Below are 72089 nucleotides of genomic sequence, written 5' to 3'. Positions count from 1 at the left end.
AAAAAATAAAACAAGTTACTGTTTAGTATGTGATATAATTCTTTTTATGATATTATCATGAAAAAATATCATGAGCTATGGCAGTTATTTTTCTTTTCGTCTTATTATTTAGACGAAAACGAATTCAAAAAGAGATTTACAAGAATTTTGATACATTGTATTACTGTTTAGACTTAACATTCATTTCAATACATGTATAAACACTTTAAAATAAATATAGTTTTGGACACCAAACCTTTATAAAATCCCGTTTTCCAACCAAAGGCATATGCAGTTTCTGTGACAGTAAACGGAGCCTTTGGTTTATGAAAATTCTTCTCCACGGTGGACGATCTGATAGCCGTCTGAGGTTGATGCATCAATGCAACGTCTTTGGCTGCGACAACCACGTCGCCATTCTCATTTTTACCCTCATTCAGATGCATCAGCATCCATTTAGTAATGTCTGAGGACGTACTCATGATACCAGTTGATCCCGCTAGGTTACCCCATTGTCTACAAAACACATGTTGATAGTATCATATTTTGGAGAAAATTACAAATCACAACTCTGGAGTAAAATGAAAACCAACTCTCACATCCTAATAAGTTCTGAAAAGATCATCATATTTGATACGAATATGGGATTTATTTCAAATGTCCAGAATAATAAATAAAAACACTCAAAATAAATAATGGCAATCTTTCTAATATGGCACAGGCAGCACGCACGGTTATGAATATATTTAATTTCATAGAAAGTGTAGAGCCCTTGACAGCAATGAAAACAAATACAAGAAATATCAGTTTTGTTTGATCAAGTCTATGAAATGAGAGACAATAAAATGTGCAAACCAACGCAAATATTTAGTAAGATGTAAATATAACACACTCGCAGGTGGAATGAATATTTGTTATTTTTACTTACTTATGTATTTGTGAAGCCTGCATGTGTAACAGAGAAATCAACAATTAAATGTCAAATTAAAAAAGCGGACAACATATCCCAATAGTGATTATATTATACAATTTGAAAGTAAGAATACTTGAACTTAATGAGACAAATTTGACATTGAAAGAAATAAACATAAGAGCACGAATGCTGTGCTGAGCAATCTCCAAATAATGGAAATACAGCATTTCTGATTGAAAGTAGGTGGGGAGTGCTTTTACGGCCGCCACACGTTACAAACAACGCTGATGCGAAAATGACGTGGTAAAAATATTAACCTCGAAGGTCGCCAAACACAGCAAGATTTCAAATTCAAACCTTCGTTTTATTTGAGCATGGTCATGGCTTTATACTTTAGCACATGACATGTTTTAGCAGTACTCAACATTTACACCTGAAAAGGTTGACTAATTATGCTTTTGTAGCAGGAATGCCTATCATTACATTTTACTGATATAATCTTATTTTCAGAATATTATATAAACAATGAATATTTTTTCCTTAGCCTTATTTATACATTTAGTATCTTTTCAAAATCATTCAGCTGGCACTATTTTTTCTATATATAGTAACAGTAAGCATAACTTAATGCATTATTTCATGATATTCATATCTTATGTAAGGTTTTTATCCAATAGAGGGTTGTTCATTGAATTTAACTTAATACACTTCAATACATTTTAAAGCAGAATATTGATTCTCGATATTGTTTACTTAATATTTTGTAACATTCCTCTTTTTGTTACTTATTTTCAAGTCATGCCTCTTTCATGAATTGTGTGATTGCAGAGAGAAGTGGCTATATAAGCCAGTATTTTCGGTCATTTCATTGCCTTGTCTACAGATACCAAAGGTAGCGTATGCCTATTATCGCCTGACTTGGTCATTTCTCTCTATTTTCCCTATGATGTTTTTTGTAACTTATATTTCATTTCGTGACATTTTAAGAAATCAATTTAATACTTTGGCATAGAAACATATTATCTTAAATCTATTTTGCAATAAAACTGTTGAACTCTGAAATGCCTATGTTCTTCATATTTGAATTTTCAATTTAATCTTCAATGAACCTGGGTAAATAACTAGGACGTTAATTGTGATCACTTTTGTGTCCGTTTGTCCGCCCTGTTACACTTTAAATAAACGTGCCATGTCGTGCAATTGAATTGGTTTACTTGTTAAGTTCTTCAGGGACAGGAATCAGTCCACCATGAGTTTCGTCATCCGCGTAACCCTGTGCAACGTCTTTCTTTGTCCTATCTACCGTTCGCAGAAAATCCGAATCGTTCATTCCTAAAGAACATTCAAATTTTGTTGTTTTTTTTTTTATTTAGTTCACAACTGATAAATATCAATTATGAGTTCCAAGTGATTTTCTAATATATCTAATTTGAGATTGTGAAGTAATCAATGAATTGAAAGTATTCTCTTTTTTAGACAATTCATCAAATTTAGATAATAGTTTATAGGAACAACTTTGATGTGAATATGTCTGTAACTATTTACTGATTATCTCCCCTGATGACGTAGAGTAACTAATTTTATATATGAGCCGCGTCACGACAAAACCAACATAATGGGTTTGCGACCAGCATGGGTCCAGACCAGCCTGCGCAGTCTGATCAGGATCCATGCTGTTCGCTTACCAACTCTTTTACAAGTAGAGAAACTGATAGCGAACAGCATGGATCCTGATCAGACTTCGCGGATGCGCAGGCTGGTCTGAATTCATGCTGGTCGCAAACCCATTATGTTGGTTTTGTCGTGACGCGACTCATATTAAACCTACCTAATGTTTTTGTGTCCTGGGCGTACTTTTAGTCAACACCCACTTGTAAAATATTCCCTTAAAAGCATGCTTGTATATCTAAACAAGCCATTCAGACTAAAATTAAGCAAGAACTACATTTACCTAAAGGTGTGAAGATATACTGCTGTATCAATTCCTCCCAAGTTTTCCCGCCAAGAACCTCACTTAGATATGATACAATTCCATAATGAAGATTACTATATAGATAGTGTAGACGAAACTTGTAAACAGGAGCAAAATAGCGGATACGTCTGCAAATAGTTATATAAGTGAAAAAAAAAAACATATAAGCGCAAAATATTAACATAAAATGACAAGTCATTTAATAAATCGTAAGCGAATAGCATATTTATTAATAAAGGTCCATTATGCATCAGAAAATAATGCTATAAATTTTATTGCTCAAAAACTTTTATTTTTTGTATCTTCTTATAGTTCCCAAAAATATACTCATTTTCCATATACTCGTACATGAACTATCTTTCGCTACTTTTACTGTGTCAGCAATTGGTGTAATTATAGTGAATTAGTATTTTGTATGGAAGTCAAAATATTTCTTTGTTTACATTTTTCTACCTTTAAGATACATTATTGCATGCTAAGTGCTATTTTCTTCAGTATTTAAACATGTAAGTTAATTATTGAAACTTTTTAAAACACATGTTTGATATATCTAAAGTATAAAAAAATATGGAATTCTAAGGCATAATGTATGCATAAAAATTATGCAATGAAAGCATAGACAAGAAAAGATTCTAATGAAGATAATTACTTAACCTACATACATAGCATTTTTTTCCAAAGATTCAGCTCTGATATCTCTAACTACTCGTGTAACATTATGATTATGGGAATGTGATGACATGAAAATGGTTATTCTTTATGACAAAATATTTGTCGGTAACAAAATATTTGTCAGTATTAAAGTTATCTAGATTGCATTTAAGAACACCTTTCTTATAAACACGAACATAGTATTACAATAAAACATAGAATTATCTTAATATCTTGCAAATGATAATAAGTGAAAAGGGTCAGGTACTGCATTCTTTGCACCAGAATTTGTCAAAGTCAACGTTTAAGAAAGGTAGTATTAATTGATTATACAAGAAACATGTTTGATTGTTTATAAAAAAGCGAATGATTGATCGACAACCACTGAAGAAAGAAAACAACCAAATCAAGAGTTTAATGGAGCCGTCCAGGTTTTGATGGTCCCAACTATAGGATAGCATAATGCTGAATTTTTCATTGAGCATTCATATGGTTACCAGCTGGTTCGATCGTTAAATCGGATTTATTGTAATATGATTGAAAAGTAAAATATTCAAAAATGAACGTTGTAATAAATTTAAAAGTAAGTGTGAAAAAAATAATTTGTAATTGCCCGACATGCTCCTCACCTTGCGGCTTCTTTCTTTGTCAGCGTTGGATCCAGTCTCATCATTTGGTTGCTCGGGACCCCAAGACAATGTGTCATTAAGTCACGAATGGTGGCATAGTATGTGAACTCAGACGTGTTGTATGCGAATCCCTCGGTCATCACATCACCAGGTTTTGTGTATATAGACATTCTTTATTAATATAATAATGATCAATGACACTCGCATTCTATTTGCATATGTTTTCAACACTATTACACAATGACAATCTTTTGTTGTGAAAGATGCAAATTTAATTGAGGCAATGACTTTTCCCTTCTGTGGTGAACATTAAAGAGCAGAGGGTCTCTCACATTCCATTTTACAACATTGTCACATTAAGGAAAATCGGCCGTATGAAAACATTCTAGAAACTGTATTCTTGGGAGATGAAGCATTGTGTTCAACCTCGAGTCGAGTGGAAACCTGAGTAAACATTGACATTGTAATTTGTCTGATATTTAACAGTTTTCCCTATGGTTCCTAGTTGTGATATTTACATGTATAACTATCTCGTTGAACAAAATAAATAAAGGAGAACACAGGTTAATATGTAAATGGATACCAATGCACTTTTACAGCAATTTGGCAGGTTTTACGTTTGTAAAAGTTTTATCTGTGGATCTTATTTTTGCTTCGGAAGACATTGATTTAACATCCAACCAGTAACAAGTATTTGTTAGTTGTCGATTATTTATAATCTACTAATGTTTTAAAGAGAACAAATTGTTTTCAACCTTAAGTGAAAGTATTTCATATATTCTATTTACTATTACTTTTTGTAAAGTTCTTACTTCTTGTCATGTAACAGTTTTATCATCAAGGTCGCTGCAAAAGCTTTGGACATGGATGCTATTCCGAACAGAGTTGTGTTCGTAACTTTGCGTCCAGTACTGCGGTCTGCAAATCCATAACCCTTAGCAAACTGGACCTTTCCATCCTTAACAACCGACGCCGTTAGACCGGGATTCTTATTTTGACGACATGCGAGAGCCTAAAATTTCATTATGTACCTCAGCTCAAATAATATTGTTCGTTTACCCTCGCTGTTGACAGGAAATTGACTTCATATGCGAGTAGAGAAATTGTGTTAAAATATCATGATCGTATAATTATTGTTATTCATTCTTGCCACTGGAATGATCATACGGGCGAGTAGAAAAAAGGTGTCAAATTATGTAGTTCAATTTATATCACATGTAAACGGGCTTGAAAATATGTTTTGAAAAAGACAAACAATGATTTAAATCATCAAACATTTCCATAGTACTCTTCTTTGCACAATAACACAAATATGTGAGACATTATTTTACATTATAAAATATATATGTAACTATAATAAGCTTCAAGAGTTTGTACCCATGTGGTGTTCCAATAGATATTATAATAGGTTCCAATCTTATCCATTTAGCCTCGTTTCTATTTCCACAGTTCAAAATCCATATCAACTGCATATCGTATATATGCTCATTTTCATTCTCAGATTTCAAAGTATCTATATCAAATGCATCTTGTACTAGCATTGTTTATCGTTTTCACTTTCAGGGTCAAGGAATTCTTATCAATTCCTTTTGTAAGTATTTGAACTATATTTCAGTCAAAAAGTCAGAAAATGGTGGTGTGAAATAAAGAGGCATTGTTTCGGATTCTGATTCTACTGGACTAGTGCTGCAAAACATGTATCCGACTCGGCTAGCACCTCGTGTAATAGTTTTCATAGCTTTGTACTCGTACAATAGAATTCAGTACATTCATAATATCAGTCGGGAAAACTTACAGATTTATAAGCAAATCCGCAATAGATAATTACATAAATATGACTTACTGCATTGAGAAAGCTGTCTACCTCACTTTGATCAAATGCTAGCGTTGTAAAATATAAACCATATCCAATTAGTATATTGAACAAAAGTATACCTCTCATGATGGTAAAACACAGAGAGTGAGTGGTCCGCCTTATCTTTATTGTCAGCTCACGGTCAGTTTTGTCCATGTATAAAGATAAGCATATAAAGGTGGGTTACATTGAAAGAAGTTCAATATCTAGCTATATAGGAAGCACTCTGATTTAAGTTCAGATCTACTACTACTATAGTTATTTCTTCCATGTAGATCTGATTGCCACCGTATTTGTTTCGCCTTCATTGTCATTCGGATTGTCCGGGAAAGTCGCAATATGGCATTTACAGAGTGAATATAAAAACATAATATTTTTTTTTAAGTTTGACTGTCGAAAATTTTGAGATTTAAATCTGTAGAAGCAGTCTTTATGACAGAATCAATTAAAAAGAAGGTCTCTTAAAAAGCGTTATTTTATATTATAATTTTAAAATATAATCTTGTTTAACATGTTCACCTTAAACAGAGTTTGTCATTAGAGCTGATTTTACATCTTTATAATTATACGGATAATCTTTTCTGAGAAAAGAAGATTACAATTTGAGAAAAATTGCATTACACTTGCGTTCAGAAGCTGTAACTAATGTCTGAGAATAGTGAATAAAATGTCTAAAATAACATTGCAATAAGTCTTACTTACTCAAAACAAAGCACGAAAAGCATTTTACACATTTTTATTTAAGTTACAATTTAACAAATACAATGAATGTCAAAGTCAAAAGTATCACAGGGCAGTGGGCACTTCACTAGTAAAGCACTTAATAAATCCAATAAATACGCTTTTAAATGAAACACAATTACCTTTTTGAACAAAAATTACGGGCAGAATTAATAATTCTACTAAGTAAGGCTTTTTGGAGATTACCATCAATGCGCCAACACTTTGGCCAAAATACAGCTGATATTTGAGCCGCGTCACGACAAAACCAACATAGTGGGTTTGCGACCAGCATGGATCCAGACCAGCCTGCGCAGTCTGATCTGTCTCTATCTATTTGGGTTTGCAGCGAACAGATGGTCCTGATCAGCTGCGCGATCCAGCGGTTGGATCATGTGGTCGCAAACCATATGTTGTTTTGTGTAAGCGGCTCTATTCAAGTGTAGCGATCTATCTTCTTTTCATTCGAAATGTCTATTAAATAACAATATTGTATTAAATAACAGTTTTGCTTATTAAGTGACTTATAAAGTTATTGTTTTGATATACTTATATGTCACATGTACACACTAAATGTTTTTCTTGCATTTCTAACCTCCAAAGAAGATAATGTTGATGTTCAGTTATCAGTTGATGTTCAGTTATCAGTCATTTCATCTTGCTATGGGGTATGACTGATAATAGAAATAGGTGTACTATTTCTGTGGAGATTTCGTTGAGATATTACTCTGTTTCTTCAGTCATATTGGATGTATATAGTCTTTTTTCCAAATTTCATTGAGAATATATAATCATTTAGAGTACAACATTTCTTTTGATGGCGGTCGTGGCTTCATAAGTTTGGTAAGTCGCGCTCTTTGATCAGCTGACATGCTTGGTAACTTGATAGACGATGATGAAGACGTTGATATTCGGGAACTAGGTCGCCTCTGTAACAAAACATATTAATTTATATGAGTAATAGGTAATTTAAGAAGTAAAATTGGAAAATAAAAATGTTATCACCGAGACAAGAATGGAAAGGTAACCGTTTTAGAAAAGGTGAGATGATGCATATTAAAGCGCACTGTTAATTTAAAAGCCAATGGTTCAGTCGTGGGTATCCGTGTATAAAGCTATTCATCTGCTACCTGCAGTTCTCAAGAAAATAAGTTTTGAAAAAGAATAACTACAAAATGCCTGTATGAAAGAAACATTTTTTTCCTTACGACAAAATGGCGCATGTACACAATCATTGCTAAATGGTTAAAACCCTACTTAAATTAAACTGTAGAACAATATTTTCTTTCGGAACATATTATTCTGTTTACGGACAATATTCATGTGTGTTCATGGTGTTGAATAACTGAAACATTCTACGTTACAATTCTATCGATATTCGACCATAAGATTAAGAATACAAAATAAATTTACTGTATTAAACATTTTTATATAAATGTTTCATTAGATATAGCTTTATATCCTTTCATACATATGCACCTACTAGTATGCCTCGGATAATGACTATGGAAGATCACAGTTCATTCTTTTATATTTTAACCACATTCTGTACATTTTTTTTTCTTGTAAAGTTTGAATATCAAATTGATTTTAATGCATTTTTGCTATAAAGTTGATTTACTTCATAATTTGCTTTTATTAGGAGGTGCCCACAAAGATCAGAAATAAAGATTAAATTAAAAGGTTTGGTTTTGGAAGCAATACTGTTTCGATAAGCCGAAATGAAACGAAATGAAATATCGCACGCGCACTCATTGGCTTACCGTTTCTTCGAAACCTTGACCAATGTCGTAAGAAAATGATCGCTCTTTGCCTTGAACGGCAAGGGCGGATATATGGGTATGTGTGGGTGTGGATTGTCTAAGCACCTGACTAGAATTCACGCCAATCATTCCTGCTTTCGGGTCTATTATCAATGGCTGATGTTCCGTGAATACTCGGTTGAAATTATTGTCCCTGTTTTGAAGCTCTAAGCGATATCGACGAACTTCCGCACGTAGTTTCTCCAATTCGTCATTATAATCCTACAAAACAAAAAAATATTAGAAATAAATAATTTATTTACTTAGCAAAACATATCTTATTGCATTGTGTTCCATAATCAAACGAATTCCTTGACTAAAAAATCTTCAGATACATTGAGCAATACGTCTTCAATATTGTATTTATCATGAACAACTTTGTTGAATAAATAAATACATGTTCAGCACAAATTTTCTTATTTTGCATTAAAAATTCTCTAGAAAATTTAACTTTCAATTTTTGTTTCTATTTTCTCATTAAAGAGTTCCAAACAAATGACAGACACTCACGAATGGCGAATGGCGGGCCATGTCATGTACCGATATTTAAAAGTTCCAGAAGCATTTTTCCTTACTTTGTGCCAGTGTGAATTTTTGCTAATGATAATTGTTACGAACGTGTTGACCACCACTATTGCAGCAGCAGCAGAAAACAAGCAAATTTAATTTTGTTAAAGGACATTCTATGATTATTGTACAATACTTTATGTTTTTGTTATAAAATTGAAATTATTCAAATATAACATAACACTATAATAAGTTTAGTACTGAACATAATATAGAAGGACAACCAAAATTCTTTGTACTCTACTGTCAAATTTTAAATTGGAACTTTGAAGTTTTGTCATACATCTGTATGTTATTTAACTAACAAATATTAAAAAACAAAATATCTACGCTAGTAAACTCTCTTTAACTTCATGTCACAATGTCAAAATATTTGTTCATAAGTAAATTAACATACACTTGTTAAAAAGAATGCTATTATGCTTTTTTGTAAGAATTGATATCAGTGTGGATGAACTGGGCCTGCCCGTACGCTCTTATTCCTTTACATGTTTATCTTAGGTGTTTTTAAAATCGTATATATATTCAATCATATTTCTCGTTGTATTTTTCTTTTCTTCTAGCTTTTCTCCATAAGTTACCTTTGTTGTCCATTCAAAGTGCTTACATCTAACCGCAACGTTTTTGTATCTTTATTTCGAAAATTTACCTTTACTGGATAGGAATTGATACACGTATTGTTTTTACTTGTTTTCCAATTCAGTCTGAATTACTTCGTTGTGATATATTTGTAAATGTTATTTTATGTACAATATTTTTTAATAAATAAAAGTTTAAACTAAAGGAATGTATAAGAAAAAGAATCGAACAATAAACAATAGACTGCTTTAAAGAGTTGGTGACATTGTCAGAAGGGATTATTGAAACGCTGAAACGAGCAATTCTTTTTGAACACAACGAGATAACAAAAACAACTTATATCAACTAAAGACGCATGCAATTATGATAACAAGTGCTGTGTTAATGTGGTCTATACGCTTTATTTTCGGTGTCCGTGGTTTCTTGAATTGGATCAAGAATTCTAATTATGTGAAATATCAAAACGTTATATCCTTGATTTTCTATTGACATTCTGCATAGCGTATTAAGAAAAGCAATATTAATAAGCGATTTGACAACTACGATCTTAATAAGTATTTGCAAGGTTATACCATTAGAAAACATAATAACTTTTAATAGAATATATTCATGAAGCGTCGAGATTGATTATACAGTGTATATTTTAAGTATATGATAACAATCGAATGCTCTGTTAGACAAATTTTATAGCATTGAAAAGAGTAACAAGTGTTGATACGATTGGTTTAATGCAATTTCAAAATGGTCTGACACTTCATAAACATTGATATAATAACCCCTAATAATTATGTGTAGATTATATTATAGTTTAAATGTTTTCAGCCAAAACATTTGAGTTCAGTATTATAACAGTAAAATATCTTTATGAATAAATAAAAAAAAACGTTTAAAACGAATCGGAAATTGTATTACTTTCAACTGAAGGGCAAAAAATCCTTCCAACGCCCATTTTGAACCTGCACTTAAAACAGTACAAACTGGGGCAAGTTGGTCGGACATGCAAAGGTTGACTATTGCTGTTATATAATATACATTTCCAACAAAGATCAATAAAAAGAGTTGAGTTGACCAATATAACTTCGAATTATATATTATTTCCTCGATTTATAACGAATCAATAAATATTGTAATTAATTAATGTATACATGTATCTTTTGTAGATGTAGATGCCAATTTCCTGATCAAGTTAAGTCGAGCTGATTGAAATAAACATCATACTAATAGTGTGTACAATGATGGCAATATATTTAACCATCAATTTACAAATGTCTTCGGTATTACAAATGTCTTCAGTAATTTGTAATTTATCTTACTATACGTATAATTGTAATCCTTTTTTTAGCTTTAAATATATAACTTAGCATTCAATAAACTAATCATATATCTTTAAGTATAACTAGTAATATACAAACGTAAATATGTTCCTTAACGATATGTATTGCTATTGGTACAAATATATAATTAAGAAATGAATGTACAAACCGAAAACGATTGTTGTACAGGAGCTGTTCTTGGGATTTTAACGACCTGGTTTTGTTGAACAACGTCTGATACTTTCTTCTGAAAATCCTTTCGTAGTGATCTTAACTCTGATTCTAATAGTTTCACACGAGATATTAAACTTTCTTTCACTTTGTGTGTCTCATCTAACAACAATTGCATTTCTAGACATTCCTTTTCTAATTTGTCATTATTTCTTTCTAAGTTTTTGATCGTTTCGTTTGCCTGCAATTGCTTAGTTTGCAAAGACCTTTCTAAATCAGACACTTGTTTTCTAAGATTTGACAATTCTGCCTCCCTCCTTTGTATTTCATCCGTTTTAGAATTCAATTGCTCTTCTACTTTTTGTCTTAATTTTTCAATGTCTTTTTGTGCATTTATAAGAAGATCCCTGAGGTTTTGAGTTTCCTGTTTTTCATCATTTAAAGCTTTTTCTGCTGCCACAAGTTTTCTTCTCCACTCATCTTCTTTGTCACTAGTTTCCTGGGCAACAACTTCTTTGATTATTTCTGTTTGCTTATTTCTTTCCCGTTCTAATTTCCTTTCTAACTCAACAACTTTATTTTCAAGTTTTCCAATTCTCGTTCTTCCATCTTCAATTACGTGCGTTATCTCGTCTTCGTATGATTCCTTTAAAGCGTCGATTTCAACTTCTTTTTCATGGTTCCGAGTGAATAACATGTGTACAACTTGAGTTAACTCGGCCACTTTCTTAGACATACGAAACTCAAGTGTTCGTTTAACTTTATCCGCCATTGTTATGCATATGGCGGTTGAACTATCCGAATACCACTAATGTATATTCCCTTAGTGATAAATGTCTTTGCCTTTCATTCCTAATACTTTTATCTGTAATGCATTCTTCAGCTTTGAGTATTCCATTCCATGGCGAGAAAATTACCCCTTGAACGAAAGAAATGAAAGATCAGTTGTAGAAAAAATGACTGCTTTTTTCTAAAGACTATACAATGTAGATCTAATTTGATTTTCAATAAATTATAATGACATGTTCTGCCATTATATATGATGATGATATATCCTTTATAAGTAATCGTTCAATCATGATATCAGTTTTCAAATTAAGGCGACAAATATCTTTATTTCAAGGTTGTAATATACTATCGATCACAAATACCATATTTATATATACTGCAAATATTCATCAATAAGATTATATAGTAAAAAGTAGTATGTATTCCGGATGAAAGAAACGTTTACAATACCATCCCGAAACTGAAAGAGGAAAGAAAGGTTCTTTAAATAACATACCTTCTATTAGCCTGTATTAACAAATATACACATTTTGTTTCTAGTTTCCGTACGAAATGATATGAAGATTTATTTGAACAGACGTAGCCTATTTTTATGTAAGAATGTAGAATAATAGCCGAAATGTTAGTCCACATTAAACCATTTAATCCTTTCCATTCAGATCAAAAGTAAATTCGGCTATAAAAATGAGAGGAAATCGCCTTGTTATGTACGTAAGGATTTGAATTTTAACTATTTTAAACGTTAACAATATATTACACCGGGGTTTAAATATCAGTTAAGTGTTTGTGTTATCGACGTATCGGATCAATGGCACACCGAGGTTGACATTCATAACAAATCAGGACTTGTAAAGTATTTTCAATAAAATCGCTAACGAAATAACCTTTTAACACAGAGCAATTAAGTGTCGGATTGTCTTATTTCTTTTGTTCGGTACATTATAATGACGGGCAAAAATAAACAACTTATAAATAGAAAGAAATGAGTATTTTTATTCATGCATGTCGATTTGAAAACAGTACTGAGACATTGAATTCATTATTTGAATAAGATATGTAAACAAATAAAGGGAAAATATAGCAATAAAGGAAGAGTAATTTACGCGCTGCTATTGATCATACAATGCAACTAGAAATTTCTTTTAATGAATACAGGCTGTTTAAAAGTACTTTTCATTGAACCATGTCATAAGTGTCAATGACAACATGAATCCACGTAAGACTTGATCGATCACAAGAACTCTATGATAGTGTCTAAATTACCATTGTTCGTCCACTGTTTGAACAGTTGAACTTTAATAATATTTATATAATGATTTCCTAATATTTCTATAAGCATTAAACGTTGCCAATAGTAATTTCAAATCGGTTTCGTTTATTGGATTTTGCAAGTATCAACTATTTTTTGTTTAAAAAGGGGATCTAACAGGGTGGCGAACCTAGATGATTGTTTGACCATGTACACGGTTGAAATTAAAATAGCCACGGTTCTGGTAGGCCTTTCGTCAACATCTTTACATATTAAACAAATTTTCTTCAAAATGAAATGTTTAAGCCCTTACACAGAAAGCACGCGGTTGTCGTGGACTTTGCGTGAAGAGACTGTGATGTTCCGTAATCTTCGTATCGATCTATACACGGACACATATGTATATTCTTAACCTGTGCACTTTGTATAAATAATGTCACCGACTAAATCAGTTCGGAAATTATTGCGGAAAATTAGAGAATTTTCAAGCGAAATGTATAACAGTTTGTTATCAAAATTAATTTCTATATAAAGGTTTATACACTTTGTTTGAAGAATATTCATTCTGTAAAAGAAAATTGTTAACCATTTTCCGCCGTCCAAAAAGACACGTGGGATTGCCATCCTGTATATGTCCAGAGATGATATTTTACATTGTTTATTTCTTGTATTGAAACATTATTATGGTTGGGGTGGGGGTGGGGGACACGTGGCGTGCCTACAAGTATAGAATTGTTCTCTTAAAATAGTTAGAATTATATCGGTACAGTCAGGTTTAATAATAAAGTGTTATTACTATAAGTTAACAACGTATACTACACAGAGTATTTGTATTATATGAATTAGGATATGCACTACAACGCCATTATTAAAAGACTAACATTACCTTGGCAGTTATCTGGAATCCAACAAACTTGTTTTCATGCACATTTTATATCACTATAGTTTATAGTTAAAATAGCTGAGATGTAAATTTACTATGAATAAACACCTGTTTTCTGTTATCATCATGTTATCTTATATTAAACTTTGTCCTACAAAAATACTTTAACTTCTATGTACACTAAATTCCATTTCAAATCTGTCATTCAAATCTATCAGACGAATGCCTGAAAGATAAAAAGTAAAGTTTGCACGGTCATTAAGTTTTGTCACAGAATTTGTGAAGTATATTGATTTCGGATTGATCGGATTTTGTAGACGAAGAAAATATCAATTTCCTGTCAAATTGTGTTTGATATATTTGAAAATGTAGTGCGAAATTGCATCGATTGAGAGCGCTTATGTTACGAGAGCAGACGACTTGACTCTTATTATTGAGATTAATTTTCTTGACAGCAAACAAGCGTTTTTTTTTGCATAAAAAATGAATGAACACAGCGGTACAACGGTGAACACTTGAAATTGTCAGGAAAGTGTCACTTTTGACATATATTCCAATGCTCATAAGAGTGAACCCAGTAAATCACGAGGAGCCCACAAATGTCAGGAAAAGAAGGGGGGAAATACTTTTAAAATGTTGAGTGCTAAAAAATGAAATTTGTTTGCAGAATTTACTAAATAAAAAAGATAAATCATTCAAAAACTTGTTTAACTGACCAATTTTAGAAATGTCATTTTATAATAAAAAGTTTATTTAGTCGGGAAAAAATTAAATGATCATTCCCTGCCGGTAACTCAGAGCTGCGACAAGCAAAACTTCATTTGTTTTTAAAATTCGTATTTCCCTGTAATGGCGAAAATATTGCTGACATTCTCTGTGACATATTTTATTCTATTATAGATTAATGATTGTTCAAATGATCGAAATTGTTATTTCCCCTTCGTGATTATGTTTAATCATCGAAACCTAGCAAAATGCATATACAAATGTAGAAAATTGTTTTAAATTTTGTTTAATGACTAAAATTGAAAGTACAATAAAAATTGATATTATTATTATTATTATTATTATTATTATTATTATTATTATTATTATTATTATTATTATATCAAATAAGGTATCCGTATGCTAGATCCTTAGTTATCTGCTCTTGAAAATAACCTATAAAGAGTAAAGAAAACACACTTTCAAGGAAAGATAACCCAATAACTATGTTTTACAACCCTCTTTTTTCTTAACCTTTTTGTCTTCACTATTTTCAGAGATTTTTTTTCTCAATCATGCACCGCACTGTTTTAGAAACTCTGTGCAGTTGGTTCAATTTTCATTCTTTGCCAAGCTGTACCTTATGAAATATTATTTGAGCCGCGCCATGACAAAACCAACGTAATGGGTTTGCGACCAGCATGGATCCAGACCAGCCTGCGCATCCGCGCAGTCTGATCAGGATCCATGCTGTTCGCTATCAGTTTCTCTACTTGTTATAGGGTTTGTAAGCGAACAGCATGGATCCTGACCAGACTGCGCGGATGCGCAGGCTGGTCTGGATCCATTCTGGTCGCAAACGCATTACGTTGGTTTTGTCGTGACGCGGCTCATTTTATGAAATTTTATCAGCAATTAGAAAATATTGCCTCCATAATCTTATGATCGATTCTCGAAAGAGTTATAACACAAGATGTCCCTGTTATTTAACACATATGAATGCTGTACGTAAACAGAATAAAACGTATTACCAGTTAAGCAATGACTTCGTGCATGCGCCATTCACTTTTATAGCAATTTACTACCATAACTTTTTTTATACCAGTTTGGGAGTATTCTTTTTCAAGCATTATTCAAATAATCGTATTTCTGATTTGACCAATTTTTATTCGAGCTATTAATTTTCTCGTTCCTGTTGTCTTGTGATATATTCATGATACAAGTTAACCACATATATGTAGGCTATTTATATTCGTTATATTTATTTCTTGTATATGCCCTCATTTTATACTTTTAATTCATGTATGTATGAAAATTTTATTGTATCAATCAACAAAAACAACAACTTACACATTGCACCATTAATTGCCTCCGGATTCATGCTAATTTTAGTGAAATTTTGAGAATGTATTTAAAAGTAAAATTTTGTGAAGGGAACCAAGAGAGTAATTTACACATTGCAAAAGTATACTTACACAATCCACTTAAATTACCAAAAGAGGTCAAAGTATGCAAAAATAGTCCTAACTGCGTTAGTCACGTTGTAGAAAATTGGTGATATATCTTACAAAATGAGACATTTATCGCATATAACGTGTAAATTATTATTTGAATCCAGAATCTTGTTACTTGTCTTAAAATCGAAGTACATTTTTCTAAATGTTGATTTTTTTAAAGATTTTGGCTCACCTTGAGACATGCAGTTTTAAATGGATGTGCACATCGCTTTTAAACTGTCTGGTCTTATATACTTTTTCCTTGGCTATGAATGACTAATAATGTTTTATCAGTCAGTCTTAAATCTTATATCACACAGAATAAGAAAAGTAAGTTAATTCATGAACTTGATTCGTTATCAGCAAAAGACCCATTGTCTCGACAAAGCGTTTTCTTCTTAATACATCAACGTGTATACAAGGAAGATTTTCTACAATATTCAATTTTACAAGAAATTAATTAGATCAGCAAATATTTACCCAGCAGTTACGCATTTCATTAAATTTTGAACAGATTTCTGATATCTATCATTTTAATAGCGCTTACAATCATGGATTGTCGGGGGTATCGATCAATTTAATAAATGAAATAGTGTAACGATCTAGAAAGACGATATACCAAACGTGGAGCATTCCTTGAAGAACACTATCATTAAAATAAAACTCATTCAAAGATACAAAGAAGTTGTTGAGTACAAAGTGTATAAATTAGCAAAGGACAAAGATCTGCAAACACATCTGATTCAGTTAAATGATATTTGTATTTGTGTCTATAATTATTATGAACTAATCTGCAAAATCATGGTGGTTTTAAGGAGCCACTCGTGCATCAAATATCTATATATATAAGAGATATAAGAGTATGTTTCAAATAGAACTGGCGACACCTTATTTCGTATTTTGATTACTGTTTTAAATATTGAATCTTTCTTTTTGAAGATTTTTAACACATGTAAAATGGGCGGATATGATTTGATACATTTATTTATAGGTTTAAAATAGAAGCTTTTCTTAAAAGGTTTGTTAAAAAATGTTTGAAAATTTTGCTTATTTTCACAACAGTAGCTTTGACCTATGCATCTTTTTCTAAACCAAGTATAAGCATTAAAAAGAATACAAAAACTATAGTGCACAATAGTATGGCATGTGGAGGCAAACAGTTCATTTGTGTTTTCAAGTGTACATTTTTCTACTTTGTTTTATTTTGTTTATTTTTTTTGTTTTTATTTCCCGTTGTTGTTGTTTTTTCAACAACAACAAAAGCTATTGTGCTTCATAAACCAAAGCATGTTAATCGTCACAGAAACATATCTTCAAAGTTAGTCTCACCAGAGTTTTTAAATCAGAATTTGAGAGATTATGCTTTCATTTACAGTTGATTATAAAATACAACTTACATATTTTGGTATTCCTAAATCTAATAATTAAAACTGAAGCTTCGTTATTTTTCACTCCAAAACATACTATTAAACTCCAAACTCTACTTAGATATATAAATCAAATTTGATATTAACATTAATCCTCGATAAAGGGATTAAATTAATCCATATAGGGTGAAACGGCTTATTTCTTTTATAAAAACCAATACCCAAAATTCAGATAACGATGGTATGGGCCTATCATAGATCAAATTTAATGATAAAACATGCTGTGCCCATGTAGCATTTTTCTATTTTATTCTAAGGCTTTTCTCCTTGTTTACCAGAGACTCTTTATAAATTGACGTCTTCCCCTCAGGAAATGTTATAACAATCATGCAGTCTACCATATCAGTCGAAGAGCCCCTCCCCCACCCCCTACCCGTGAAAAAAAAGAAAAGAAAAAAAACAAACAAAAAACTGTCTGTATGCAGAAGTATAATAATCTCCGGAATATAATTTGTCTTTTGAAATGTTGAACTTCAAGTTTTAAATTATCCAGCTTTAATTGGTTTAAACATATTTATTTAAGCTCGATTGCGAAACAAGTTCTTGCAAGTAATATTAATCACTTTCGAGTCCGCTTCCTGGAACCAACCAGTACTGTTGTCATATGAAGAAACATGGTTGTGACCCGTTTAGGGCTCGAGAACCCATGATCTCTGGTTGAGTGGCAGACACCTTAACAACTAGGCCACCGCTCCCCTTTAATCCAGCTTTAATTATGCGAATGTTGGAGATACAAAGATGAACAAGCAAGTATAGTGAAACATGCATTTTGAGAAAAAGAGGATGTTTTAGGTATCAATGTTATAACGGGATGTAACTGTATTCGTCAATGGTCATGATTACAGGCGTGGTCAATTCCGTATGGCGGCTCCCGAACTTCACTTTAGTGTTGTTATATTGTCTTTGTCATTCGGGGAGTCGGGACCATCCCAGCGCGTTAATAAGTATTAAAGATTTGGTGCTAGAGGAAGTGATGAATGTGACGCTTTAACATATTATCTTTCACGAACATAATTGAGCCGTCTCACGACAAAACCAACATAGTGTGTTTGCGACCAGCATGGATCCAGACCAGCCTGCGCATCCGCGCAGTCTGATCAGGATCCATGCTGTTCGCTTACAAACCCTATAGAGAAACTGATAGCGAACAGCATGGATCCTGATCAGACTGCGCGGATGCTCAGGCTGGTCTGGACGCATTACGTTGGTTTTGTCGCGACGCGGCTCAATTATTTATTAAATTAAAATCGAGCCAGCAATTTTCATATACTGTTGTTTTCATTGCATCAGAGGTATCAACCGTTTTTGAGATTAAAAAAACCGTTAATCTTCAAATAAAAAAGGCCAAGATTGAACAATACATCGTAGATTATTATGCCATTTAAAATTTATAATATTTTATTGCCCATTAAATTTATGGCCTTTTTTATTTAATTATACTAAGCATCGGAATAAATGTGTTTTGTGGCTATTTCTAAATTATAAAGGGACATGGTTCGATAGAAATACAATAATATTTAGTATGTTGAAATTTTCCTTACTGAAATATACCTTCTGGCACATTCTCAGCTGGTTTCTAACCAATCAAATAACTCGAGCTTTGAGTTTGACACAGAACTCAAAAGTGCATTCTCAGATGTTGATGGACAATATTTGATGAATATTGTTACTTTACTTTTAAACAAAAATTCTTGGTTTGTTATTTATTTTATTTATTTATATTGGGTTTTACGTCACATCGACACAATATAGGTTATATCGCGACGTTCCAGCTTTACTGGTGGAGGCTCAGGTGGCTTTCCGTGCATTAGTTCAGGTACGAATGAGTATACTGCTCTATAGCTTCTTCACATGAAAGAATCCAAAGTCCCTGTCGGGATTCGAACCCACAGCGATGAGGGGCAAGTGGTTTGAAGTCAACGACCTTAACCACTCGGCCACAGACGCCCTGGTTTGTTATGTACAATGTATAATTGACCACTTGTAACACATAGCTTACTATGCAGCATCTTTCATTTAAAAATGTATCTTCTAATGTCACAAAGTGAATAACTAAAAACAAAAAAAAATGGTTGATTTGGATTTCTCTTGGTGGTCCTCGCCCATATCTATAAAACCATTCATGCCAAATTCAGGAAAAATGGACAAACCATTTCTTGAGACGGACTGATTGATTATGCTATTTATGGGAGACAAAAATATTTAAAGATATTCATAAGTTATCACTACCTAAATTAGCTCACAAGACGAAATCAGTTAAGTTATATGCGATGGGTGTCCTTATCAAACGCAAATAATGCTTGTTTGTTTTAAATATTTGAAGAAAATCCATTAGATAATAATGAAAAAAAGTTTATTCCCTTTTAAATTCAATTACATTTGATAGAATCATCGATGGACTGTAATGAATCGTAGAATACTAACATATTTGTATTTGTATATTATTTGTATTTTTTACGGATATAATGTCACCTATTAATCTAAACAAATTAATATTTATACGTTCGGGCGAAATGTAATTCTATGTATTTATTGTCGGAATCATACACCGTAATTTAGTATTTCTTTATAAGGAAGTAATCGCAAGTTATGTTTTTGGCGGCAATTGTGCACGAGTTTCTTGTAATTAGTAAAGCGGGCATCCGAGGTTTATTTGTCAGGCCGTTTAGATGTGAAATTTCCGAAAATATTGAAATATTTTCGATTATATTATACAGAAAGTAAATGTTTCTTACAATTGTTTTCTTTTTCAGGATTATGTACAGCTCGGAGCAAAGTAAATATGTGTTTTTATACGCAAAATAAATAATATCCACGGACTTTCAAAATCGATGTCATGAGACATATTCATTTAATTCCGTTTTGATTTACTGTGAATTATTATTCTGTTTGCATATAATTATGTACATGAAATGAGTTTATTTCAGGGATAAATTACATTTGTATATGTCTCTTTGCCAATTTATAATTTTCAAAATTCGTTTCCTTTTTCCATTATGGCATAAAATTTTAGACCGCTAAATTTGGGATTCGAAGGAGCCGCTGGTCTTGAGCCTGGATTCATCCTTCAACAATACCTCCCCCTCCCACTTTGGAGTAGAGTTGGGTATCCCGCTCGCAGCAACCTGACTTTTCGAATATTTTCTTTACAAAAAAAAAAGGAAGTTTATATTTCTTTACTTTTACACGTAGTATTTGGCATATCTTAACAGATTAATTTGCTTAGAAAATTTATTACTATAAATGGGCCTACAATTGAAGCTTTTTTGGACTTTTGTCTTAACAAAAATTGATATCCAGAATTTTGTCTTTGTTGGTTGGTTAGTGGAGACGGCTTACAAATACTCCCTCTAGCCTCTTTAAACTCTGTGTTGTGTTGTTTATTATTTCAAAGGTGTATTATTAAAGAATATAAATGATTTTTGAGTGTAACGAATTAGAGGCAAAGTACATGCTTGCTATTACGAGTCCCGCAAATTTTTATACTACGTCGCGGACTATCGTAAGGCAGGACAACAACAACAAATTCAAGCAGACGAGAGGAAGGCCTGTAGGTCTAGTGGCATAAGAGGAGAATTAGACAATCCCTGGATTTTTTTTTCATTCTATATTTTATCAGTGTAATATACTACAAGACTACTTATACTATATATCAGGGAAAGACCCCGGGAACTGATCTAGGTCAGTAGGCTATAGCTAAAGATACTTCAGCGAACAGGTTTTATACTGTCGCAACGTCAAAATAAAAGCGACATATTATGTCATATAAAGTTATGGAAGCCAGAACTAGGGTCAGTGATTTATCACTTTATTCGCGTCCGCCAGGGGCGTAGCCAGCTTTTTTCAAATTGTAGGCTCATAAAAGGGGGTTTTGGGGGCTAAGCCCCCAGAAGACAAGTTCAGATTAAAAACACAGGCAAAAGTATCGGACCTGGGAAGAAAAAATATGACCAGATTGATAAAAAAACCCTGTGTTCCTCTTAAAAGTGTCAAAAAAACACAAACAAATGTATATAATGACCCCCTTTAAAAATATACTATAAGTTAAGAGAAGGCCGGAAACTCCAGATTCGAGCCTACGAGCAAGGGATTCATTTCCCGGGCCGTTGTGAAAAAATTGGCCAGACAATTTTAAAAAAAAACTTTTATCACTATTTCACGTTTATATAAAGCTTCAAAATGAGACCAACCCCAAGTCTCTAGCCCTTCCCGTTCATGAAATATCTATCAGGAAACGAGCGACTTCGTGCTAAAAATCCTTGGTAGACATAATTGCGGCACAACAATTCGGTACGTAAACATAGACTAATACATGTATATCAGCTGACTACGTGTCAAAATTACTTGAATTTACTAAATAATATTACTAAATACATTAAGTTGGACCACTCACAACCGTCAGTAGCATCAAATACACATGAGATTCAAGTTTCAAACATTTACACGGTCTTTCAATCGCTTTCTACACCATTATGCATCTTGTGTGAAACGTTCTGGTTTTCGTTGCTATTGGCCAATCAGAAGACTCGTTACAAAATATCGAACAGCTGATTGACAATGGCGTAGAAAGTAATCTAAAGACCGTGGAAATGTTTGAAATTCAAATTTTGCGTGTATCAGATGCTACTGACGGTTGTGAGTGGTCCAACTTAATGTATTTAGTAATATTATTCAGTAAATTCAAGTAATTTTGACCCGTAGTCAGCTGACATACATGTATTAGTCTATGTTTATGTACCGAATTGTTGTGCCGCAATTATGTCTACCAAGGATTTTTAGCACGAAGTCGCTCGTTTCCTGATAGATATTTCACGAACGGGAAGGGCTAGAGACTTGGGGTTGGTCTCATTTTGAAGCTTTATAAAAACGTGAAATAGTGATAAAAGTTTTTTTTAATTGTCTGGCCAATTGTTTTCACAACGGCCCGGGAAATGAATCCCTTGCTCGTAGGCTCGAATCTGGAGTTTCCGGCCTTCTCTTAACTTATAGTATTTTTTAAAGGGGGTCATTATATACATTTTTTTTTGTTTTTTTTGACACTTTTAAGATGAACACAGGTTTTTTTATCAATCTGGTCATATTTTTTCTTCCCAGGTCCGATACTTTTGCCTGTGATTAAAAAGTGGAAATTGAGCGTTCTAAAGTATTTTCAAGGAAATAAACAAAACAATAATTTTAAAGTTAGTTTTGGCTTCCAAAACTTTATAAGCCGCTATTTAACAATTTTGTTTTTCATCTGAATCCTGATGAGGCATTAAAGTTTTGGATTTGAGACCCGTTACGAAACCTAACCAGAATAACATAAGTTGAATTAACCTTATTTTTCACTTGCAAATACACTTGACCCAATCAATTCTTGTGCATTTTACGATTAAACAATTATTTTAACATTGTTCTATAGATACCAATAAAAGTATCAAAATATTAATGGAAGTCAGGCTAGCTGTACCGTACGGGCCCGTACAGCTAGCCAAACGTTCTAGCCGTACGTGAGTCACATACAACTAGCAAGGATACACTGTATTGGCTAGTCGTACGGCATTTTCAAAATTAGACAGACGTCGAAAATGCATATGTTATTTTATGACTTTAAGCGAGGATTGTAACCAAGAAATAGCAATTAATTGTCTGCGTATGTTTACTTTTTAGAGATTAATTGCCTTGTTGGCTACAGTAAAAAAAGTACGAATATTGATCTTTGTCATCTCAAGACGTTGAGAAAATCGCAGTAAAATAACATCAATTGAAATAATTTACAAAATTTTGATTTTGATGAAAATCCGTTTTTGTTTAATTAAGTTTAATTTTCGACACCTTTAAAATGAAAAATTATTGTTGTTGGGATCTGATAATTGGGTCAATTTACCGACGATATAGAAGTTTGTTCATCATTAAGGAAAGTTTGCATGTTCCTTGAAACGCATTTTAAAATTCTATTATCAGTCCCTGCATGAGTACGGGCTTTAATTAAGGCTTATTAATTGATTGTGCTGTTATGTTCGATATTTATCTACTGTATTTGAAAATCATACAAATATTTTTGCTTTTCACCGTTTTTGTTTTTTGTTGTTTTTTTCAATGTTCTTTTTATTTCTTCCACTCCGATCATTATTTATTCGATCCATATGCTAAATTAACAAAAATTCACCTTTCATACAAATAAACCTTAAAACTTATCCTGTGTTGATTGTTTGTTCCACTTGTATTGTTTTTCTTGTTTCATACAAATAAAACAACAAATCATAACAGTCTTCGAAATTAACGCCAGTCCGAGGCCCGAGGCCACTAAATTTAGCATCGGTCCGGTGATTATTGCAAGGTTGGTGGTCCGACGGACCAGTAGATTTTTTGTCATGAAAAAATATTATAAGAAAAATTCATCAAAATAATGAAGCAGGGTTCTCTAAAAGATTGATCTTTTTGCCTTTTTTGCAAATGAAACCCATCAATTCTGTCCTAAATGTTCAAAATACAGCGAGAGATGTCTAAATTGTATTGAGTAATGGAGGCCGCCATTTTTTTTCTTGGTTATTTTCCGTACCGCGCCGTACAGTTTACGGAAATTAAACCATTGTTTTTTATGGTCATTATTTAGCTATGATTTTGTGATTATTGAGTTAAGTAAATATTTTGTGTGAAAGTGATTTGTTTGAAGCAAATTGCGTTGTTCATGTTCAATTCTAGTCAATTTTGCCTATAGTAAACAGTTGGTCCTTAAAGATTTTTCAAAGCTGTCAACATATGGCCCAGAATACAAGACGTATTATGCTTCTTTCAAAATTATCAAGGGAAGCATGATAAAGTGTTTTCCTGTGCCCATCTATTTATTACCTATCTATGTATTTGGTCCGGCTAAAAATCACCAGGTCCAGTAATATTTGATATTTTACTGGCCCGAATGTCCTGTGCTTTTTAAAGTTTTTCGTGAAGACTGATCATAATCATGAGGCACAAAATAACATATAAATGTTCGACTTCCATATAATTTTGAAAAGTGCCGTACGGCTAGACAATACAGCGCGTCCAGGCTAGTTGTACGTGACTCACGTACGGCTAGAACATTTGGCTAGCCGTACTGGCCCAGGGCCGGCAAAATCTCAGAAAATTGTACTTGTCCACGGACAAGTAACCTAAGAAATTTACTTGTCCGTACTCAATGTTCACTTGTCCGTATTTATATTTAATATTTACTGCAAATGTCAATAAAGAAGAGCAATATGATTATGAACTTTCTTTCAATTTTATTAAACATTCTGTGCCATATGTTTAGTAATATAATATATTATGATTGTAATATAATATATTTATAAAATATTAACGGCAGTAGATTAAATTAGAACGACAGTGATGGACAAATTGTGTATATTTTACTGGAAGGAGCATTGGTCTTTTGCCAGCACTTTTTCAGTTTTCCTTGCACCCAAATTGCTCTAAAGTATTGTCTTCATTTTTTTGCACTCAGGTACCATTTCTTATTTATTCACTCCTTATTCTATTCATCTATATAATATTCATTTGAATCCTGTTAAAAAATCATATGTTCTCTTGAGTTAGATTTGTCAAATTGATGACATCTGTTTTTTTTTAACGATATAATTATGATTGCCACAGAATGTAATATCATATACGTATATACGCTTGGTTGCGGCAGATGAATTGTGAAAATTTTGACATCATTATCATCGGCGACGATGAAACTGACATGTATACATTAACACCAGTATTAGACATTCAAAAACAAAGGCATTTTCACAAGAAATCTTTACATAAAATAAATTATAAAATGACTTTGTCCACATAAATTCAAGCAGTCAAATTGCCGATTTGAGCGTAAATATTCCCGAATGACCTGGAAAAGCTATACAATGTATTTAATTTTCATACAACACAGCGGTATTTCAAAGAAAATTGTTGCGAGATTGATGCTGTATCTGCTAACTTAACAATAAATGCGCTTGAAAAGACCACAGCTTCCAAGTCAATTTTATGGCAGAATCCCCGTTGCTACCGAAAATATTTTATTGCAGAAGCTAAGTCGGCAGTCATAAACCAAAACAAACATGTACCCCACATAGTGACCTTGATACGTTTAATAATTAGTTAATTGCCGCGCGCATGCAGTAACTGAACAGTGATTTTTCTCACTTAATTGGGAAGAGGCCTGAGCCTCTTGATTTTGGGAAAAATTATCGCTAAAATTGCTGATTTGGGAAGTAAAAAAGCTGGTTTAAGTTCAGATTTTTGGGAAAACTGCATGATTTTAAAGAAAATTTCAATTGGGAAGAGGCCTTTTTTCGGAGTCTGTTATATAAGTAGAAAAATCACTGCTGAATGACTTAAGGTAAACCCCAAGCCTGGTTGGTCGCTATTTATGTAAACACTTAAAATAGTAACACCCTAATATGCACGGAATGCCTTCATGAATGACGCCACACTTCACATGCTAGTTTTCGAATAAAATTTGTGATTTTCCTTCTGATTTAGATCTATTAGAAAAGAACTAGATATAACATCTTTGTTGACAATCATGATTTCAATATTTTTATTCAAGATAATGTTTTTATTTGTTTTCATTAATTTTTTAATACCTAAATATGATTTTATTGAATACAAAAGTCAGTAAATCACCTTTTTCAATATCTTTAGAAAAAGTAATTTATAAAAATATTGGAAGCACATGGGTTCGTAAAGGTCACTCTTGTAATCACGTGGTCAAACATTTTGGCAATATGGCAGCCAAGTGCCGAAATTTTTACCTGTAGGAAACTATTAGGTAGTTTATGTTCGTAATAAGATTTTTATTTGTCCATCCTTGGCTTATCAACAGATTATATATAGTTTTATCAAGGTATGCTTCAATTTACTTCATGGCAATTGTTCGATGAATGAATATGAGGGTGTCGGATTCCTGGCACGATTATTGGTGGACTTTCCCTACGGGGTTGTCTTCAGCGTTCACGTCATGTCATAGTATATAAACGGGTACGCTGAAGACCTTAAGCTATTTTAAAGTATGAATTTGATTAGATGCCAACTTTATTGAGGACGGTAAATCATGCATCAGCATAAAAGACACTTGATTCGACCATACGGCTTAAACACACTACCAATTCCACCCACGCCTGGTTTTATTGTATTTTTGGGACTTTCAAAATGTCAATTTCTTGACCAACTTTAGGCCTGGACCTACATAGCCTATAAGTAGCTACGCCACTGTCCGCGCTGAAGCGTGACTTTCGACACTGACACCCTTTATGGAATGAAATAGATTTTGTGAAAGGGCAGCAGCAACTTCTCAGGCCTTTTAGTCGGTCATAATAGCCGATCATTCTGATTGGTATGAGGGTATTTGATTATCAAAAATGAAATGTCGTGAACAATATGAATAGCAAACTGGAGAATTTCGCAATGCAAACATATTCAAATGAAATTATCTTATCCGTCAATTAATCGCGCTCTTCGGGGTTTTTTTTATTAATCATTTTGCACTACGACATTTTGACCTCAAGAAAAACTTCGTATTAGAGCTTCCCACTGGAACATCAAATGCTGTGTTTTTATTGAGAATGAGCGCAAAGTCAAATGAGAACCTAGCTATGGCTTTGACCTTTGAAGGCTACAGTCTTAAGATTTCAATGGTGTTGATCATGACTTTAATTTTGAGATAAGTTCATCAAAGGTCAAGCCACTGAGATATTCATAATTGATTTGACCATAAAATGTTTGTCCAAATAGATTTAATGTGAATGTTGGTCAAGACTATTATAAAATGACCCCTATTATATGTCTGTGGCGAAGAGGCCATTTATATGCCTCTGTTGTAAAACATGAAAAATCACTGAGCACTTGACTCTCAAAATAAGTATGTTAATTTGCAACTGTTAATTGAAGTTGAGGCGCCAGTATACGCCAGACACATTCTTTTGTTTCCTTTCAGGTCTGAAGACAACAGGTTTAAAAAAGGGCTATGTCGCATTGTAAAATACATGAGCTGTTCTATTTGATTACCTTAGGTTTGTAACTATGCAAATCATTTTCATCTTGAAATGTTGATTTATTCTGTTATATAAGTTGAATACAATTGCAGTATTTTAGATTGTTTATATTGAATAAACATTACTTAGTAAGTTGGTGTTTTCAGAATATTATGAGTGGTACCAGTAATAAAAATATGGTATTACCATTGCTAACATGAATCATCGTTGGTACAATTAGTTGAAAATCTACTCTAAAAAGATTTTATCGTACCATTTTTGTAATTGGCAAGAGAAAAACCATATGAACCAATTGTTAACCAATGGTGCCACCAGCCAACTGATCTTGATCCTAAATTTGATCCTTATTAAGTTAATAATAGTTTGGTCCAAAGAATATTGTAATTTGTGTTGTTGTTCATGTATTTTATCCCATTTTGCAAGTTCGCAATTAACTAAATTGGTTTAACAAAGGTGTCTTTCAAGTGAGACCCAATTGATTCAAGTTGAAATCACAAACTACTGTGTATGGGTCAGTAGCTTAATGTCATAAACAGATTTTTATTATAATAATCATTCTTGTTTTAGTTGCAGCATGCTATGGATACCAGAGACCATTGTTTAAAGTATCTGGTATGTCAGACACACCAACAAACCCATGCAGAGTTGATTTCAATGCAGATGCAGTGGATATTTCTGTACAGGTGAACTGTCATTTGTTTTTATCCTATGCATATAATAGTTTTTTGTTCTTTTCACTATTTAGTTTAATATTATGACCTCTAATCCAAAGAAAAACAGGGGAGGTTTATAATATTTACAGTGTCTGTCTGGTGTTTGGCTGTACATCCACACCTTGTGTTTGTTTTTATAGATAGATTTAAATTATTTACATAAATGTGAAGCACATTGAGATGTTGTGTTGTGCTCAAGCACAGAGGTCAAAGCCACACTTGGACTAGAAAAGTAAATTTTTCATGAAAGTGCATTGATGTTTATGTACGTTCAACAATTCTATCGTTTAAGGATGGATTTAAAATAACTATGCAGAATTATATTACACATGCAAGGCCAGATAAGCTCAATTTGAATGTCACACTTGTACATATAATGTATAGTAATTTTGAAAAAAATCTTTATGGTAACTTTTTCTAAGTTTACAAAAATTTGCATTTATCATTCTGATTGATCATCCTTTTGTTATTTCATACCCTTACCAGGCAAAAGTTGATTTACATTTTGGATGGGACATGATACATGTATTACATTCAATATAATATATCATGATATTTCAGATTGAAGATGCAGAATGTGGCAGTGTTGATAGTGGTAAAATATCAGAAGTTACTGGGACATTCTATAAAATGGAGAAGGATAGTGATTATAAGATAAATCTTGACAACAACCACAAAATAATCAATTCTGATACATCTCCAATGACATGGTCCAAGCTATTAGAATCTGATGTGTCTATATATGCTGTTGCTGTTTCACTGCAACTGACGCAAGATGAGTTTAAAATCGTGGTAAGTACAGAAACAAAAGAACTAAAATTATTCAAACATTAATACATGTGTTGTAAGTAATTTACTAAGGATCTGGGATTGATGAAGCCATTCTTTTGGACTTGACAAGACTTAAATCAAGATCAATTTTGCATTTACTGTGTATAATAAGCTTCTATGTTAGACTTTTTCATTTAACCATATTAATTTGTATCTTATCCTATTTTTAGCTCATATATGAACTTACCATTGACTGGTGACTGGTGATTGGGTACTGTAATAAATCTGCTAGTGTGCAACTCGTTCATTTCTCATGGGATTACAAAGTTTCATAGAGCTGTAGTCGTACAGCTTTAACCTCCCATTTCTTGAAGAAAAAGGGGAATACTGTTGAAGTTGTCATGATCAACTCTTTTGCATCCATTTTGGTTAAGTTTTCGTTTGTGGTCATGAAATACATTACTAAATTAGCTATATAATTGAAACTTAATAATTATGTCAGTGATTTTTTTGGGCTGTGAAAAAAGTTTAAAAAAATCGCTGTATGTGGATGCTCCATGATGGGTTCTACCTGACATTTTTAGCTCAGCTTTTTTGGAAGGAAAAGAAAACAAAGAGTTATTAAATGGTCATGTGTTATAGTCATGTTGGTGTTGCTGTTGTCTGGCATGTTGCCATTGCTGTCCGCAAACTTTAACATTTATAAATAGGGCATTTTCTATGTGAGTCCGCCAGTCTGGCCCACAGTTGAATTTATTTTGCGCCGGCAGTCTTTTCATAGGCCTAGGGTCAATGGCGCCCTCTAGATTGAACATTGCATGTGTTATATGTCTGGAATGGCAGATACTTTGTTGCCAAAAATGAAAGAAAATGACAAAATTTGAATGCAAAAGTTTATAGAAATGAATATTTAACGAAAGAAATATATTATGTTGTTTTTCTCACAAAAATTGTTAACTGCAATAATTTATCACCATACAGTGTCAAATCACATCCGACCTCAAAATTTTTTTGCTATGCACTGATTTGTCACCTCTAATCATGTGTGCCCATCTCATTTGACAACTGAGGAGTGTATGACGTAATTAAATTATACCTTACGTAAATATACATTTTGCATACAGTATTAGTAATAGAAAGAGCATCGAAACACAAGGCTATCTGATTTGTACGAGGGGGCGTAGCCCCTAAGTGTAAATCAGATTGCCGAGTGGTTTGATGTTCTTTCTCTTTTATATTAAAGTCAAACATAAAAACACGTTCCCTAATGCCACAATATGAAACCCCACAAAAAAGTAACCAATAAACGAGCATCTGAATATGATATTTCCATTGCTATCCCTTTCTCTGTCGTCACAATATGTAAACCCCGGACAAAATGAACCAATCAATGGGCTTGCTCTGGAGTGCGGGTAACTAATACCTGCACTCCAGTTAACGCACTGTGCATGTATATGTATACGATTTAACTCTGTCACATTTTCAACAGAAAGGTCCCCAAACTATGATACAATATATTGTAATACATTGGTAATATTTGTATGTAGGGTTATCTTATTGTTGGATGTGGAAGTTCGAGTGAAAATTACGCTGAAGATCCATGTCGTAATGTACACACCAACTTCAGGGATCTAGCTGGTGTAGAGACAAACATTTGGGAACTTAAGTAAGTTATTTCTTTCATACTAAATTTTTTTAATTTCTGTGATATCTTTGTCTGGCTGTATAAGGATTTTACTGGTTTAAAACTTGGCGGTCAAATTCTATCACCAGCGGAAATTTATATGGAGGTCAGTGGTAAATACCCATAGTGAGGTTTACTCAGTAATACACCACTTTAGCGGAATCATTGTTTTCAGCGTGGTAGATACAGATATCCTCCCCGGTTAATTATTGGGCACTTCTCGAGATTGTTTGACCTTTGTTTGATTTTTGTAATGTTGTGAAAAAATATTGCAATGATAATGTTTCCATATTGTTACTATTTCATTACGTTTAATGTCATGATGAATCAAATAGTGTTAGAATATTTTATAAAAAACAAAAAATTTACTAATTTTGAACAAAAGTCAATCAACATGCTAATTTAATTAACTTTGATAAAAAAAAACAGCTCGATTTGTTACAAACGTTATCATCATTATGGAAGCGATTTTGAGCGATTATCGTTTTAGGTTTGTGTTTTTCACATGTCTGCAGGGAACAAAGAAATGATTATTAGTCGAGATAAACAAAGGATAATTAGTGTGAAAATAACTGTTGGGGCTAAAATTGCACTTCGAGATACTGAAAATATCTAAGTAAAAATATTGAGATAAACAAATATATCCAGTATAGATAAAGAAGGAAGAAAATCTGGACTTTCAAAATTTCATAGAGATAACGAGAATAGCGATGTCGAGATAACGATAGTTGACTGTATTAAGTATCAAACCACAAAACAATTATTTATGGATGTTGTTCATAAATGTGAGATACATGATTCAATGTGACATATCTATATATAGATATAGATAATTATCAGTATGATTTTATTTTATATGACCGAAAGAATTTCGGGCATATTATGTTATAACCCCTGGCGTCCGTCCTTAACTTCCGTCCGTCCATTAGCAATTTGGTTTCTGGAGCATAACTTAAGTTCCATTTGGCCCACAATATTCAAACTTCATAGGATGATTGTCCATATTGGGTAGAAGACCCCTATTGATTTTTGGGTCACAAGGTCAAAGGTCAAGGTCACTATTACCTTAAAACTGAAAACAGTTTCTGGAGCATAACTTAAGTTCCATTTGGCCCACAGTGTTCAAACTTCATAGGATGATTGTCCATATTGGGTAGAAGACCCCTTTTGATTTTGGGGTCACAAGGTCAAAGGTCAAGGTCACTATTACCTTTAAACTGAAAACAGTTTCCGGGGCATAACTTAAGTTCCATTTGGCCTACAATATTCAAACTTCATAGGATGATTGTCCATATTGGGTAAAAGACCCCTATTGATTTTTGGGTCACAAGGTCAAAGGTCAAGATCACTATTACCTTAAAACTGAAAACAGTTTCTGGAGCATAACTGGAGTTTCATTTGGCCCACAGTGTTCAAACTTCATAGGATAATTGTCCATATTGGGTAGAAGACCTCTATTGATTTTGGGGTCATAAGGTCAAAGGTCAAGGTCACTATTACCTTTAAACTGAAAACAGTTTCCGGGCATAACTTAAGTTCCATTTGGCCTACAATATTCAAAATTCATAGGATGATTGTCCATATTGGGTAGAAGACCCCTATTGATTTTGGGGTCACAAGGTCAAAGGTCTTTTACCTTAAAACTGAAAACAGTTTCCGGAACATAACTTAAGTTCCATTTGGCCCACAATATTCAAACTTCATAGGAGGATTGTTATTTGAAGGAGGTAATACTCTATTTAATTCCCATGTCTTACAAATGCTTCATCTTTCACTTTAAAAAAAAATCACTTTTGGGCATGTAATGCTCCGCCTAGGCTCTTGTTATAGAATATTAAGATTGATTTACAAAAGTTGATTAATATATTTCAGAAAATGTGATGGCTTCATGGCTTCATATAAAGGTAAATGTATTTTTCTTCCGTGAATAATAATATTATCAAAGAAAGACATTGTCAAAGGTGACTAGGGCTTTTTTTTATCCCATTTTAAATTTTATGCTAAATATCAATTTGGCCAACTTCGAAGTCCATTTTGCTACTAGTGCTTTTGTGTCCAATGGACACATTTCTAAATAAATCAGGGCTTTATTTATCAAAGGTACACATTTGGTTTCCCGATCTTCCATGTCGGCCTCTAACAAAAACATTATACACAATATATACAACTACAGCATCATTAATGTGATACATTATGTATATTGTCAGAACAAGAAATGCATGTTTATATTTACAATCCCTTCATAGCATATTTCTTGCCAGTACATCAAAAATTTACATATTAGATAAAATGAAACAGGAAATACTAAATTATAGGTGGTAAATCGATAAATGAGATTAAAATTTTTATTTCTTCATTTAAATTATTAATTTAAAGATGTGGAAGACCATGTCTAGATAAGTTAAGGTAAAAAAAAAACTGGACAGAATAAACAACAGAACTTTTTTTTACTTCTAACAAGTTTGGTAGACATTTGTACTTCTGAGTCATAACTAAAATCTGATGGCTGAATGTACTTGATGATAAAATAGTCAATTAAACCATCAAATGTAGAATATGTTGGCACATGTACATATTTATAATTTGAGGACCATTATAATATTGGCAACTCTGCATACAATGTGCAGTCAAAATATTTGCGTTATATTTATTACAGCAACATCAAGGAAAGAGTATACCATAAATGGAGGCACAAATAAAGATGATGTATATTCAGAGGACAATCGGCTTAATGTGAATCTTCCAGTTGTGTTTCAAATAAAGGTAAGGTCTTATTGTTATACAGGTATATAGTTTAGTGATTAACACCCTTAGGGGCGTCCGTGGCCGAGTGGTTAAGGTCGTTGACTTCAAACCACTTGCCCCTAACCGCTGTGGGTTCGAATCCCAACAGGGACTTTGGATTCTTTCATGTGAGGAAGCTATCCAGCTAGCTTACGGAACGTCGGTGGTTCTACTCAGGTGCCCGTTCGTGCCTGAAATAATGCACGGAAGGGCACCTGAGGCCTTCCTCCACCAGTAAAGCTTGAATGTTGCGATATGACCTATACTGTGTCAATGTTACAAAAAAACAAAAAACAAACAAACCTGGCACACATGTTTAAGATACATATTTTTATGAAAAAGCCACCCATCAATTGGGGCAGTTTCCTGGAATAAACTAAAGGGTGTGATTCAGGAACATGTTTTATACAATAAATACAAAATGATTTTTATTCATACTCCTGGGTCTATTCTGTGAAGATAATCTCAATTGGAATATAGCATTAAATTTTTCTTTCTTGCAGAGCGAATCAAATGCCTTTATACGCCTTCATGAGAAAGAAATAGATAGAAATTCCAAAGCAGTGGAAATAGTTCTTGAAGATCAAAGTCAGACATCACGTATAGTGGAAAAGAATAATGCCAGAAAAAAGAATGAAGATACTTCAACAGTATGCAATTTGCTCACTACGTTTTAATGTGTAACGAAACCAAAAATGATTAGCCTTTGTCACCAGTATGGAGCCATTCCATACTGCTGTCTGTCCAGGCTATATACTGTTAGTTAACTGACTTTAATCTTCATCTTGATGTACTATTTTTTCAGAATAGTGCCGTTAGCTGGACAAATTAAGAAATTCAGCATGTTAAAGGTACATTATGCCTCAGAGTCGTATAAATCTTTCCTTAAAGATACAGGGTTTCTACTAGGAGTTTTTATTTAAGAGTCCCAGGGACTTGTGCTTCTAAAATATGAGGGTCCCAGAGAAAAATATGAGGGTCCTTATCATTTATTACTTTAAAGTAAGGTATTACTTGTATATATTGTCTCGGTTTAATTCTTTACATTTATATACATTGTTCAACTACATATGCATTTCCATTGATCTTGTTAAATAAATCTATAGACTCTTGAACTATTCTGGAAGTTCAAACATCCATTTTCCGAGGCAAATGGATTACATTTTTTGTTTGAGACGCAATGGTTGCATTTCATACCCGTGGTCTTCTCGTTTTGGATGAGCCACGGGTAAGTACTTACCCACTTTTCATTAAAACTATGTGATTTCTTTGGGGGAGCAGCCGACATGTTTTATGATTTATTTGCATAGCAACGCATAGACTGGGACTCTTTTTTAAGGTCGACTAAATTCTAGTTTGCGACGTTTTATTCCGTATTAAATTGTAATTAATTGAAAGAAAGATAACTGCTGTATTTAATATTAGAACCCGTCTACCAAATTATGTCATTTCCTTTAAAGAAGGGGAAGGAATTTCCAAAAGACATTTACGGAGGAAAATTTAATTTGCGTCCCCTTGGACGCAGACTTAGAGTAATTGAGGGTCCTAGGTTTAAAGTAACCTGGTTACTATTTTTGTGTCAAGGACGCAGGAAATGTGCTTAAATAGAAACCCTGAAGATATCAGAAACGGCTAACATGAGTTATGTTATGTTTAAATAATGGTTTTACAGCATGTTAAATGCATATCATTTGAAGAAACAACGTTGAATGTGATATTATTTGTCTTAAAAGCAGTAAAATGTAAACAAAGAAGTAATTTGAATTCCATACAAAATACTTAACAGGGCTCGACATTAACGGTTGTCCGACTGCCCGGGACAACTAAAAGTTTGGTCCGGGCAAGTTATTTTGAAAAGCACTTGTCCGACAGGGCAAGTGAAAATAAAAAGCATCATTGACAAAATGCATGTACAAAATGAATAGAAATAACATCTTTTCATTTATAAACATCTTTAAAACAAAAATACACCATGAATTATTATCAATAATGTGAATATACTACGGTCATGTACATTTGTTGATATAGGAAACGGAAGCAAAAATATGAGCATGCGCCGCGGTAAGGTAATTCTCTGTTCTAATAATAGACTATATCTAATTTTGTACAAGGTAATTCCCGGGTTATGCTGTTGTTTAAATTTTGATGTTTGCATGTAAAGATATCATTGAAAATATGTAGATAATCATATTGATCTTTAAATATAATTGTTAAATAAAGTTTTTGCATTAAAAATGATTTATTGTTTAATCTAATATAACAACATTATGAACTTAGTAAACGAAGACTCGTTTACGGCTGTTGACTTGATGATTGAACGGGGAATTTCCTTACCGCGGCGCATGCTCATATTTTTCCTTCCGTTTCCTATATCAACAAATGTACATGACCGTAGTATATTCACATTGAATAAACAGATGAACCGATGTTTTAGAAAAACTACTAAATACAAAAAATATTTATGAGCTTGTTTGTTTTTCTGATTTATACATTTTTACCATTTTTAGGTCAGGACAAGTAAGTCTTAGGTCACGGGCAAGTAGTTTTAAAAACTACTTGCCCGACAGGACAACCTGATTCAAAAGTTAATGTCTAGGCCTGCTTAATTACTATATCTGTACTCATTGTCAAAAAAGGCCCAGAAGCAACAGATGGTTGCGATATTTGCCAATGAGTAAATATTTTGAAAAAAATAAAAGGGACGATGAAAACAAAAAGCTTTTGGGAATTAAAAATAAAGCCATTTCTTGCTGAAAATGGGCCTTAAAGGGTTAAGTCAGTACAAAACCGAATATTTAGTAGGTAAATGTAATCAAGGATTACCGGAGTGGGGGTGGGGGGGTTACTTAAAAACATGATAACTGAGAATTGATACACTATGGTTATTAAGTTACTAAAATAATAAGAAATCAACATGTAAAATTATCATATATACTTACACTATATTTTTCTAGTCAAGTATATGAATTTCATGATAATAGAATTGAACATACTTGTATGAAATCTGTGAGACTTATTGTATGAACTTCTAATATGCAGTGACTTTCATGAACTGTATGCTCTTAAAATAGGGATCCTGAAATTTAAGCAAAAAGGATTGTTCGTTTCAACATAGACATTCATTTTTTTCCCAGATGATAATACATATACATGAACATATATAAATGGTCATACATGCTAAAATTTTGATGATTAAATATGGAATTTTCAAAAAATTTGTTTATTGAAATAATATAATTAAAAACATAATTTTGGTCTTTATTATTTGAATGCAGAAAAAAACCACTGACATAAAGTTTGCAGTTATCAAGATATTTAAAAATTATAAAAGATATTTTTTTAGAATTTATTTTTTGTAAATAATCTCAAAAATATGAAAATTTTTTGTTTATATTTTGTTTTAAATTTGGTATAGGGAGATATTTTGTCATCAGAAGAGTTTCGATTCTTTTGGATAAGCTTTTATGGAAGAGAGGTTCGTGTTGGTAAAAGTTGGCTACCATTTAATGAGCAAATATTAAAACTTGATGGAATTACCGGTAATTATAATATCAACTACTTGTCATTCGGAAATGGTGAGGGCTCTATTGGAACATGGAGGTTTGATATTGGTAATTAATTAATTCTTTTTTTTTCTACCATTCTCTTCTCTTTTTTATTTAAAGAGCTTGTCCATTTGAGTTTGTATGGTGAATTAATTATTATCTTGTGTTGCGACTAAATTTTGTGACTAACATTAAGGCTTTAACAGAGGATTACATTAGGTTCAGGGGTCAACATTTAAAGGAATACCCAGGAAAAGTTATTTTGATGCCTGTTTTATATCAATATTTATATATGTATTTTAAAAAAAAGATACCATAAAGTTTTTCTGTTAAAAATAACCTTGTAACCGAGAAATTCAAGTTTTAAAGCAAAATTTTTGTTATTTTGTTTTTATGCAGCCAATAACACAAACCTGACAGTGTCGCCAATGCTTTGTAGAATTTGGTTATTTAGTGTTTTACATATTGTTATAAAACTTTTAATATTATTGTTTGAACACAGATAATTTGTAAATTTACTATTTATTGTGTACTTTTTCTGATATTAATTTTTTTTCATTTCTTTTTTGCTTTTCCTTTAACTACAAGCATAAAGCTCTACTTATGAACTGTTTATAAATGGTTTCATACTTGGGTCAAAGAAGCTAAATAGATTTTCATAGCAAAGTCTTTCAAAATCTTCTTCTTAAAAGCGCATGGTCTAGAGCTTATAAATTTAATGTGTATCATTTTTAAATGAAACTAGCATGTTTGTTCAAGTCATGCCTGGGTCAAAATTGACCTTGCCAGGCTGTCATTTCATAATCATTAAGAATAGTCTCATATAGGAAAGCATGTAATAATCTTCTTCTTCCAAACCCATATGCCTAAAGCAAAGATATTGAGTGTTTAGCATTATAAAGTGGACCTCAGCTATTAGTTTGTGCAATTCATTTTATTTTTACAAAGGTTCACTTGATTTTTACATAGAGCTTTACAAGAAAAACTGTAGAAAATGGTCTCTTTTATTTGCAAGTCATTGTTCAAAGATCTTTGATTTGTAGCATTGTGAAGACCTGGAGTAGTTAGTTTCTTCAAATTATTAACATGGGGTCAAAATTGGCCTGCTCTCGGGTTCTTTTGATTTCAAATTGACCTATTTAGAAAGAAACTTCTAGGTGTTTTTTTTTAAAGCTAAGAAATTTAATGAGTGGCATTGCTTAGTTAACTCCTCTTTATTTTACTTTAAGGCATTGAATATAAGGTGACTGATTGATATAATTAATCTGCTTTATGATAGGTATATGTAATATATATTCTAACACACTTCACACTATTCCCCTATTAAACAGATAAGGCTGTCACGTGCATTATTACACAATTTATGCATGGCGTGTAAGCATTTGTTTTTTCTGCTGAGGATATACATGTATTGTGTAATAATGCACAACACAAAAACGAATGCTTACATGCCATATGATGTCAAATATGACATCAATAAAACAATTGATGCCAAGAAAAATTACTTTGATGCTCAATGTAGCATTATTTTTATCAATTCTCAATTCTCTTTTTTATTAGCATGTTAAAATGGAAATTATCAAATAGATATTAATTTTTCTTTCATTGTAATATAATTATGCATTGTTTATCATTCAAATGCATTGTAAATAATTACTCTGGCCTATCAGCCTTTGTTATATTCTTGCGCATTTGAACTTGAACCATGCATCATTCTACAACAATTCCTAAATATAATTTAATGTGTAATGTTAAATCATGACACTCTTGTTAAATATAAGACAAATTTGTGTTATTTTTTTCAGGTTTGTGTGATATTCAATCGGAAAATGGAGGTTTGTGATTTACTCAAGATTGTTAATGGTTTTTTGTTTTTTTTTTTCAAATTTTTATGCCACCTTATGTGACTTGTCTGTCCTTTCCATTGACACACTGTCTTGCTATCATGCTATTCCATCTGTAGACAGACAAAATGATGGAATCCAGAGACATCTTTGTTCCTTATTTATGTGTCCTTAACTAGAAATTTTGTTCAAGTTTCTCGGTTTAAAAAAGTGCTGAGCAGCCACAACTATATGTAAGCCTAACTATATAGCCAATTTTAACTCACCTTAGCACAAGTGCTCAGAGGTGAACTTTTGTGATGGCAGTGTGTCCATCATTCATCCCATATATAATTTCTCAACAACAACAACTCCTTGTAAACCACTGGGTGAATTTAAACCAAAATTTCCATTGAGTATATATGTGTAAATGAGACTGTCTACAAAAGTTTTATAAAATTTGATCTTGAAGTTATCTTTATTTGGGCACTAATTTTATGCAACAATAAAATAATAATTTTGATTACATATTTCAAAAGCCAATTAAAAAGTTATATTTCATGTTGTTTTAATTTCTAATTTTCTGAATTATATTTATGAATTTGCATAATAAAATTACACTAGACATTAATTGCAAAAGAAATCAAAATTTGACTTAAACAAAGGGGTTGAAAAGAAAATACAAAAGGATTTAAACAAAGTCATTGTTCAAACACATCATAATGATCACTAAATTGTAAAAAAAACTTTTAAAAACCAGAATCCTCTGAAAACCAGACTTTTGGTCACATGCAGACAGGGTCCGGTTTTCAGGGTTTTTCTTGGAGGTAAAAGTGACCTATGGCTACATTTCTAGTTCCTATTGAATTTTCAGGGGGCCATAAATCTTGAAGTGTTTTAGGTATTTACATTAAAATGTCATAAAATAGTGATACCATGCTTAGGAACAGAAACTCTACTTTAGAATATAATATTTATCCTCTAAGGTACATAATACATGTATCTTTCAGTGCAGGATATCAATTCAACTTTGCTTGTTTTTATAGACGTTGTATTACTTAACAGAAAAAAACAAACAATTTAAATATCTTTGTGTGAAGAACTAAGATATCTGGCATATATAACATTTCCCAGCAGATTTTTACAAATATAATAATAATTATTTTATAAAGTATGCAGCTGGGGTTATAAAAAGACACGTCCATTTTGATATAATTTCTTACTTTTGCATTTAAGAATTATGATGTTTTCTAGGAATGAATCTTAAGTGAGTGATCCAGGGTCACCATGGCTCTATTGTCAATTCATTGAAAAGTGATGATCATTTCAACCTTCAACATAACTATAGGCCAATAAAATTGTCCTGTGAATTTAATATGTGTAGAAATTTAGTTTACTATACATTATCAATATTCACTTTTCCTATAAATTGCTTTATTATTTTGATTTATTTGCACATCAAAGGTTTATATTATACTTTTCTATTCACAGCATGCCCAAAACCTGAAGACATTTCATATGCTACGATGTCCTATACTGGAACTAAAGTTGGTGATACATTGACCTACACTTGTAACATTGGTTATATTGTTCACAGTGGTGACTTGTCTCAAACTTGCACTGATACAGCAGAATGGTCAGGAACTAAGCCAGAATGTGGAGGTAAATTTATGAAGTTTGTTGCTTGAAAACTTTCTTTAAAAAAAAACAAAAAACAGCTTATTAATTGACCAATTTGTTTTTGGTCATTAACTTCAATACTAACAAAAGTATATTGTTATAACTTTTAAAGTTCTTGATGTATGGTAAAAAATGTGGCCCATGTGTTTACATGGGGCTAGAGGGTGTGTCATGAGCAGCACCCAGGTCTAGGGTTGTTCTTATATAATGGTAAATACATCACATGGCAGGGATATATCTGCCCTACAAACAGTTTATAAATGTGTAGAATATCAAGACATTGTGCTGTGTGCAAGAACTAGGTCTTTAGCTCAAAGGCCAAGGTCACACTTGCTTCAAAACTTGAAAAGTTTCATTACAATGCAATGATACTTGGTGAAATAATTGGGCTCTTTGAGGATTAAGAAAGTATTTGTTAATGTTTCTTTATTCATGTAACACTCTTTCATATTTACAATTGCCTTTGTTGTCTGTCAAATGTCATGCTTCTTTTATTGAGACCTGCTTGTGGGTCATTTGTCTGTTTCAAACAACAGTTCTTGTTTCATAAAGATTTTGTTAATGATCAGTAATAGTCCAGTCAGTCTGTAAATCGACCTCAAACAAATTGCAACAGAAAATATTTTACCTGGTATAGAAAGTATATGGAATAACATGAATCATATCAAAAGTCTAGCAAAATCTAAGTTGCGCAACATTGAAAAAAAACGGGTTTTTATCGCGTTATTTTTTGTGATTTTTTTCTGACGACAACGGTCTTCCATAGGCGAACAAAGCGTCTTCGATACTCAGAATAGCGACTGCATAATGGCGACAACAACAACAAAATAAGTGTAAACAAAATAAATGTCAGTAAAGTACACTGTAAAGTGGGTTGGTATATTTTCCTTAAAATATGACAGATCATAATAGGAATTATTAATGTGGGGTCGTAAGTTTATTATGAGTATTTGTTGAAGATTATTACTTGTTTTACCAGTTCTTTATCCGTTGAAGGTCAACAGGTGTTTCAAGTGATCTGTATTATACTTTTCATGGAAAACAGTTTAATTTATATAAATTACAACTCTGATTAACTCCTGTCTTAGTAAACATTCAAAAACGGCCTAAAAATGTGTATTTATAACAAGTTAATTTCGACAGTATTTTAAACTATGGAACGCCATTATCACGTTAATTATGACGAATTACGTTAAATAAAGTCTGAATACTTTAATCATGTTTTATTGTTAAATTTGAATTCAAAGTTGGGTTTTTTTTGTTGTATTTTTTAATAGTTTTTTAAAATTGTTTTACATATATAATGTATGTAATCAGTAATGTTATTATTATTTCAGGGGTACCGCTTTGAGGTAGTCTTCATCGATGTATGCTTGATTTTGAAAATAAAAAAAAATCCAGTAAACTATATGTACACTAAATGAGTAAGTTTGCTTTCTTGTGCTTACATTTGTAATATTTTTACATATATAACACAAATATCAAACATTATCTTTTACTAGTAAGTTTAAGTGAATATTAAACATGGAGGAAATAGAGTCGTATGCATAATTCAATATATCTGAAATTATTTTCAGTTTTTAATAGACATAGAAGATATTTATACATGAAAAGGTGACATGAAAAAATTATCAATAAACAAACGTGATTTCTAGTTATGGTTCATGATTGGCGACGTGTATGAGTTCAAGGTAAACATGCACAGTTGATCCATAATTTAAAAGAAAATCTTTTATGCATACAATAGCACCTGCGCGAATTTGAAAAAGTGCATTACGTGTATAAGATTAATTCACAGCGATATATTAGTATTTCTATCGGAATGCACACCAAAGTTGACTATAGTATAATTTTATCACTTTTAAAATCAAAATTTAAGCAAATACATGTAACAATAAAAACATATGTGTATTCTATAGAACCTTATTTCACGTAAATATGAAAATAAGATTCTAATCCTTTCAAACTTGAAGTAATTTCTATGTTACAGATTTCATTAACACACCAGAGCCAATGGGTATGCCCGATCATGTGTTCTCAGGACACTGTGATGTATACGAGTTAAAGGTAAAGATGCATAGTTGAGACATTTCTTTCACAAAATCACTTTAATGATATTTTTCATATAAGCAAACTTTTAAAGTGTGTCATAAGTTCCATATAGTAACATATCAGTACAAATATTTTTGAATGCATGCACGGATGGGCATTAGAAATGCTTAAAATTGAAAGGTGACATTTTAAAACTTTATCTTTACGTTACTTCCAAACACTGTAACTAGTAGGTATTTTATATTTATAATTTTAGATTAAAACCTTAGAAAATAATAATAATATCTGTCATATGTTGCGGTTCGGATCGGAATATCTGTCCCGAGGTGACCCGTCCATTGGGCGGTAACGACGCTTGCATATTTTACGATATAACATTATATTTTGAATTCTCTATCTTAATTTTCAATGGGAATTTATGCCATTACAACCGAAACTACAACAGCGTATGAAATTACAACTTCATTCATAACGGTAAAATTACGTCATCCTAAAACCCCAGTCACACTAGAGTTTAAGATTACTTGCGACCACCGGCGACTTGTAAAACTGACGATCATCAGCGATTGTCTGCGACCAAAACCATTTTTGCACGTATAAATTTACTTCTGCGACTATCGTAAAACCAGTCATCATTGACAATCGCACGACAGGTCATAAGCAAAAGTACGATGGTCTCAAGATTGTGAGGGATTCATTACGACTACCCGTGACCTGTCATGCAATCACCTACAACTAGTCGTACGACCATCACACGATTACTAAAGACTACTCAAGATTATCAGTGACTAGTGGCAATTTGTAAAGACTGTCGTAAGATTGTCGCACTTCTGAACGACCATCGTGCGACAGCCTAAGACGCCTAAGACCTTATAAGATCACTAGCGACCTGTTTGATCGCAAGGAGGTTTTTGTGCAAGCTCAAAAACCTCTCTACGACTGTAATTGGTCGTGGGACCTAAATAAGATAGCCTGCGACTTTCAAAGATCACCGATGACCGTCGTAAGACGTTTTAAAGATTGTCCGCGACCAGAGGTCACTGGTGATCGTGAACTGGTCTTCACTGGTCGTAAGCTCTAATGTGACTGGGGCTTAAGCGGTGCATTGTACAGCACGCGACTCATCTGGCACCCCCTATGCCAGATGAAATTTCCGGCATGGGTAATACAAACGGAAACGCCAGTCTGATATGCAAGAAAAGTGTGTCATATCAGCAACTTTGATCAAATAAATACACCTAAAACATTTTAAGGAAAGCCTTTTAGGAAAAATACATCTTATAGTAACACGTACTGTTCTGGGATAACTGAAACAATACGTAATCAGCTACCAATAACCAGAATACAAGAATGCAAGGGATGATCCAGAAATACCCGTAATTTTAACAATAAATTCAATTTCAAAGTTCATATAACAAACACTTTATTACTGCGTAATATATCCTCTTTACAAGGAAACAAGAATATGATAATTAAACACAGTATGCCTACCATATAAGCAAACATAGGATTTGTCACATTATGCTAAAAAGGTTGATGTTCTATTGTTCTTATACATAGGGAATCCTCCCGATGCCATTCACTGTAAGTGTACTAACAACCTAAACCTATGACTATTGAACTGCTAATTGCTTTGATTGCTGTGATTCATACACATGATCATCTTAAAGTTGAAGGCATAAAATATATGATTCATTTAATTTAATTAGATAAAAAGTGCATGTAAAAGAAAACAAATAAAGTATGAAAAACAGCACATAATCGTCAATTAGAATTAATTTTTTTAAATCGCATTGAAATTGTGCAAGGCCGCATATGACAGCATATTTGTATTTTCCAATCGCCACAGCGACGGAGATCGTTAACTTTACGCGAATTCTTCTATGCCGCAAACGATATGTATTTATCTCTAAAATTACTCCAACAGTCTGGTAAAAAAACTTCTTTACCCCTCAAAAAGTTTTGTATGCATGACTAACAAAATACTTGTGTCGAATTTCCTTTATCATATTAGATGTTTCTATGGTAGGCTGTCTAAACAGTTGACAAATGTTTATGAAAGTGCCGTTTTCCGACGCCTTAATGAATTACACAATAATACAAACGACGTGAAATTTTAGCAGGCAAAGATTGGACATGATCCCTTTTTGTGTCGGGCACTTTGGTGTTTTATAAATTTCAACGAATGTCGTGTTCTTTGAGTTGCGCTGCTGTGGCGTATCCAGGGTTATTTAAGGCGGCCTGAGACGGTTCTGGATGTTTATAATCAATTATATTTGGCAATTAAATGGAAGAAACATCGATCTTTGCGTATTTATAAATTTAATGAAGAAAACATAAAAAAGTTATCAGAATTATAAACAAATTTTGGGTAATTCTGGATCAACCTCCATATACTGTAAAAAAACAGATTTTATAAATCTTACAATATCAGTTATTGTTTTTTTTGGGTTTTTTTTTTTTTCAAGATGAACTCCTGTCGGATTTGTTAACGGCTGTTTGATGATCATACAAAAACAGTTAAAGGCAACGAAAAGGAATGCAAGGGAATAAATGCTGCCAGTGAGAAATAAAATGACAGTTTAAAAGTTGAATCGGAATAATATATTCACATTGAGTGTAGAAAGATGTACTGTAACCCACATTACACTAAAACAGACACTAAGACAGAAAAAGAAAACACTGATGCCACCATTGAGATCAATGACTGATAAGTTTTCATACAAAAAAGATTGTTTATATTGTGGTCAATCTGTAATAAGTAAGGGTAAAACAAGGAAGTGTGATGTTTCGCCAGTAAGGACACTAGAACCTACTATTTTGAATATATGTATACAGAGGAATGACACTGTTTGTCTGATATAGTGAGAGCAAGGATAGAACAGGTTCACGACTTGCTTGTAGCCGATGCTCTTTACCATCAAACATGTTTATGCTCCTCTAATTTCAGAACTGGAAAAGATATACCAGAAGAATTTCAGGGGCTACCATCTAGTGATAAAAAGTGAAAGATTGGTCGAGCAGAAATTACAGAAGCGAGTGACGCTTTGTAAAAGTCATGACATTCTTGTGCTTATGCTTAGCGAAGATATTTTACAAATTAAAATTTGCATTTTTTTTTTTATTTTTTTTTTTTAAATTTTATGCTCAAATGTATCAAATATTTGAAATTGACCTTCCAAAAGGTCAATGTCACCTCTTTTGACCCAATGTCATGATGTTATATAATGACTCAGAACAGAAAAAAATACAACAGATGTGCTTGAAAGTATTCAAGTTAATATAAAACTCAATATTATTATCATAGACAATATAGATTTCCTTAATGTTTCTTTTTTTGTATAAAATTACCCCACCCACTAGCTGTACAATGTTAATATAAATATTTCAATATATGCATTAAATATTGATGGAATGTAAATTAAATTTATAAAACGTTGAAACTTGATTTCAAATGTACGTAAACCATTATGTATTTTCTGTTTAATATCATATAAGATAGAGCTTTCAATAAATTGATCTACAGCAATGTAAAAATATAATATTACCCCACCCACTTAAGTTAATTAATAAATTTTAGAAAGGTAAAAGTAGTTTCTTTAAACAAAAACAACTTTTTGATTACTTTATGTTACTATAGGGATAGATTAAGCTATATTTTTATGCATATTATATATAAAACTGATTGGAAAGTTGTATGTGTGTAATACATTGAGTTCAAATTAAAAAAAATAAATACAATGATACCCATATATTTGATCTCAATTTTTGAAAACATTCTCCAATTTAGATTTTTCTAGACTTTTGATATGTTATACAATATAGGTATGGGGTTTCAAAACACTCAAAATATTTTCTGTTGCAATTTGTTTGAGGTTTGGCTCTATTTTGAGCTAGAATGATTGGACTATAACTTCAACTGAAACTTGATTATGTTGATGCATTTTGATGAGTGCTGCACGCCTATTTTCTGATTATTATGTTAATTGTTTGGTCTGAAAGATCAAGAGAGAAGGGGCGTAATTATATATATGAGTTTGACATTTCTTGTTCAAACTATCTCTTTTAAAAAATCTGCAGATTACAATCCAGCTGTGAAAAAGTGGAAGGCCCTTCTCAGACAGCTTTTGTTTTTTGTAGGACTTTTGAGTTTAAGTATTTTTCATTGCATTAGTAGATAAAAGCAGCTTTATTAAAATATCTAACCTACATCTGTCGCATTGCAATTTACTGTCACCATTGAAAAGTATGAACATATTTTGACATTATGTATGGATAATATGTTGTTGTTGTTTGTTTTTTGTCTAGTGTTTAAAGTGTATATCAGGTAATATTTAAAACTTTTTATACAATCCACTTTAAAAAATGGGTGTTAACTATAAAAGGGTTGATCTATATGTCTGTCCATGTGTCTGTCTGTATGCTACCTCTCTTTTGTCTGACCAATTACTTTGTGGATAAGTCAAAACTAGTAGATAAACCATAGTGATTTTGAGGTCAAAAGGTCAATGGTAAAGATCACTGTCAGTGTAGCCTTGACCTTGGCTACTAAATGCTTGAGAAAGCTTTGGCCTCAGTGGTCCTTATTTATTGTGAAGGTTGGTCATGACTAGTAGATGACCCCAATTGATTTTGAGGTCATCATTTTTGCGGTCATTAGGTTTAGGTCACAGTGAAGCAGAAATGTTTGTCTCATTAAGAACAATAATTTCATCACTTATAGATTTGTGATACTTGTTTATTATAATAATATTATTATATAGTATTTTACTTTCATTTAGGGTGTGGAGCTCAAAACAGATTTAAATTCCAAAAAAAATGTATATTTGTCAATCCGAGCCATGTTCTTATAACATATATAAAAAAAACACTTAATATAAGGCGTTTGGAAAAAATTTCATAGTCTATAATAATACAAAAGATAAAAATGTTCGCTGGAAAAAATCTGCACATCTACCCTCAAAATCACCATGTATTTTTATTCCAGTTCCAATGTTTTCACATAATCCTTTGTCCATCAACACAGAAGATATTATTCTCCACAAAGATGGTCAATTTTAAACTTCAACATCAATATAAAAAAAACACTACAGGCAAAGTAAACATCAAATTTATTGCCAATTATACTCCATTTACAAATTTTTCAAGAAATTCAAAATTGGCTCCCAATTTTGCCATATTCAAATGCGCCGCATTTGGAAAGTGAGAACCAGTCTGGCTGTAGTGGGAGTTATTCAGTAAAATTGGTTCCCATATTTAAAGCACATAACGATAATCTTTTAAGAAATATGCCTAGATAGGCAGATATTTGAATGTGACAGCAAATGGAATTGGAGCATCAGTGTCCTATGAACACATTTGTTGATTGTTCCATTGTTTAATTTTTTTTCTATGATTTATAGTTTTGTGATTGCATAAAATAAATGTTTAAGTATCAACAGACTTAAATGCTGGCTACTCAATTTAAATTTTGAAATAAAGGACAAGTCTTACATGTAAGTATAGAGATGTGGGAATGTTAAAAAATAAGACAGAAAACAACTTTCATATGGTATATGACTTGTTCATTTTGTGCAGCAAATGAAAATTGCCAAAATTATCAATTACAAATGAATAACAGTAAATGTTAAATGCAAAGTCTGTTAAAACTGATAAATTTCAAAGAATGCTTTTATAGAAATTAAAGGCTGTACAATTGTGGGGAGAATGTAAGATAACAAAATTTTTGAACATGGAGAAAGTTGGGTTACAGTGAACCAAATTGAGATTTTTCCAAACACATTTTCATTTCGATTTCATCCATATCTGTATGTAATTTTAATCTGAGAAAGAAATAAAGACAGTCTCAATATTATGAATAAAAAGTTTGTGAGACAATTCATTTGTTTTTACAGTAGAAGTTAAGGTATACACTAAAAATGTAAACAAGTGATATAAGCTTGAAAATGTATGTTCTTATCCAAATCTATATTCCCTGATACCCGGTAGTCAAAAGTCCCAAATCTTAGACCATTTTTCTACATTCTCTTTAATTCCCTTAAGGCAACTTTTAGATTATTTATACTATAAGACTTATAGATAATAGCACAGCCTGTCTATTTGTACTTCAGTACTTTGATTTTTGCAAGGTTTTAATTACATGTATTGATATTATAATTATTATATGTTCAAAGTTATTATAATTTTATTGTTTCTCCTTTATATTTGAAGTTATTTGTTATGAAATAAAAACTTGTGCTTGAAAGTGTAAAATGGCTTAAATTCATACCTGAGATGAAATTTTCATTAAGTTAAAAAAAAATAGCCATGCATTGCTTAGAGTGCATTAATTAAGATATGTGAACATCATGAATAATTCAAATTAAAGAATAATAACTGATCCATTTTAGATTTTAGTGGTATAATTATGTTATTTATTACTTACCCTTTCTAATAACAAGGTTTCAAAGTATAAACTCGAAGAAATTAAACCAAAAATATTTTTGGTATTATCTATCTAATTGTTGTAAATGTTACATGCATCATAGTTGCAGTATACCATTTAATATGTTAATTTGAAATTTTACAGGCTTTTAAGCTCACCTGAGCTTGCTCAGGGTGAGCTTTTAGAATCGTTGAATGTCCATCGTCCGTCCACACTTGTTCGTTAACACTCTAGCGGTCACATTTTTGCCTCGATCATCATCAAACTTTGTCAGGATGCTTGTCTAGTTGATAGCTGGGATGAGTTTGAACATGGGTCATCTTGTATGAAAAATTAGGTCAGCGGAGCTAAATATAGAAAAATCTTATTAACACTCTAGCAGTCACATTTTTGCCTCAATCATCATCAAACTTGGTCAGGATGCTTGTCTAGGTGATAGCTCGGATAAGTTCGAACATGGGTCATCCCAGATGAAAAACTAGGTCACCGGAGCTAAAAATAGAAAAACCTTATTAACACTCTAGCGGTCACATTTTTGACTCAATCATCATCAAACTTGGTCAGGATGCTTGTCTAGGTGATAGCTCGAATGAATTTGAACATAGGTCATCTCGGATGAAAAACTAGGTCATAGGAGCTAAAAATAGAAAAATCTTGTTAACACTCTAGTGGCTACTGTTTTGATCCAAATATCCTTTAGATTGGTCTGAAAGTTTGTTTTGATGATTTCTAGGTCAAGTTTGAATATGGGTCACCTGGGGTCAAAAACTAGGTCACACTGCCCAAATATTGAAAAACCTTGTTAACATTCTAGTGGTCACATTTTTGACAAACTTGATCAGGATGCTTGTCTAGGTCATTGCTCGAATAATTTCGAACATAGGTCATCTCGAATGAAAAACTGGGTCACCTGAGTTAAAAATAGAAAAATCTTATTAACATTTTAGTGGCTTTTGTTTTGATTCAAATATCCTGTAAATTGGTCTAAAAGTTTGTTTTGATGATTTCTAGGTCAATTTTGAACATGGGTCATCTCAGATGAAAAACTAGGTCACACTGCCCAAATATGGAAAAACCTTGTTAACACTCTAGTGGTGGTCACATTTTTGACTCAATTATCATCAAATTTGGTCAGGATGCTTGCCTAGGTAATTGCTGAGATGAGTTTGAACATGGGTCATATCGGATGAAAAACTAGGTCCCTGGAGCTAAAAATAGAAAAATCTTGTTAACACTGTAGTGGCTACTGTTTTGATCCAAGTATCCTGGAAATTCGTCTGAAAGTTTGTTTTGATGATTTCTAGGTCAAGATCGAATATGGGTCACCTGGGTAAAAAACTAGGTCACACTGCTCAAATATGGATAATCCTTGTTAACACTCATGAAACTTGGTCAGAATGCTTGTCTAGGTAATTGTTCAGATGAGTTGGATGGGTCAGGTGAGCGATCTGGGGCCATCATGGCCCTCTTGTTTAAAGGTTTTTTTTTATCTTATCTTTAAATAAAACCTGCAATATTTAAAATTTAATCTTTGACTAACCTTCAGTAATTTGCCTTTTAGCTTTATATTATTATGAAACAGTGTATGTAACTGTATTTCTTTAAAAATCAAAGCACAGAAGGCGCTGAATTTGTTTGGGTCTCAGAATGTAAGAAAGGTGCAGGTTTTGAGATTATATGTTTAGTGGCACCAATGCTTTCCAGCGTTTTAATTGTAGTAAATTGGCTATAAGACTAATTGCAACACTGATATTCAATCCAATGTTTATTTGACTTTAACAATTAAAAAAAAATGAGTTACCTTTTTACTGGGATTTGAAACTCCAGACCTCTCGCTTCCTAAGCAAGCACCCGAAAACCCTTCAGCCACGGTTAAATTTATATGTGAACGGCCTGAAGAAAACCATATTATTCTAAATTAGGGCTTGTAACGACTTTTAACTGTTGTTTAACACAGATGTAAATAATCCTGAAGCTTAAGCATGTATATTTATAAAGAATCAAAGGGCTGCAAAGTTCTGTGATATTTTTCTGATCTTTGCAATCTAAATCGTACTGTATATCTGTATGCATTTTCCTGTATAAGTTTTATTTTTATGTATTATAATTCATTTTTGTAAGGGCACATACGGAATTCTGCAAAACTAAAGTTGCATCAAAAAATCATTTATGTACTTTTTTTACGACAGCCACACTTTATCCTTGTAAATCATGGCTACTTCCTTAACCCTTTACCACATATATACGCGAAACAACGCACTTTCGACCCCCCCCCCTTTTTGGGCCTCAAATAGTGAAACAGGCAGAGTCCCCCTCATTGCCAAGAAAATTTTGGACTTAAATAACGCTGAAAAGCCTTTGACTCTATCTCAATCCCTTGAGAAGTTGCAGCCCTTTGAAATAAATTTTGATGGAAAAAATCGAGGCAAAATAGTGATTTTTGGCAATTTTGAGATGTCCCCTCGTTGCCATGGTAGACAGGAAATTTGAGACTGAGCCATGTCGTTTACAAAGGCAATGCGTCCAGTCAACATTTGTGCCTGCCAAGTTGATTAGTATTGAAGCATTTTTCATATTAGTTTTCATGAGCAGTTTTTGAACTTGTAACAGGAGGCTTATCAGTTTGAACGGCCATTCTTTTCACAATATGAGCTCATGGGAAAAGGGTTTTGTTAACAAAAACACTTAAAAGAATTTAACAGAAAAAAAAAAAAAATTTTCTCGACTTGGATATCGAACTCGACCTCTCCATCGCAGTCTAACTGGCGAGCGCGCGTACCACTGTTACCACGGAGAAGTTATACACACAATGTCTGAATAATATTCAAGTCATTCTAAAATTTGAACTTGCATTGGCATATCCTTATTAATTTTCGAGGCATTTTGTTCAGGGTAAACCTGTTGTTTTAAAATTGAAGTAAATATTTCAGCGAAAATCCTCTCGCCCAAACAGTCTGACGTGTAGAATCTTATATATTCACTACTCGGTTTGTGTAGTATTTCGGTAATCTACATGGCTAAAAATAGTTTATTTTCATTTGATAAAAATCACTATTCATCCGCTTAATTTTGATTGTGATTTGTTGAGCAATTCTATAAAGCAACGCTAATTGTTTAACTTAAATTTGCGTTGTCATTTGATGGATACTTGTAACAACAAAATAAAATATTCTTTCTTTTAAATCGATAGTTTAAGCTGTTTTGAGAACTACTTGTTGTAGGTTTTATCGTAACTTCTGTGTCAGAGTTGAATGTCCCGCTTTGTATTTAGTTATTCGATTCAGAAAATACAATAAAACAAATTAGAAATCTTTGACCATTCGGGGAATTTACTATTGCTTGAAAATTTTGATGCGCCTGTCTTTGACCATCTTTATCTTCAGTTGATCTCCCTTGAACTTTTTCGGCTTTAGTGTACATACAAAAGGGAAGTAACCGCTTCAAAAAAGTGGACTACTTTCGGCGTTTCGTTTAAGAACATTAGACTCTGAAATTTCGCTACCATTATTTGTTTGGTCTGACGACCCAAACAAATAAAAACCAAAAAAAAACTGAAACCAACCATTTTATTCACAACAAAATGCATATTTTACTTTCAAAATTTCTCAGCGATGCATTACACATCATTAGATTTCCAAATGAGAAAGGTTATTTGGAGTGTCTTGCATTACCATGGAAATCATTTGTCTATATTACAGCTGCAGCAGTAAGTATAATTGTTTGGAAGAAAGAAATCCTATAGGAAATGCTAAATATGAAGTAGTCTGTGATCAGTGCACCTTTATGGAAGAAACAAGCTATTTGTGGACTGTCAAAGAATGCAAGGAAATGGATGCAACAGGCACGTGCAGTGAAGCTAAAGTTGATACAAGCAGTCTTAGGAAACTCTTTACACACTGACACACGGAAAAAATGAGAGCTATGCTAACCAACGAGACAGCGGAACCGTTACATGATCTTTTTCTGAATGTCATCGATTGTCAAGTGACGAAACTGGCCCCCTACTTCAAAATTCGTTAGGGCCAGTTTACACAGACGGTCGGTCCCAACTTCGGTCATGGTAATTTTATAATTTACTCGAGCTGCTATGATCGGTTGTCATGGTTGATTTTAATTTAGTTTTCTGTGTAGAAACGGCATCGGTGACAAAAGCAAAACTCAAACCGGGCAACTGGGTGTGATTAAATGCTGAAATACTTTTGTTTTTATCGTTTGTAAATTCGGAGCTAATCGGCGTAACTCTGATTAATCGGTGTTTGATAGCTAGTCATCACTGTTGTTAAACACTTTCCGTTCAGATATGGCCCGGGTGTGATTATGTTATCTTTGTCCGGATCCGGCGGATTCCGGTGATAAGAGCTTGCACATCTCGTGATATATGGTTCGCCGTCTACTGACGGCAGGTAAAATATGGGAATTTAAAGTCGTTTAAATCCACGTAATCTTCACTGACGAAACTTATCTCCCCAATAGAGTGATAGGTGAAAGACAGGTGACCATGTAGGTGATATCGTGGTGATAGATACGATGTCATCGGTCTACTCCATAATTTGGCTAAAAAAACTACCGATCAATCACCGATAGCTCTGTGTAACTGGGGTGTTAAAGTTGAAGAATGTTAAAAGTCCTGTCAAAATTTTGCACTAGAAATTACTTTAATTAAAATTGCATTAAATCTACTAAAATAACTGTTCCTTGTTTCCTGATTCATAAATATCAACTTTACATAATCTTTTTTTGAAAGTGGACGGGGTGTATGTGTCATTTTGACATTTCTTGTTGAAGTTTGATTCATGTTTAGTGATCTTGTTTAAATAGATTTAAAAACAAGCCTTTATAAATAAAATATATGTAATTTGATAACATCTACATTGATTTCAGTGACACTGCCTGATAGTAGTACAGCCTCTGCATATGAAGAGTTCAAGTATAGCCCTATACCAGAACCTGGAGAGTGCTACTGTTTACCGCCTGCAGAATGGGTTATACCTTGACGACAAACTTTAATATTACATGCATTGACTTTACTGTGCAAGGAAATTAACAACTTTTCTCAATATTTAATGAAATCTAAAACCATTAATTGAAATGGCGAAAAGGTATAGTAATTGTTAGATGAAAAGTCAACATGTAAATCTTTGTTCATGACATTTGATTGTTTGGTTTGTCTCTGATACAAATGACTTTTATGTGGAGAGACTGGGTAAATGTATAATTCCTAAGCAATAGATATTTCTAGTTAACTGCTGTTCAGTTTATGACTTAACATTTGATGCTTACTGCCAAACAAAATAAACCAAGTAATTAAGATTTTATTATGATGTGATTATATACATTATATTAGATAACCTTTGCTTGTGTGATGAAACTTGGAATAAATTTACTTACTCTCTTGAATGACGTCTAGAGATACAACTGATTTCTTTTATTTAAAAGGCACCAAAAGTACCAATCTAGGCAGTTATGATGCAGAATAACATTTCATGCCTCTAACTATATATTCAATGGCCAAGAGGGCAGGCAGTATAGTGTGTAACACCTATCATCCATGCATGTGTCTGAAAGCCTTGTCATGCAATAACTCTAGTCATGGGTTTTTGAAAACATGGCACAAATGCGTAAACCATGATGAGACATTGCCATTTTGTTATGCGTGAAGCCTAGACCATAGCTCCAAGGTCAGAACTCATTTAGAGGGTTTAAAGGTCAGCAGTTAGAAAATCATTGTCTGGCCAAAACTCCATCATGCATCATGGGAAAAAAAAATTGGCACAAATGTTAAGCATGATGAGATGATGTCATGTGCAAGACATATTCCCCTAGCTCCAAGGTCAAGTTCACACATAAGACCAGCACGAAAATCTTAGTGTGTCCATAAAGTATGTCATGCCATTTAAGGGTATTTTGAACAATATGGCACAAATGTTCAAGGAATAAAATGGACGATGTGTTCCTATGCACAAGACCAAAACCTCAAGTCTCCAAGGTCAAGGTCACATTAAGAGGTTTTAAAAGTCCAGCAGTTAAGAAAATATTGGCTGGCCTATAACTCTGTCATGCATCAAGGGATTTTTGAAGTTCAGTTTCCCCAATGTATCATAAGCATAATGAGATGGTTTACGCCATTGCACCAGGACCTAGGTCCCTCTCTCTAAGGTCCAAGGTCACGCATTGGAGGTCAAAGATAAAATTCTTTGATGTTATTCGGGAGCTCCCAGTTCTAAAATTTTAAACAGGACAGGGATTTGTGTATATTTTTAAGAGTTCAAATTTAACTATTTTACTGACCTTGTTTTTTATGTTCAATGTAGGATCAAAAGTTCTACATAGACAAAATAATACAGTGAGAAATGTGAAGTTTGCGATTAGGAGATCCAGAACAGGAATACAGATTGTATATATTGGTGCGAGCCAGACTAATAGAGTCGGGGGCATTACACAGTCAAATCACAGATTATCCAGGTAGCAATCTCTTGTTTATTAAGTGCAAATGAAGAAATAAATTCCATTCAAAACACTGACTTTCAGGACAATTTTGAATGGTTTTGTAATAAAGATATTTAGGCACTTAACTGAGGTATAAAAAAAAACCTGGGTATATTCACTTTTGAATAGATTCATCACATTGATTTATATCTTTTCCATGTAACAGGTTGTGTTCTTTAGGAAAACTATTCATGAATTATTTTGTAGAGTTGGGAACTAAAGTTCTTAATTTAAAATTTGTATAGAGCAAGCTATTATTGAGACCTTGCTTGGGATTACTTTTGGCATCTAGGGGTCATTGCCAACTATAACTAAAAATAGAAAAATGCGTTTTCAAGTTTGAAAAATCTGGTTTCATAGCCATTGCCATGCATTCTTGACTTTTTATCAGGTCCCGTTTGAAAATTTTAATGAAACTTAATAGAAATGCTTACCACTATGAGAAGCTGTGTCCTCGTGCGCATGCACCAGGTCTCCAGATATCAAAAAGTCAAGGTCTCACTTAGAGGTCATTGGAAATCGCTTGTCAGAAACAAAACTTACTACATGCATAGAGAGATTTCAATATACTATGGCACAAATGTTCACTATTGTCAGACAGTGTCATGTACAAAATTTTCAGGTCCCCGCTGCCAAGGTCAAGGTCACACAAAGGTATCGGAGTTCAGATGAAGATTATGAAAATGTGATGTATTTGGACCATTTAGTTTATTTATAGAGGGATTTGAAACACAAATGGTGTCATTGACATGACTACAGGTGTAAACATTGTAATTTTGGTTAATATTTGCAAGTGTCAAGGTCACTAAAGATGATAAAATATAGATATTTTGTCAAGAGTATATCTGCCCTACATGCATGATGGGATTCTAATGAAACTTATAAGTAATGTTCACCACTATGAGAAGCATTGTCACATGTATGAACCCAGGTCTTTTAGGATTAAAGGTTAGGTCACACTTATTAAGTGAATGAACAAATGCCTGTTTGGAGAAAAACATCTAACATTCATCTGGGGATTTGAATGTATCTTGGCACAAATGTTCAACATTTTGAGACCAAGTATTGTGCACTTATTTAGTTCCTTGCTACCAAAGTCAAGGTCACATAAAAAAGTCAAAGTTAATATAAAACAAAAGATGTGTACAGGGACCCTTTTTTTCATCATTTATTATGCTCCACGAAAAATTTCGAGGGGAGCATATAGTTGTCGGGTTGTCTGTCGGTCCGTCAGTTAGTCCGAGCGCACGAGAGGGTAGTTGTTATGTACTAAATGGTACTAAATACCCAACAACTACCAATCCTACTCACTCCGTATGTATTGTTGGGTATTTTCATTGATTGTTGGGTACATGCAGCAAAATCATGTCCTACCCATAACATCTTTATTTGAAGTTGGATTTTACAACAGTTGAACTATTTCACAGAAATGGTCACCATATTGAGACGATGTGTCGCGTGCAACATTTGGGTCGCTACCTTGAAGGTCAAGGTCACAGCTTGACCTTGAAGCAAAATCGTGTCAGGCCCATAACTTCCTTATTTGAAGTCGGATTTTACAACTACTTCACAGAAATAATCACATTATTGAGACAACGTGTCAAGCACAACATTTGGGTTGCTACCTTGCAGCAAAATTGTGTCCGGCCTATAACTAACTTCCTTATTTGATGTCAGATTTTACAACTATTTCACAGAAATGATCACCATATTGAGATGACGTGTCACGGGCAGCATTTGGGTCGCTACCTTGAAGGTCAAGGTCACAGCATGACCTTGCAGCAAAACCGTGTCCGGCCAATAATTTCGTTATTAGAAGTTTGGAATTTACAACTATTTCACAGAAATTGATCACCATATTGAGACCAAGTGTCGCACGCAACATTTGGGTTGTTTTTACACTTTGGAATTTTGTCTATGACATAACTCTGACACTTACATAAGAGGGTATACCTTCCTGTGTCCAAAAACCTATTCGGGGAGCAACACCAGGGTTAAACCCGCTCTTGTTGATGGAATATAACACAAATGATAACTATCATGACGAAGTGTGACACATGTTATTTAGGTTAATATATTAAGGTGAAGGTCACTAGAGACGATAAAATATCCAGATATTGTCAGGATATTACCTATCTCCTAAATGCATATCTATAATGCCCTGTGACATCTCTGTCAAAAGCTTTTGTGACGAGCGTATTTTGTGACAATGTTGCCATTGTTTAATGTTTAGTCTGGCAGGTCTAGGAACACTAAATTATTCTCTACATTTCACAACATCTGCAACATATGGGTGAGATACAGTTTTTTTTTACCCACTATGACCTTGAAATGTTTTTATAAATATATATTCCAATTTTTTGAAAAAAAAATGTTTTGAAGTCAGAGAAATGGATGAATAATGACTAACAGTATGCTTAGTGTTATGAGGTGTTTAAAAATAGTAGACCAATGACATTAGTGTGTGTGTATAACAGATGTTTACAATACTTTAAGGTTGAACCAGCAGACAGAGACCCAAATGGTAATCTTTTAGAGACTGCTAAATCCGTACTGGTTTCATCAGGTGATTCTCAGTCTTCTGTCATAGATGACATGATAGCAGCAGGAAATCAGGAAGGTCTCTATAATTTCTATTCTGGTGTGCTGTACAATCAAATAAACAAACAAACTAGTGACCCTGTAAAAACAAATTTATCATTTACATGATATTTTTTCGAAATAACTAAATTGCATTAAACTACATGTATATTTAAATGAACTTCAATGTTTGCTCCTCTTTTCAAAGAAAAAGCACAGTTTTTGTCATGACTCACTCCACAGAAATGGCGTTTGTTGACCTTTTCGGTAAAGTTTGTTTATTATACCCTGAAATGAAGTTTAGGGGGTATTTAGGAGTGACCCAGTGGTGGTGGGTTGATCAGTGGGTCCAGCAGTCTATTGCATTTTCCTTGTCCAGAGCTTAACTTGAAGACTAATGGTTGGAATTCATTACGGCTTCATACAATGGTCAAGCACATTGAGGGGAAGTGCAGTGCACAAGAACCATAAATTCATATTGACTAATTACGGAGTTATTGCCCTTTGTTACTTTTCCTTCTTTGGAGCATACTGAAAACCACTGGTTTGAATTATATACAAGTTCATACAACCGTCAAGCACAATAAGAGGAAGTGAATGCACAAGAACCATACCTCTATCAAAAGTTATTACAGAGTTATTGCCATTTACTTTTCCATTGCTTTTTTTTCTTGTCTGGAGTATAACTTAAAAACCACTAGTTTTAATTCAATATAACTTTATACAATGGTCAAGCACATTGAGAGAAAGTGTAGTGCACAAGAACCATCACTCCGTTTTTGACTAATTACAGAGTTATTGCCCTTTTTGATACTTTTCTTTGTCCAGAGCATTCCTTGAAAAGTACTGTTTGAAACTTTAAAAAACAACTTCTTACAATGGTCAAGCACAATAAGAGGAAGTGCAGTGCACAAAAACCATAAACTCTGTCTAAAGTAATTATAGAGTTATTGCCCTTTTGTTTACTTTTCCATTGCATTTTCCTTGTCTGGAGCATAACTTGAAAACCCACAAGTTGAAATTCTATATAACTTTATGCGCAATGGTCATGCACATTGAGAGAAAGTGCAGTGCACAAGAACAATTAACTTCATCTATGACTTATCACAGAGTTATTGCCCTTCATTACTTTTTTGTCCAGTGCTTGACTTAAAACTAATGGTTTGGAATTCAATGCAACTTCACATTATGTGTATAATCATAGATAGCTTAAATCCAGAGCACATGAGTGCAAGTGCCATTTTTTATTTATTAAGTTCTAAATAAATTTCTTATATGAATAAATGTTTGCTATCTGTTTAAATTTGTTTGTTTCTGTAATAATTTTTGATGAAAAGCAAAAAAAATGGTTGTTTTGTTTTTCATTTTCAGAGGCTGTTCAAAACTTGAATGTCATCGCTTCAGCTCTAAACCCAGTAAATGGCACTGAAGTGAATGACACTGTAAAGGCAGAGAAAACTGCGGTACATATTAAGGGACTATCCATTATTGTTTTAATTGAAACAAATGAGTTTTGTCAGTGTGGCATAAACCCTATGTTACAGACAATCATATATTAGGTGCTAGATAATTTTATCTGTTGTCAAGGCCTTTTTAACAGATTGTGGAATATGCTCTGGGAAAAATGCTCTTTTTTAAATTTATTGGAAAATGCTCTACCTTTAAATTTTGCTTAAAAAATCCACTATTTTTGCTGAAAGGGATGAAAAAAAGAACATCTCCGAATAAAGATCACCCTGTAAATAAAGGCCACTTTATGACAATCCTTCATTGATTAAGATGATCAAAATGACCTCCAAATAAATTCCACTTGTCTTTAAAGGCCATGTCTCCCTTGTGTGACCTTTGTTCACAGGTTTGACTGTAAATGATCAAAATATGAAAATTCTTATTAGCAATACATGTATAAGGTTATCACAGCCTTCTAGTTGTCCTTTTTTCGATTTCAGATAAGAACATCAGTTGTGACAAGTTTAAAAAAAGTAAATGTTAGCAGTATTGATACATTGTCATCTGTTGCTGAAACTTTGACACAGGTTACAAAAGTGAAATCTGAACTCACTGAAAGTACACAGGTTAGTTACCACGATGATTGCTGTTGTTGTTGTAGGTCAAACTTTTATTTTTAGCTTGTCTGTTTTGAAGAAAAAGTGAAGCTATTTTGATTGCTGTGTTGCCGTCAGTGTTGTTTTAATGCAAAAAAACTTTATTGTATTCAAACATTTTAAAAGTATATATCAACATGAAGCTTGGAATTCTTGCTTATCTTGTCAAGGTGCAGTTGTTAGATAAGGGGTATTATTGTAAAAGCTATATATTTGAGTTATGCCCCTTTTGCCCCTTTTTAACTTAGATTTTTTGTCAAAAGTGGTAAGTTTAACAGACGAGTGTTTATTCTCATGTTTTCAAGGTTAATTGTGGAAATTGTTCTACATTTTAATGTGATCACTTTCTATTAAAAATTTGTTTATTATGTCTTTTGCCAAAGATGTAAGAAAAATCATGTTTTTTATATGTATGTTACTAGTTAAGGCAAAGCAGTGACGTATACCATTATGAATTGATTTTAGTATAACTTAACTGAGGTTCAAACATATGAATCAGAGGTATATACACTACATATATGTTTTGAAAGTATGCAATTATCAAGAAATTAGATAAATTTATCAGTGTTTTTAATCAAATAAATTAAAAATGTAAATTGCATCAATGAAAATGCATTTTAATGAAGTCTTGTAAATTTGTCCTAGTTATATTACAAATGTAACAAACAATATCATTATTTTCTGTAGGAAGATGCTGCCAAGCTGTTTGATGATTTAGCTGATAGTTTGGATACTTTAACTAATGTGACAAATTCAGCAGATATTGTAGACTCGGCCGAGTATGTATTATTTGTGTTATCACTATATATTGTTGTAGAATTTCTTTACTTTAATATTTCAAGATTCAGATAACATGTTGTTCAATTCAAATTCATTAGGTTCATAATAAAACAGAATTTGATATCAATTATTACCATCATACCAAATGAGAAAGCTGTTGAAAATAGAGGATATTAACCTTTTCCCTTATATAAGCGTGTTTCGACGGCTTTTTGCCCCCTCCCCCTTTTGAGGCCTCAAACAGTGAAAAAATGTCCTATTTAGACCCCAAACACTGTTTTTCGTTTTAGAAATGTCGCCAAGAAAATTTTGGACTTGTGAGAGGCTTAAAATGACCCCAGGTTGATCATAAGGTAACGTGTAACCAACGCTGAAAAGCTTTTGACTCTATCTCAATCCCTTGAGAAGTTGCAGCACTTTGAAATAAATTTTGATGGAAAAAATCGAGGCAAAAAAGTGATTTTTGGCAATTTTGAGATGTCCCCTCGTTGCCATGGTAACAGGAAATTTAAGACTGAGCATGTCGTTACAAAGGCAATGGTCCAGTCAACATTTGTGCCAAGTTTGATTAGTATTGAAGCATTTTTCATAGTTTCATAGCAGTTTGAACTTGTAAGAGGAGGCTTTTCAGTGAAAATGGCCATTTTTCACAATATGCTCATGGGGGAAAGGGTTAAATGAGTGTAGATTTAATTCTAAATCTATTGAACTCGTTGAATAAAACAATATTATACGAGTTTCTTTTCCGTGCATGCAACAAGTTCAATAAATTTAGCATTGAATCTACACAAATAAAATATTCTATTGACATGCCTATAGTGTAATGCTAACATTAGCATGCTTTAATGCTATGTTTGTATATAACGTAAATGGTGTCACATCAAAATGTTATTTCATTATTACACTGGTGTAATATTGTGTTTATTAAATGGCTTTATTACACTCTTGCCTCTTGGTTTATGTGATAAAGTTATGTCACAGGGTGAGAAAAATGTGCAGCCTGACCGGGACTCGAACCCGGGACCCTCGGAATACCGTACCGCGGCTCTACCGACTGAGCTATCCGGCCGCTTACACATCTTCTCCCCTATATAGTGAACAGTTCTGAACCGTGACATACTCCCCTGCTATATTGAAATTCGTCCTCGAATTTCACAGAGTTACAGAGCAATGTAAATTAAACTCTGAGCTATATTAGCCACAGCCCCACGTTGGGCGCCAATTGTCGCAGCTCAAACGAAACAAAGGGCTCGTTGACTCTGCTGTGAGTTCTGGACCTGGGGTAGAGGGGTCTGTAAAAAGACAAGTATGCGCTACTCAAAATATTTATTCTTCCCTACAACAAAACCGTGGCCTGCGCCAACAATTTCTCAATTCAAGTGCAAAATATGAAAATCACAATAATCGATGAATGGCAAAATATATATGAATAATAATAGCATCATCTGCAAAAGTCTATTTACCTGTAAAAAGACAAGTATGCGCTACTCAAAATATTTATTCTTCCCTACAACAAAACCGTGGCCTGCGCCAACAATTTCTCAATTCAAGTGCGCATGCGTTGTGCAGATTAGCGGGGAAATTGAAATATTAGCGAGAAAAGTTAATCGAAGATATTAAAAAGGTTATAAAGTACTATTATGTATAGGTAACGGCTATTGGATATGAGATATGAGCTATGAGTATATGAATTAAAGAAATAACTACGGAAAACAATAAGGGACATGGACATTAACATATAAATATACAGAGACAGGCATGGTCACGAACAGACCAAAAATATACAGCACTTGGCAATACGGACAATGTATACTTGACCCTGTGACATCATCCCCCTCATAGGGAAATGTCGTCCCGACATTTAAATAAAGGTCAACCCATAAACACTTACCTTAGATTAAGTAGAATAGATAAACCGCAAGGTTCTTCTCTATACAGTCCAATAATACTCTATACTCATGTACATATCGTACAAATATATCTATAGACTACTCAATAACTACTGTAGCTAACAATAATCTACACTACAGCTCAAAAATCTGTCAAAGTTTCATGTAAAGTCACAGAGACAGGACACAATATACATGAGCATCAGGCCTATATGCTCATATAAAAATGTCAATATACAATAAAATCATTCAGAACACTTACATAAATGACTATTAAGCACTTATTTCAGTATTCATCTCACAGATCATGAGATGGCACTTAAATCTGTGAGGATTCCAATAAAGCACACACAACATCAGAATCACAATGTAATTTGAGTATATGCAGTAAAGCAAAAATACCATATGTTACAGATATACATACAACACTACATTCTGAAAATTAAAATTAGAAGTAGTGAAACTGGTTTAAATTGTTTCTACAAATTACATGTACAAAACAAAATATTAATGTAAACAATGTCAAAATTCTACATGTATTACAGTTTAGAAAAAATAAACAACAAACTAAATGCTTATTATTTAGATGAAAAAATAAAATGTCACTGTAACCGAACTTATTAAATCTGAAAGTCTATAATTTAAATGTCACAAATCACTGAATAACACCTGTAACTATTCCATTAATGTCACATTGTAGTCTGTTGAAAACGAAAGTAGAACATTCCATCCACGGATATCAATAATTCTCGACGAACACTGTATTATAATGACAAATGTCGATCTAGATCAATCCAAATAATATTTAAATAACAAGTCTAGGCCTAATTTTCACTCCAAAATTTGTAAAATATGTGAAAACCCATTTGTTTACATTCTTCTCGATACATGTATACCGACATTCCTGGGGGAAGCCATCTTACTCCAGTGACGTCATACAGAACGTTTCGCACCCAAACTACATCGAAATTGATTCACTCTTCGAACCAGGCCCCACGTTGGGCGCCAATTGTCGCAGCTCAAACGAAACAAAGGGGTCGTTAACTCTGCTGTGAGTTCTGGACCTGGTGTAGAGGGGTCTGTAAAAAGACAAGTATGCGCTACTCAAAATATTTATTCTTCCCTACAACAAAACCGTGGCCTGCGCCAACAATTTCTCAATTCAAGTGCAAAATATGAAAATCACAATAATCGATGAATGGCAAAATATATATGAATAATAATAGCATCATCTGCAAAAGTCTATTTACCTGTAAAAAGACAAGTATGCGCTACTCAAAATATTTATTCTTCCCTACAACAAAACCGTGGCCTGCGCCAACAATTTCTCAATTCAAGTGCGCATGCGTTGTGCAGATTAGCGGGGAAATTGAAATATTAGCGAGAAAAGTTAATCGAAGATATTGAAAAGGTTATAAAGTACTATTATGTATAGGTAACGGCTATTGGATATGAGATATGAGCTATGAGTATATGAATTAAAGAAATAACTACGGAAAACAATAAGGGACATGGACATTAACATATAAATATACAGAGACAGGCATGGTCACGAACAGACCAAAAATATACAGCACTTGGCAAGACGGACAATGTATACTTGACCCTGTGACAGTTATAACATAAGAAGCAAGAAATTTATGCTATTTAAAAGTCAAACATACAATGATTGCTATTTTAATTGGTTTAAATACTTGTCTAAGGGTGTATTAGGAAACAAAATGAGGATCCAAACAGTCATGATATTAGGACCAATTTACTTCTCTAGCTGTGTCTTTTAAGTAATTTCTTGTCAAAGAGTAAGGTTTGAAGCAATAAATAAATTTACATCTTTGTAGGGACTGATATTAAATTAAGGACACTGATTAAATCAGAAATCTAGGTTATAACATAAATAAAATTATTATAATTAGTATTTATTATTATTATTTAATATATATATAAACATAAAAATTCATTATCAACAGAAATGTAGATCAGAAGAAGAAAAAATATCATTGTTAATACCAAGTTTTTAAATATTCAGAGAGATATTTATTGGTGTGACACAACTTCTTGATATCAAAGCAGATCAGGGTCATACACAGTTGATGAAAGATCAATCACAAAATAATGCTAAATTGGGAAAGGTATGTTTAAAAAGTCAGCATTTCCTAGAATGTTTCTGGAAGCTGTAGATTCATTTGATTCTGATTATATACAATCTTGTAAGTGTTTTTATATATGTTTTATAGGGTATACTGGAATCAGCTTGTCCGTCCGGACAAACCAGAGTTCCGGACGTCCGTCTCCCCGTCCGTCGTTTTTCCTTGTCCACCCAATAACTAAAGATTCCTTTGACCCACAGTCTTCATATTTGGCATGACTTGTAGATGATCCCTATTGATTTTAAGGTTGCTTGGTCAAAGGTCAAGGTCACAGGGGCCTTGACTAAAAAAAGCTTGTCTGCCCAATAACTTAAGATTTCTTTGACCCATAGTCTTCATATTTAGCAAGGAGGTTAGTCATGACTAGTAGATGACCCCTATTGATTTTGAGGTTATTGGGTCAAAGGTCAAGGTCACAGGGGCCTTGACTAAAAAAAGCTTGTCCTCCCAATAACTTAAGATTCCTTTGACCCACAGTCTTCATATTTGGCATGGAGGTTAGTCATGACTAGTAGATGACCCCTATTGATTTTGAGGTCATTGGGTCAAAGGTCAAGGTCACAGGGGCCTTGACTAAAAAAAGCTTGTCCGCCCAATAACTTAAGATTCCTTTGACCCATAGTCTTCAAATTTGGCATGCAGGTTAGTCATGACTAGTAGATGACCCCTATTGATTTTGAGGTTGCTGGGTCAAAGGTCAAGGTCACAGGGGCCTTGACTTAAAAAAGCTTGTCCGCCCAATAACTTATTATTCCTTTGACCCACAGTCTTCATATTTGGCATGCAGGTTAGTCATGACTAGTAGATGACCCCTATTGATTTTGAGGTTGCTGGGTCAAAGGTCAAGGTCACAGGGGCCTTGACTAAAAAAGCTTGTCCGCCCAATAACTTAAGATTCCTTTGACCCACAGTCTTCATATTTGGCATGGAGGTTAGTCATGATTAGTAGATGACCCCTTTTGATTTTGAGGTCACTGGGTCAAAGGTCAAGGTCACAGGGACTTTGACTTCAAAAGTTTGTCCGCCCTAATAACTTAAGAAACCTTTGACCCACAGTCTTCATATTTGATATTGAGGTTGTTTATGAGTAGTAGATGGCCCCTATTGATTTTTAGTTGACTGTGTCAAAGGTCAAGGTCACAGGGATTTTTACTATAATAAGTTTGTCTGCTCAAATGCTTAAGAATGCCTGTCTGCAGTGTATTGATTTTGACATTTTCACATTTGAAGCATGTAGAATACATAACTTAGCAATGCACTAACCTCAGATTTGGCAGGGAGGTTGTCCTTGAGCTCTAAATGGCCACTGTTGATTCTGACAAAGTGGTATGCGGGGGTATTCTAACCATGACAGTGGCAGTTCTAGTTATAAATTGACATAGTTAACTATGTTCCATAACTCTTTTCCCTTAAACTGAGAGTTGTGTCCCTTTTTACTTATAAAGATTTTTCTTCTCCTTCTTCTCCTTCTTTTAGAAAATACAGCAAATTGTTCATTCCTTTGATTGTTTTTCTTCCACTTGCTTTTGAACTTGTACAGAACCTTTGAAGCTTTAGTCAAGATCACATATCAAGGTGCATCTTTGTTTTGAACCAATTGAGTTATTTTCAGTAAATCTTGTGAATACTATTTTATTTAAAAAAATAAAATTGTTTTGCTTCTTATACCCCAGCACAGATTCGTAAGTGGTGTATACAGGTTAGAGTCTGTTGTAATATATAATCCTGTGTGTGAATTTATCCGCTAAAGCTGCAGAACAAATTCTAATTAATCTTGACAGAAGTAATCTACAGAAGGTCTAGTTCCCTGTTTAGTAACTAATTATACCCCTACCACAAAATGTGGTGGGGGGGGGGCTATAATGGATTGCTTTGTTGCGTCCATCAGTCGGTCGATCGGTCCGTCGGTCTCCATTTTCGTGTCCGCTCTATAATTCCTATACCAATTGAAGGATTTTCTTCAAACTTGACTCAAATGTTCACCTCAACAAGGGGATGTGCAGAACCCATGTTGCCCATGTGTCAGCTTAAGGTCAAGGTCACAATTGAAGGTCAAATATCAAACAATCAAATATTAGACAGTATGTTGTGTCCGCTTTGTAAGTCCTACACTAATTGAAAGATTTTCTTCAAACTTGGCTCAAATGTTCACCTCAACAAGGGGATGTGCAGAACCTATGTTGCCCATGTGTCAGCTCAAGGTCAAGGTCACAATTGAAGGTCAAATATCAAACATTCAAATATTAGACAGTATGGCGTGTCCGCTCTGTAAGTCCTACACTTATTGAAAGATTTTCATCAATCTTGGCTCAAATGTTCACCTCAACAAGGTTATGGCAGAACCCATGTCACCCTTTTGCCGGCTTAAGGTCAAGGTCACACTTGAAGGTCAAAAATTGACTTAGAAAATATTCTTAAATTTTAATATGTATTTGAATATTTCTGAAACTAGTAAAGGTATTTGCTTGAAACTTAGAATATATATGAAGTGTCACAATTAAGATATGCTGGTCAAGTTTCATAACTGTGTATTGCATTTTAACAAAGTTATGTTCCTTTTTAAGTCTTCAAATTTACATACAATCAAATATTAGACAATATGTCATGTCCGCTCTATAAATCTATAAAGAATTTTCTTCAAACTTTACTCAAATGTTCACCTTAACAAGGTTATGTGCAGAATCTATGTTACCTTTGTGTCGGCTAAAGGTCAAGGTCACACTTGAAGGTCAAAAATTGACTTAGAAAATGTTCTTAAATTTAAACATGTACTTGAATATTTCTGAAACTAGCACAGGTATTTGCTTGAAACTTAAAAGATATATGAGGTGTCACAAATAAGATGTGCAGGTCAAGTTTCATAACTCTGTATTGCATCAATACTAGACAATATGTTGTGTCTGCTCTATAAGTTCTATACTAATGGAAGGATTTCCTTCAAACTTTACTCAAATGTTCACCCCAACTAGGCAATGTGCAGAACCCATCTTACCCTTATGCCAGCGTAAGGTCAAGGCCACACTTGAATGTCAAAAATTGACTAGAAAATGTTTAGTATATTGGGAAAATGAAAGGTTATTTGTAACTGTTTTGAACATGATTTGACAATATATATATTTATACTATTACCTGTACAATTAGTCTTTTTTTCACCAGAGATAATTTCTTTTTATGTATATGTATTTGTGCCACTAAAGTTTCTCCCTTAACCTGACCTTTCCAAGTCGTCTTCTGTCAAGGACATTGGTGGGGGTATGAATCACATTCAGCGATAGTTCTAGTTATTTCATGTGGAGGCATGGCCGAGTGTTTAACATGTCAGACTAGTAATCTAAAGATCCTTAGACATGTGGGTTCAAATCCCATCAAGGACTACCGTTGTTAACTTGAGAAGAAAACTTTACACTCTTTGCTTAGTACTATTTTGTTCTAGGAACGGATTTGAGAGTGTGTCTACAGGATTCTAGTTTCTTACACATAGAAACTAAAAGAGATTCTTCATAAACTAAATTGGGAATTAGAGAAGGTCAGCCATTTTGTTGAGGAATTTAGATTTTTCTTAATAAAAGCAAAAAGACATGAAATACTGTATGTGTAGAAATATTCGCGGGCTTCAAATTTTCGCGATCTTCGCGGTAACTTTCGATCCGCGAATTTATGTTTAGCGCGAATATTTCTACACCAATAATTTCTTAATAATCATATTTTCGCGCTTCTATAGAACTATGTATATCAGTGTGTGATATGCTTTCACACTTTTCATTTAAATGTTTACTGAGTAATTGTGTTTTGTTTTCCAAGTTATTCATCATTTAAAATCTTTTATGTTTGTGTTTTTTTGTATAGTGTGTGCAGAAAAACCAAAACATGATCTGATCAGATGTCAAGACGTTTATGACGCAAACTGTGAAAAATTATGCACGTTAACGAGCATTCTTTTGTTTGCTATAATCTGTCCGCTAGACAATGTCTTTTTTTCTGTACAATAGCGTATTGTTTGACACCTTGTATTAAAAATAACTGTGAACTCCCACGATGGTTACAGTAATTTTCCTTATTTTTTAACCTGAGTGGTCTACGCGAATTCATGATTTTCGGCAGTCACCTCCGCGAATTCAAAATAGCGCGAATATTTGTATAGACCCCCAAAGTGGACCTTTCCGCGAAAATTTGCTTCCGCGAATTTAAATACACATACAGTACTTCTTTCTCTAGTATGATGATTAGATTTTGCCATATGATTGAGTTTCAGTTTTGCCATAATGCAAAGATAGAAATGGGAAACAGAAAAGCAAATATTAGCCTTTAGTAAGGTAATTGCTCTGTTTCAGATGAAAAAATCAGCTGGTAGACTTCTTAATACAATAGATAAGATTAGCAACACAATATTGTCAGGGCAGACGGTTGGAGACCCAGCTGTAGTAATTCAGACAGAGAGTGTCAATATTCAGATGGAAAAAATTGAACAGTCAGCATTAGGTGGTAGACATCTTACTATGGGCACTGGTGGTGACACAGAGGTAGCTACAGTAGAATTTCCAGCAGTTGTTGATGGTGTTGATAAAAATATGCCTGATCTAGGCTTACAGGTAAATATCATGAATAATTTTTTTATTTTTTTTTTTAAATCTGCAAATTATGCTTTTATGTGAAGACATAGTTATTTCCCTTTATTTATCAGAATTTTGCATGATTAATTTCTCATATGCAATAGGTGGTGTTTTTCTTCATCACTGATCAGTTGTTATAAGCAAAGGCAGTCTTCAAGCTAGTATTGCCTGCTTTTGGTTTAACAAATTAATTAATTTACATTCTTACACAGGATTCACTATTATACTAACGCAAAAACTGAGATATATATGTAGCTGATTAGAAATGAAAATGTGATAATATATATTGCAATTAATGGATTGCTGACTTGATTTTGATACTAGTATTAAGTGTTACAATTTAAAATGTTATGACGTGTTTTGTTTTCTTTGTAAAGGTTTTACATATGAAGAAGAATCCTTATATATGGGACAGGTCAGCTGTAGATGTCAATATGGAGGTACTATCTGTAGAACTCACTTCAAAAAATTCTGAAGTGAAAGTGACCAATCTGAGTGAACCTATTAAAGTGTCTCTGACTGCACCAGGTACTTATTACATGTATTAACTAACATTGTTTCAAGTTGTTCAGATAAACCTTACAAATCTAAATGCATCTTACGATAAAAACTGGAGTCTCACGCTTAATTCTTACAAGTAAAACAAGTATGCTTGTGACTTATGTAATTTTGTCAGTATTATGTTTAAGTCTTTGTCATTCTGACTTAAAGGTCCCATTGAATGGTAATTTACCACAGCGATATTTCCATTTATATTCGTAAGAAAAAACCACTAAACCTTTTTCAGCGGAAATTACCGACTGCTGTCGTGTTTATTGGAGCATAAATCACCGCTAATCATTGGCCAGTATTTCACGTGTTTTACGATTCAACGCACCTCGGCGATTTACGGAAAAAGTTGGAAGATACTCGGTGTGACGTCACACCCAGTACTCGTTCGAGAATCGCCATATTGGAAACATTGAAAAAAAAATATCGTACAGTAATTTTTAGATTTATTCAGCGTAATTGGTTGGATTTAAGCAATGGGAGGCGCGAGATGTGTTGTTGGAGGATGCAGCAATAAGAGAAGTGAGCGGGTTAGCTTACATCAATTCCCTAAGGACACGAACATTCGACAACAGTGGGTAAGGGCAATCAAGTGTACAGGTACGAATGTCTCTAGAGCTGACTGGAATGGACCTAGTTCTTCAAAAATCATCACAAGCACAATTGGTATGCTCTGAACATTTTGAATTCACGTGCTTTACCCTCACCACTAGGATGCATTGGCAGCAGGGATTACCATACAAGGCTGCCCTTACTGATGAAGCGGTGCCTACCCTGTTCGGTCTACAGATACAGGAGTATAAGAAAAGGGTAGAGAATCCAAGTTCTAGAGGAGCCTTCAGAAAACGTGAATTGGAAAGAGTAAGTGTATTTCTATGCATATTTATTTGATGTCAAATTTTTGAAAAATACATCTTAAAATAGATAAATTTTGTGGCTAATATATCGATATATACTGTACTGATACTGTATACAGGTCAAGCACGTCTCAACAAATGTTTGTTAAGAAAGAAAATAGTTGGATATTTTTTAAAACATCAAACTTCAAAGTAAATTTTATGTGCAGGTCTGCAAAATATCTAGAATTCTACAAAGTCCTACATGGAACATTTGGGTGAAATTTGCACTGTAATTTGTAAAATGCTTAGGCTATCTCAAGGATATATCACCAGATTGATTTCAAGACAGCTTGGTGTGATCAACTTAGAACAACTTAGCCTGTATTCAGCTCATGTTACATTCATTTTGTAAATTACGCAAACAAAAGATGTTTCATCATAGAAAATTATGCAAAATCTGCTAAAGAAATGCATCTAGACCTTTTGTTCATTTTTTTTTTAGATTATTGGAGAATATGAAGTCACACCAACTGGAAATGCTGAGCAACCCCTACCAGTCACTGGGCCAGCACTACTTCAGCCCTCCACTGGACAAGTGAAAGAAGCACTTACGGTAAATATCAAGAAAAGTGAACATTTGTTTCCACATACACTAGCTAAATCTGTACCCTCATTTTGTGTTTAGTAATGGAAGTATTTGAATTTGGTTTTGATGAAAGACCCCAAGTATTATAGGCTTCAGCCTGCCGCTGTTATTTAACACACATGAATATTGTATGTTAACATTACTAAATGTTCTGAAACATAATAGTGTTCTGCTTAGTACAATTTTAAGTACACTCTTGTCTATTTAGCAATGATTTTGTGCATGCACTATTCATTTTTAATGCAGTTAAAGAACATAGATCTTCCACTCAAGAATTTTGGAAGTTT

At 33.2% G+C, this 72089-nt stretch overlaps 5 protein-coding genes and 1 long non-coding RNA gene across 7 annotated transcripts in view; 4 read left to right on the top strand and 2 right to left on the bottom strand.

Moving 5' to 3' along the window:
* LOC132723949 (penicillin-binding protein 4-like) overlaps positions 1–6163 on the bottom strand; it is an 8135-nt gene extending 1972 nt beyond the window's left edge. Inside the window, exons 1-6 of the mRNA XM_060708753.1 lie at positions 5988–6163; positions 4957–5156; positions 4145–4315; positions 2844–2992; positions 2107–2224; positions 236–495 (exon numbers count right to left, since the gene is read on the bottom strand). Coding sequence (XP_060564736.1) covers positions 236–495; positions 2107–2224; positions 2844–2992; positions 4145–4315; positions 4957–5156; positions 5988–6155 — 1066 coding nt within the window. The 5' untranslated portion in view covers positions 6156–6163. The remainder of the gene's footprint in view (positions 1–235; positions 496–2106; positions 2225–2843; positions 2993–4144; positions 4316–4956; positions 5157–5987) is intronic.
* A 1190-nt stretch (positions 6164–7353) lies between these two features.
* On the bottom strand, positions 7354–17807 carry LOC132723947 (cytoskeletal protein Sojo-like). Of its 2 annotated transcripts, none has more exons than XM_060708752.1 (4): positions 17671–17807; positions 11150–12070; positions 8483–8743; positions 7354–7648 (listed from the first exon to the last, which is right to left on the bottom strand). In XM_060708752.1, the coding sequence occupies exons 2-4, from the start codon at positions 11921–11923 to the stop codon at positions 7511–7513; spliced, it is 1173 nt and encodes a 390-aa protein (XP_060564735.1). In that variant the 5' UTR covers positions 11924–12070; positions 17671–17807; the 3' UTR covers positions 7354–7510. The 2 variants fall into 2 exon arrangements, with proteins under 2 accessions (XP_060564735.1, XP_060564734.1); XM_060708751.1 differs by lacking the exon at positions 17671–17807 and adding an exon at positions 12437–12738.
* A 3411-nt stretch (positions 17808–21218) lies between these two features.
* On the top strand, positions 21219–53071 carry LOC132723945 (uncharacterized). Its single transcript, XM_060708750.1, has 13 exons — positions 21219–21382; positions 27638–27713; positions 28263–28378; positions 28970–29200; positions 30727–30845; positions 32736–32767; positions 33520–33626; positions 34151–34297; positions 37063–37258; positions 38998–39027; positions 40507–40677; positions 47056–47074; positions 52870–53071. Exons 2-13 carry the CDS (start codon positions 27668–27670, stop codon positions 53069–53071), a joined length of 1416 nt encoding a protein of 471 aa, XP_060564733.1. The 5' UTR covers positions 21219–21382; positions 27638–27667.
* LOC132723946 (uncharacterized) lies at positions 41266–46567 on the top strand. Its single transcript, XR_009624818.1, has 4 exons — positions 41266–41626; positions 42033–42119; positions 42686–42762; positions 45216–46567. It is a non-coding gene; the product is annotated as an uncharacterized LOC132723946 (long non-coding RNA).
* Positions 53072–55500: 2429 nt separating the features above from the next.
* LOC132723944 (uncharacterized) lies at positions 55501–70316 on the top strand. Its single transcript, XM_060708749.1, has 8 exons — positions 55501–55633; positions 58154–58277; positions 59609–59700; positions 60187–60312; positions 61030–61121; positions 65038–65140; positions 69490–69747; positions 70146–70316. Exons 2-8 carry the CDS (start codon positions 58253–58255, stop codon positions 70314–70316), a joined length of 867 nt encoding a protein of 288 aa, XP_060564732.1. The 5' UTR covers positions 55501–55633; positions 58154–58252.
* Positions 70317–70555: 239 nt separating this feature from the next.
* The window catches only part of LOC132723950 (uncharacterized), a 4469-nt gene continuing 2935 nt past the window's right edge, over positions 70556–72089 (top strand). Inside the window, exons 1-2 of the mRNA XM_060708754.1 lie at positions 70556–71178; positions 71659–71769. Coding sequence (XP_060564737.1) covers positions 70924–71178; positions 71659–71769 — 366 coding nt within the window. The 5' untranslated portion in view covers positions 70556–70923. The remainder of the gene's footprint in view (positions 71179–71658; positions 71770–72089) is intronic.

This window comes from Ruditapes philippinarum, unplaced genomic scaffold (genome assembly GCF_026571515.1).
Source record: "Ruditapes philippinarum isolate M1 unplaced genomic scaffold, ASM2657151v2 ctg10788_1_1_1_1, whole genome shotgun sequence".
Lineage (NCBI taxonomy): Eukaryota > Metazoa > Mollusca > Bivalvia > Venerida > Veneridae > Ruditapes > Ruditapes philippinarum.
Note: the sequence above shows the minus strand (reverse complement) of the source record. Positions and strands in the feature narration are given on the sequence as shown.

Coding starts and splice junctions, on each gene's coding strand:
- LOC132723944 (XM_060708749.1), top strand. CDS start 58,253: ATGATAGCAGCAGGAAATCAGGAAG. Junction 59,701..60,186: donor TAAAGGCAGAGAAAACTGCG/GTACATATTAAG, acceptor TTTCGATTTCAG/ATAAGAACATCAGTTGTGAC. Junction 69,748..70,145: donor TGCCTGATCTAGGCTTACAG/GTAAATATCATG, acceptor TTCTTTGTAAAG/GTTTTACATATGAAGAAGAA.
- LOC132723945 (XM_060708750.1), top strand. CDS start 27,668: ATGTCGCATTGTAAAATACATGAGCTGTTCTATTTGATTACCTTAG. Junction 27,714..28,262: donor GTTCTATTTGATTACCTTAG/GTTTGTAACTAT, acceptor TTCTTGTTTTAG/TTGCAGCATGCTATGGATAC. Junction 34,298..37,062: donor AGAATGAAGATACTTCAACA/GTATGCAATTTG, acceptor AATTTGGTATAG/GGAGATATTTTGTCATCAGA.
- LOC132723947 (XM_060708752.1), bottom strand. CDS start 11,923: ATGGCGGATAAAGTTAAACGAACACTTGAGTTTCGTATGTCTAAGAAA. Junction 8,744..11,149: donor CTGTACAACAATCGTTTTCG/GTTTGTACATTC, acceptor TTTGTTTTGTAG/GATTATAATGACGAATTGGA. Junction 7,649..8,482: donor GTCAAGGTTTCGAAGAAACG/GTAAGCCAATGA, acceptor GTTTTGTTACAG/AGGCGACCTAGTTCCCGAAT.